At 52.8% G+C, this 70,685-nt stretch overlaps 1 protein-coding gene across 1 annotated transcript; it reads right to left on the bottom strand.

Annotated features, from left to right (window-relative positions):
• Positions 1-26,992: 26,992 nt before the first annotated feature.
• DPT (dermatopontin) lies at positions 26,993-57,491 on the bottom strand. Its single transcript, XM_059146036.1, has 4 exons — positions 57,141-57,491; positions 46,524-46,649; positions 29,418-29,525; positions 26,993-27,266 (listed from the first exon to the last, which is right to left on the bottom strand). Exons 1-4 carry the CDS (start codon positions 57,443-57,445, stop codon positions 27,200-27,202), a joined length of 606 nt encoding a protein of 201 aa, XP_059002019.1. The 5' UTR covers positions 57,446-57,491; the 3' UTR covers positions 26,993-27,199.
• Between the last annotated feature and the right edge of the window lie 13,194 nt (positions 57,492-70,685).

The following is a 70,685-nucleotide window of genomic DNA, read 5'->3' on the forward strand; positions in this document are numbered from 1 at the left end:
TGTGTCTGTTGGCCATTTGGATGCCTTTGCAGAAATGTCTGTTGATGTTCTCTGCCCATTTCCTGACTGGATTATTTGTCCTTTGGGAGTTGAGTTTGATAAGTTCTTTATAGATTTTGGATACTAGCCCTTTTTCTATTATGACATTTGCAAATATCTTCTCCCATTCTGTCAGTAGTCTTTTGGCTTTGTCAACCATTCCCTTTGCTGTGCAAAACCTTTTGATCTTGATGAAGTCCCAATAGTTCATTTTTGCCCCTGTTTCCCTTGCCTTTGGCAATATTTCTAGGAAGAAGTTGCTGTGGCTGAGGTGGAAGAGGTTGTTGCCTGTGTTCTTCCCAAGGATTTTGATGGATTCCTGTCTCACATTGAGGTCTTTCCTCCATTTTGAGTCTATTTTTTCTATGTGGAGTAAGAAAATGGTCCAGTTTCATTCTTCTGCATGTGGATGTCCAATTTTCCCAACATTTGTTGAATAGACTGTCTATCCTGCATTGGGCATTTTTTCTTGCTTTGTCAAAGATTAGTTGACCATAGAGTTGAGGGTCCATTTCTGGGCTCTCTGTTCTGTTCCATTGATCTATGTGTCTGTTTTTGTGCCAGTTCCATACTGTCTTGATGATGACAGCTTCGTAATAGAGCTTGAAGTCTGCAATTGTGATGCCACCAACTTTGGCTTTCGTTTTCAACATTCCTCTGGCTATTTGGGGCCTGTTCTGGTTCCATATAAATTTTAGGATTATTTGTTCCATTTCTTTGAAAAAAAGTGATGGTGTTTTGATAGAGATTGCATTCAATGTGTAGATTGCTTTAGGTAGCATCGACATTTTCACAATATTTGTTCTTCCAATCCATGAGCATGGAACGTTTTTCCATTTCTTTGTGTCTTCCTCAGTTTCTTTCATGAATACTTTATAGTTTTCTGAATACAGAATCTTTGCCTCTTGGTTAGGTTTATTCCTAGGTATCTTATGGTTTTGGGTGTAATTGTAAGTGGGATTGACTCCTTAATTTCTCTTTCTTCTGTCTTGCTGTAGGTGTATAGAAATGCAACTGATTTCTGTGCCTTGGTTTTATGTCCTGACACTTTACTGAATTCCTGTATGAGTTCCAACTGTTTTGGAGTGGAGTCTTCTGTGTTTTCTGCATAAAGTATGTCATCTGCAAAGAGTGAGAATTTTACTTCTTCTGTGCTGATTTGGATGACATTTATTTATTTTTGTTGTCTGATTGCTGAAGCTAAGACTTCTAGTACTATGTTGGATAGCAGTAGTGATAGTGGACATCCCTGCCGTCTTCCTGACCTTAAGGGGAAAAGCTCTCAGTTTTTTCCTATTCAATATCATTCTATTGAGAATGATATTCCCTGTGGGTTTTTCTAGATGACTTTGATGATATTGAGGTATGTATCCTCTATCCCTACACTATGAAGAGTTTTGATAAAGAAAGGATGCTGTATTTGTCAAATGATTTTTCAGCATCTGTTGAGGATATCATATGGTTCTGTTCTTTATTTTATTAATGTATCATATCACACTGAATGATTTGCAGATGTTGAACCAATTGTGGAACCCAGGAATAAATCGTACTTGGTAGTGGTAGATAATCCTTTTAATGTGCTGTTGGGTCCTATTGGCTAGTATTTTGGTGAGAATTTTTGCATTTGTGTTCATCAAGGATATTGGTCTGTACTTCTCCTTTTTGATGGGGTCTTTGGTAATGCTGGCCACATAAAATGAGTTTGGTAGATTTCCCCTGGGAAGCCATCTGGCCCTGGGCTCTTGTTTGTTTGGAGATTTTTGATGACTGCTTCAATCTCTTTACTGGTTATGGATCTGTTCAGGTTTTCTGTTTCCTCCTGGTTCAGTTGTGGTAGTTTATGTGTCTCTAGGAATGCATCCATTTCTTCCAGATTCTCAGATTTGCTGGAGTATAGCTGCTGATAATATGTTCTTATAAATGTTTGTATTTCTTTGGTGTTGGTTGTGATCTCTCTTCTTTCATTCATGATTTTGTTAATTTGGGTCCTTTCTCTTTTCTTTTTGGTAAGTATGGCCAGGTGTTTATCAATCTTATTAATTCTTTCAAAGAGCCAGCTCATAGTTTTGTTGATTTGTTCTACTGTTCTTTTGGCTTCTATTTCATTGATTTTTGCTCTGATCCTTATTATTCCTCTCTCCTGCTGGATTTGGGCTTTCTTTGCTGTTCTTTCTCTAGCTCCTTTAGGTGTAGGGTTAGATTGTGTACTTGAGACCTGTCTCGTTTCTTGAGAAAGGCTTGTTTGCTATATACTTTCCTTTCAGGACCTTTGCTGTGTGCCGAAGATTTTGAGCATTTTCATTTGTTTCCATGAAATTTTTCAATTCTCCTTTGGTTTCCTGGTTGACCCATTCATTCTTTAGTAGGATGTTCTTAGCCTCCATGTATTTGGGTTCTATCCAACTTTCCTCTTGTTATTGAGTTCTAGCTTCAGAGCATTATGGTCTGAAAATATGCAGGGAATGATCCCAATCTTTTGGTACTAGTTGAGACCTGATTTGTGACCCAGGATCTGATCTATTCTGGAGAATGTTCCATGTGCACTAGAGAAGAATGTGTATTCTGTTGCTTTGGGATGGAATGTTCTGAATATATCTGTGATGTTCATCTGGTCCAGTGTGTCATTTAAGGCCTTTATTTCCTTGTTGATCTTTTGCTTAGATGATCTGTCTGTTTCAGTGAGGGGGGGAGTTTAAGTCCCCTACTATTATTGTATTATCATCAATGTGTTTCTTTGATTTTGTTATTAATTGATTTATATAATTGGCTGCTCCTTTGTTGGTCGCAAAGATATTTAAAATTGTTAGATATTCTTGTTGAACAGACACTTTAAGTATGATATATTGCCCTTCCTCATCTCCCATTATAGTCTTTGGCTTAAAATCTAAAATATCTGATATAAGGATTGCCACCCCAGCTTTCTTTTGACATCCATTATCATGGTAAATTGTTTTCCACCCCTCACTTTAAATCTGGAGGTGTCTTTGGGTCTAAAATGAGTTTCTTGTAGATGGCATATTGATGGGTCTTGTTTTTTTTTTTTTTTTTTTTTTTTTATGGGTCTTGTTTTTTTAATCCATTTTCATACCCTGTGTCTTTTGATTGGAGCATTTAGCCCATTTACATTCAGGGTAACTATTAAAAGATATGAATGTATTGCCATTGTATTGCCTGCAAGGTGACTGTTACTGTATATTGTCTCTGTTCCTTTCTGGTCTGTTACTTTTAGGCTCTCTCTTTGCTTATAGGCCCCCTTTCAATATTTCCTGTAGGGTTGGTTTGGGGTTTGCAAATTCTTTCAATTTCTGTTTGTCATGGAAGCTTTTTATCTTTCCTTCTATTTTCAATGACAGCCTAACCTGGATATAGTATTTTTGGATGCATATATTTTTCATTTAATGATCTAAATATATCTGCCAGTCCTATCTGGCCTGCCTGGTCTCTGTGGGTAAATCTGCTGTCAATCTAGTATTTCTACCATTGTATGTTATAGAGCTCTTGTCAGTACATACATCTTGTCGCTTGCTGCTTTCTGGATTTTTCTCTTTGTCACTAAGACTTATAAGTTTTACTATTAGATGATGGGGTGTGGACCTATTTTTACTGATTTTGAGGGGATTTTCTGTGCCTCCTGCGTTTTGATGTTTGTTCCCTTTGCCACGTTAGGGAGATTCTCTATTATAATTTGCTCCAATATACCCTCTGCCCCTATCTTTCTTCTTCTTCTGGGATCCTAATTATTCTAATATTGTTTCATCTTACAGTATCACTTATCAAATATCCACCTTGTGTTCCAGTAGTTGTTTGTCTCTCCTTAGCTCAGCTTCTTTAGTCACCATCCTTTGGTCTTCTATATCACTAATTCTCTCTTCTGCCACATTTATCCTAGCAGTAAAGCCTCCATTTTTTATTGCACCTCATTAATAGCTTTTTTAATTTCAACTTGGTTAGATTTTAGTTCTTTTATTTCTCCATAAAGGGATTTTATTTTTCCAGAAAGGGATTCTCTAATATCTTCCATGCCTTTTTTGAGCCCAGCTAGCACCTTGATAATCACCATTCTGAACTCTAGTTCTGACATATTACCAGTGTCCATATTGATTAGGTCCCTAGCTGTTTGTCCTGCCTCTTGCTCCTTTTTATTTAGGTTTTTCCAACTTGTCATTTTATCCAGATAAGAATATATGAATGAGAGAGTAAAATACTAAAAGGGTGGCAAAGACCCCAGAAACATATATCCTAAACAAATCAGGACAGACCCAAAAGGGGAAGAAGAAAGGGGGGAAAATAAAAAAATAAAAAATATATATATTAGACTGGTGGCTAGAACAGAGCCACCCACTCGATTTTGGGTGTATTCTGGCCTCTTAGAAGAAACTACCTCCCAAAATATTAAAGAGAAACTTATATATATATACAAAAATAAGGGTAAACATGATGAAGGAATGGAGTATGATTGTAAACATGAAAATTAAAGAAGATTCTAAAAAATGAATTGATAAGAGATGTTGGTTGGGAAAAAAAAAGAGGAGAGGATGTGATCAGGGCAGAGCTAGATTTAAGCTATATTTTGATCCGTTAGAAGAAACCATATCCCAAAAATTTTTTTTATTTTTTTTTATTTTTATTTTTTTAAAGATTTTATTTATTTATTTGACAGAGAGAAATCACAAGTAGATGGAGAGGCAGGCAGGGAGAGAGAGAGGGAAGCAGGCCCCTGCTGAGCAGAGAGCCCGATGTGGGACTCGATCCCAGGACCCTGATATCATGACCTGAGCCGAAGGCAGCGGCTTAACCCACTGAGCCACCCAGGCGCCCCCCAAAAATTTTTTTTAAAGATTTTATTTCTTTATTTGACCGACAGAGATCACAAGTTTGCAGAGAGGCAGGCATAGAGAGAGGGGGAAGCAGGCTCCCCGCAGAGCAGAAAGCCCGATGCGGGGTTCGATCCCAGGACTCTAGGATCATGACCTGAGCTGAGGGCAGAGGCTATAACCCACTGAGCCACCCAGGTGCCCCCATATTCCAAAATTTTAAAGAAAAAAAATCCTGTATGTATACAAAAAATAAGGTTAAATATGATGAAGGGATAAAATAAGAGTATAACAGTGAAAATTTAAAAGGGCATTTTTGAAAAGGTATTGATAAGATAAAGGAGTTAAAACAAAAGTTAAAAGAGGAAAATTTAAGAAAAAATAGTAAGAAAAAATAAAATAAATTTAATTTAATTTTGCAATTCTATAGGATCATGGGGAAAAAGCCATGAATTCTATATGTTGCCTTCCCCTAGCTCTGGAGTTCTGCACTTCTTGATCAGTGAACTTGGTCTTGTCTGGATGTTCTTGCTGATCTTCTGTGGAAGGGGCCTGTTGCCATGATTCTCAGGTGTCTTTGCCCGAGTTAGAACCACATCGCCCTTGCCAGGGGCCAGACTAAGCGAACTGCTCCAGGTTGTGCTGGGAGCTTTTGTTCCCTGAGAGCTTTCCATACCACTCTGGAGGACGGGAATGAAGATGGCGGCTGCCCAGTCTCTGACTGGAGGAGCTGAGAGCTTGACCCCGGTCCTCAGTGCGCCCTCGGAGAAACGCCGTCAGTCCCTTCTGTCTCCCTGGTCTCCAGCCAGGCTCCAAGCTCCCCTGGCCTGTGACCAAGTATTTCTATCTCTGGCGCATGGCCCCATTTGGTGTCCAAACCCAGCAGATTCCTGCCACTCTGCTCTTCCGGTAGGTCTCCCTGGATCTGCCACTTGTTGGAGAGCAGTGACCTGACTGTGCCACGGATCACAGTTTAAGGTAGCACGGAGCTGAGAGCTCAGACCTTGGCTCTGTCTCTGTAGCCGGCTTCCCCACTCTAATACCTGCAAGCTCTGCTGCACTCAGGCACCCCCATCCTTCTGTGACCCTGTGGGACCTGACACCACACTGTTCCTGCGAGGGCTCCACCCCTGCTTAGCCTCTGGAACAGCATCCCTCAGTGGAGCAGACTTCTAAATGTTCTGATTTTGTGCTCCATTGCTCTGCTGCTTGCCAGGAGTTGGCCCCTCCTCCCGTGGTCTATCTTCCTGTGCTTTCGGATTCACTTCTCCGCATGTCCCACCTTTCAGAAAGTGGTCGATTTTCTTTCTAGAATTGCTGCTGTTCTTCTCTTTGATCTCCTGTTGGGTTTTTAGGTGTTTGGAATGGTTTGATAACTGTCTCGCTGAACTCCTGCGACCTGATGTCATCTCAATCTGCCAGTTCTCTGCCATCTTTGCTTCTTTCCCATCCCAGAATGTAACATTTTATTTTATTTTATTTTTTAATTTTATTTATTTACTTGACAAAGGTGGGGGCGGGAAGGAGAATCAAACTCCCTGCTGAGCAGAGAGCCTGAGCAGAGAGCCTGACATGGGGCTCAATCCCAAGACCCTGGGATCATGACCAGAGCTGAAGGCAGACGCTTAACGGTTAACCGACTGAGCCACCCAGGTGCCCCCCAGAATGTAACATTTTAATGTGGGCCCTAGTTCAGCAACTGAGGCACAGAACAGGGCTGACCCTCCATTGTGCCCTATCCTCCTCGCTTCTTTCAATTCACCAGCCGGGGAAGCAGTGCAAAGTGATGACAAGAGCAAATATGGGATAATTCAGTGGGGTCTCTTACTCTTTGATGAAGGAAATCATAAAGTTTGCATTTCCATAGGTGATTCTCTTTAAGTATGTTTTCTATCAAACTGTGGTCTAACATATTCAAGTTGTGAGTCAATATCTTCATGTTATCATATAAATGACCACTTAAGTCAGAGTGAACTAAATCCTCTGTGCTACTTCCTACCTCACGAGTGACATACCTGCTTAATATGCCAGCTTGGCTTGGCTGTGGTTTCAAGTTATTTAATTTAGCACAAATTTCGGTGGTATCGTGAAGGCATCTTGTAGTTGTGGTTAACATCCACAGTCCATTGATTTTAAAGACTATCTTTGATGATGTGTGGGCTTTATTGAATCAGTTGGGAGATCTTAGAGCAAAACTGAGATTTCCTTGAAATCTAGAAGAAATTCTGCCTGTTGACCACAGCAGAGTGTCAGGATATATATGTCTTATTGGTTGTTTCTCTTCTAGAACCTTACGATACTTTTTTTTTTTTTTTTTTTTTTTTTTTTTTTTTTTTTTTTTTTTTTTTTTTGTCCCAAGTGGTGAAGAGCTGCTGTCACTTGTAAATACTTACAAGTGTGGAAGCGGAATTAGGAATTCTTAATTCCTTCAGAATTAGGACTAGATAATGGAAGAGTCTGGGGAGACATGATAGAAATATCCCAGACTGCCTTGAAGAGACTGTTGGTAGAAAGACAAAAGTTGATTGTGTTTCTGGCGAGATCTCTGAAGGAAATGAGGTACATATCATTTAAAACTGGAGAAAAAAAAACTGTTGTTTTTATCAAGTGGCAGAGGACTTGGCTGGATTGCGTTCTACTGTTGGTTGGAAAGCAGAACATGTAAATTCTGAACTTGGATATTTTGTGAGATTTCCAAGCCAAGTATGAAAGTTGCAGCCTGTTTTCCCCTTGTTGCTTATAGTCAAATGAGAGAAGAATGAGAATTTGAGGGAAAAACGTTAAACAAAAAAGAACCAACATTTGATGATTTGAGAGGTTCTCAAACTATTCAGATTGCGAAGGATGCTGAATTAAGAAGTTCACTGTTGAGTAAAAGCATTCCGGAAAGAAGGCCAAGGGTATGGCTGGAAAACCTTTTGTTGAAGAGATCAGGTGTGTGGCTTTGATCCAATAAGCCATCAGAAGGATTCTGGGATAGGGATGGGGTCATTCAGGGGAAATCTTGTTTAATGAATGGATCCCTTTGACATACATGGGGGGGGGACCATAGGCTTTTGGGAATGCCAGCAGAAACACTTCCATGTGGTAACAGGAAGGACAGTAACTGAACAGAATTAAAGAAGAAAAAAGGTCAGCTTTCCAAAAGTCAATAAACATGAGCTGCAAGGCTGCAAACAGGCGCTCTTCTTCAAGGAGCAGGAGGGAGATGGAAGCCCAGGGGCTGAGAACACGGGAGCAGCTCCTGGGGGTGCAGAGGACAGTGGGGTTGCTGTGGGGGCAGGAGCTGATGGGAGTTGACTGTGTGACCAGAGGCAGGAACCTTAAGCCACGGAGGACAATTCGCAGGTTTTGAAACCTAAAGGAATTTTCCCCCTTGGGTTTTGAGCTCTACTGGGGCCAGTGGCCCCTCAGTTCCTTCCAATTTCTCCCTTTCGGAGTAAGAACATCTACCCTACACCTACACCACCATCGTGTCTTGGAAGTAGGTAGTCTGTCTTCTAGTTCACAAGTCCACAGAGACTGAATGGAACTGACCAAGATTTACATTTGCAGCGTCTGCCAAAACAGGCAGATTTGCTCAGTCTACTTTGTGTTCAGAGATCAAGAATCTTTTTTTGTTTGTTTGTTTTCTGTGGTTTCTTTAAAATATTCACAGAATTCAAGAGAATGATTGGAAATTTCGTTTTTCAAACCAAAGTTCTGGAGAGCAAGAAAGAACACCTTTTGTTGCCTCCGTTCGACTCAACACCCCCTCAACGGTGGAAAGCACCGTCATCGGTAAGATCTGACGGAGTCAAGTCTACACTCTAAGGGGCCAGCACATCTGTCATGGAAATTTCCTCTTTTTCAACAATAGGCACTTTGGTTGTAGCCCGAGTCAGAACATATGACTACTCGGTGTCACAGTGATGCTGAGAGAGACACAGGACAATGTCTACTCATTTGTGCGGTTGTTAGTCAGCAGAGCACTGGTGTCCTTTTAGGGACCTGGAGAAAACGGTCTCTTCGCGGAGAGATATGTGTGCCTGCGTCCTCGTGAGCACAGGCGATCTGGTCTCCGCGTCAGCCCTGCACAGGTGCACTGTGCCCCGCACGTCCGCACGGGTTACTCGGCACCCCCTCCCACTGTACCTGTCCTTCCGTCTGTCCTTAAGGTACAAGTCATTTAACCTTCTTCTCTAGCAATTTCCGTGTCCCGCTGCAGTCGGTATTGGAATCACTCTCGTTTTCATTACCTGAACTCTTAGAAAGCAGATCACGGTATCACAATGTGAAAAAATCAAGCGAGGTTTATTCTAATAATTGATCCTGGGGCAAAGTAAAAGGGGACTGTTAAGGCTCGCGATTACCGGGCGCCGGGACTGCTCACGAGTCGCTCGCAGTGATTCAGCAGTGACCCATCCAGCGTGCTGAACTGCAGGCGACCGCCCGGGCACCAGCAGTTGCTGTGGTCTGCGTGTCTGTGTCCCCCTCGAACACACACGTTGCCAGCCAGCGCCTGTGCTAACGCCATGAGGAGGCAGGGCCGTTGGGAGGTCCTTAGGATGTGAGGACGGGGCCCTTCCTTCCCAGTGGGCTTCCTGCCTTTACCAAAGAGCCCCAGGAGGGCTCCCTCTCCTCTTCGGCCACGTGAGGACAGAAGAAGGACACCGTCCTTGAACTGGGCAGTGGGCTCTCAGCAAACAGAATCGGCCAGTGCCTCGATCTGGGCTCCTAGCGTAGGACATGTGAGAAACCACTTCCTGTTGTTCATATGCTACTCAGCGTGTGGCATTCTGTGACAGCGGCCCAGGCTAAGGTGGCATCATGGGGCGATAAGCACCAGCAGCTGCCCCAGAAGCTGGGTGACCTGCGTGGCAGTCATTTGACATGAGAAATAGTTTCAGCCCGATGTTTGGGGCTGTTATATGGGTTTTGTACTTTCCCCCCACTTTTCCATATCCATGGCCGCTGGGCCTTTCTGCATCCCCCGGAGAGAGGAGAGAGGCTCGGTGCTGGAACAGGAATCTGGGCAAGCTGAGATGGTTGGCCGTCCTGTGCTACATGAGGTCCCTATGCGCCAAAAGGGCCACGCTCTTGTCCAGTAGAAAGCACAGCTGAGGCTCCTCTTCCAAATTTGCCACAACGGTGTCTGCTCACTTTCCCAGGGCATCCACTTCTCTCTCCACTCCGTGGCTCCCTCTCAGCACACTTTGGGCTGTTTATTTTGGGGGCGAAAGTCAAGGGTGCCCATGACCTGCACCATGGAAATGGAGAATTGAGGGGACGGCACAATCCGGACAAAGACGGTTATTATCATCGTAGGTAATTTGAAACCATGGAGACGTGGGCAGGGGCCACGGGTGATGTGATCACTGCTCCCTTCCGCACACGGGTATATGCAAAGGAAAGGGCCTGTGCTTCTGAGCCAGAGCGGCCTCCGAAATCCTCCCGCTGAGGCCGGCAAGGAACAGGAAGTGTCTGAAGCACCAGCTTTCTCCCTCAGAGGTGTCACTGAACCCAAGAAGTTCTGGCTGGGTCTCTAGGAATCATCTCTGCTCTCTCCCGCGCATCTTTTATGGAATTTATTATTTCTCTGGGACCTGCCTACAACAGGGGTCCTCACAACGAAACTCCAGAAATGAACCCCCCTACTTCCTCATGATGATTTCCAAATCGTCTCCTTCCACTCCTGGAGTCAGAACGGAGTGTCGTGGGGGACCCCCTGGTGGGCTGTTGTACTGGGAGACGTGGTTGGTTTATGCTACTGCTGTGTGCATTCTCTGTCATTTCTAATGTTTTCCCTCATTTTTTGCTTATTTTTTACTTGCGGTGATGACTCAGCCTTCACTGCTCTGCCCTCTCCCTTTCTGCAGGTGCACAGTCTGAGCAGACATTGGGAGCCCCAGAACCTTTTAATTCAGCTGAGTGAGGGGCTACATTTTGCCCCCTAGGTCCATTTTCCCACAGCTGCCTGCAACTGAGAGGCTTAGAGCTCAGAAGGAAACAAGCAAACCACAAACAAAGAGCCTGAATGGGGGACTTCTTGGGATTGTAGTAAATCCTATTTCAGGATTTTGAAAATTTAATGTCTCCTCTGGTCTGGTCTTGGGGAAAGTAGACATTGCCTTAAAGACCTACTGTCCAAATTTCCCCACTTTTCGATGTTACTCATTTTTAAGATGTTTCCTAGCAAAATCAGAAAGTTTCTACAAAACCCTCAACATTTCTCCAAAAACAACACTAAGCAACCAAAACAAAAACAGAAAAGCACATCTATTTCCTGAGTAATATTTCAGCCACACTGAGTTGCACCATGACCTACGAGCACATTTCTGGAACAGAACAGGACCTCCAGGGATGAGAAACAGAGTCTGGGTCAAACGGAAAGAGAAGATGTCGTCTCGTGAGCCTCCGAGCTGTGGCCGCCTTGTCCCCATCCTGTGGGCAGCTCAGCCTCGCAGCCCACACACATCCTTCAGGGACAGGGATTGCTGCAGTCGGGGGGCCCAGTGGTTCACCTTTGACATTGGAAGATTTGCAGTTTGTGATGAAAACAGAGGCAGAAATGTTCAGAGCTGCCAGCTGGAAATCAAGACGACGTTTAAAAACAATGTCACAATTGTTAAAACCATATTTTATCCAACTGTCTTTAATGCTGACGGAGCCTCCCAAGGAGTCCAACAGCTGTTTTCTTGGTGCTCCCTGGGGTCCCAACCCTGAGCGTTGCAAGACTGCTAGAGAAGCCGGTTAATTTGCTGCCAGGAATGTTCTTGGTGCCAGACAAGGAACCTTGTTCTTGCCTTTCTCAAAGTTTCTGACTTGCTTTACAGTGGTTTTCAAGCCAAGATCCTACAGTGGACGTTGCACGTCCCACCAGGGCACGTTTAGCTCTCAAGTGTTCTGTTGCTAAAAGAGAATGATGAAGATTACATTCCAGTTCGTAGAGAAAACAGAATTACAGAGTGGATCTCCAATGTTAGCCATTTCTGCCATAAAAATGTTGCAAGCCATCAGCATTTGAATGAACAAGTAGCTCACGAAAAGAAAAAAAGAAAAAGAACGTTTGATGTCTGCCTCTTAGAATCGTAGCTCCACCGCTTACGCGGGCAAGTGAGTCCACCGCTCTCGTGCGCTAATTTTATACCTGGAAACTGGAGACATATGGGGCGTTCTACCAAAGTAGAGGACTTTTGTAAAGATTCTATGTTTGCGAGTGTACTTACTTTGTACATTACAGATTCAAAAATGTTCATCATTTTTAAAGACTTGGATACTTGCCAGCATGAAATGTGGTCCAGGAGGATGTTCTCTCCTGAACTGCACGCACGGTGTTTCACTGTGGTTCCTCATCAAAGGCCCCTCCTCGACCAAGCTCGTCGGCCAAAACAGCTAGAGTTTTCTATCCTTGCCCTGCAGCAAGCCTCACTGACCACGTTTCCTTATACGTTCGCCAACATGTCCACCTCTGTCTAAGAAGAGAGCAACCCTTGTGCTAGGATCTGGAGTTTGGATCCCACCATTCGGGGTCCCTCCTGTTACTTTGTCGTTCTTCTCAGTAAAAATAAGACAACGGGTCCAAGACGGAGCTGGGCATGCTGAGCCCCATATTACAAGCTGAAACGTAACTCGATTACAGTTTCAGCTCTCCCAGACATGGAGTTGTAATCTGGTCCATCAGGAGTCACTCGATCGGAAGTGGTTAGGCAATCTGCCCGACGGATCCCTGCCATCCCCTGAAGGAGAGTAACTTAGTTATGACCAACCCAGTTTTTTCTTTCTTCCCACATCATTTCCCTGTTCCCACTCCCCTGTGTCTGTAAAAGTCTTTCCTTTTGTCCAGTTCCTTAGAGGTCCTTGGAGATCAGATATTGGTCGGTTCAAATCAATTTTTGCTCAAACTCATAAAAATTTTACTATGCCTCAGTTTCTTTGAACACCAATCAATTTAAGAATGGCTCAGTTAAGGGAGGAGCTTTCCCCGAGTTCGGTTTCTCCAGATGCCCACATCTTCACCCAGCCCGGGGGCGTTGCCCCACAGAGCCTTGCCTCGGCGCCACCCAGCCTTCACCCCTGTGATGTATGAATCATCTTAGGTCTCACCTAAATGGCTTTAAATCTAGGTCATCTTGATTTTTTCAGTATTTATTTCTTTTATATCCATATCTTCTCCATGACTAGATTATGAAGTCCTTAAGGTTAGGGTCATCATATACATTTCGTCTTCATTGTTACCCTGTAGCTCTTGTCAGAGTACGGGGCCCACACTTGGCGCTCCGTGAACACCTGCTTCACGACTCTTCCCTGCTTCAAAGCTGAGGGCCCGTGGGGAATCCTAAAGGGACTTACTCATGCAATCCCAAAGGACAGGTATGCATGCGGAATTAATGCTAATTGAATCAGCATATGGTATTTATGATATGTTTTACCGGGACTAAGTTGATCTTCACAACACCTCAGTAAGGAAGGGAGGAATTATGGTGGCTGTCTTCATTTCACAGAGAAGGAATGACTCATGGGAATTGAGTCACTCGCGCACAGTTGTGCAGACTGAATGTAGTAGGGGCAGAATGAGAACCAGGTGTCCTGCTCCCGATGCCACGCTCTCCCTGCCATGCTGCCCTGCGGCCTTCCCAGGTGGGTGGCAGATTTCCTACCAAACTTCCTCTGTAAGGCTGTCATCCGTTTCTTTTTTTTTTTTTTTTAAGATTTTATCTATTTATTCGACAGAGATCACAAGTAGGCAGAGAGGCAGGCAGAGGGGGGGCGGGGAAGCAGGCTCCCCGCTGAGCAGAGAGCCCGATTCGGGGCTTGATCCCAGGACCCCGAGACCATGACCCGAGCCAAAGGCAGAGGCTTAACCCACTGAGCCACCCAGGCGCCCCTCATCCGTTGTCTTTGAAGCAGGAACTCTCACAGTGAAGAAATTCCTTTCCTGCTTTTCTTATCTGCACTAACCATACCTGAGAGTTGTGGTCCTGGTTACGGGCAGATTGTTTGCATTTTAAGGGACAATGTCCTTCAGAGAGGATGTTTGTCCTGGAATCTAGTTGCACCAGGGGCCCAGGCTTGGAAGTCGCAGTAAGGTAGAAGCAGCTGGTGGATTCCACAGAGTCACTGAGGCCCAAGAGGCTAATGGCCCCGGTGGCACTCAGGAGCTTTCTCTTGTTGTGATACTTCAGAACTATTGTTGCTAATGTTGGCACTTTGAAGAAGCATGCCACAGTCCCTGACTTTCTAGGGATGTACCATGGGGACATAGATTTGCCATACAAGAGTTGGATGAAAGCTAAAAATTTGCCTCAAACAGTGAATGTTGTCTTCCAGTCAAGGAAAAAAAAAAAAAAAAAGAAAATTAGAAGTTCCCAAAGATTCTCTTTTTAGTGATTCAGATTCATAGTTTAAGATATACTTTGAGGGGCGCCTGGGTGGCTCAGTGGGTTAAGCTGCTGCCTTCGGCTCAGGTCATGATCACAGGGTCCTGGGATCGAGTCCCGCATTGGGCTCTCTGCTCAGCGGGGAGCCTGCTTCCTCCTCTCTCTCTCTGCCTGCCTCTCTGCCTACTTGTGATCTCTCTCTGTCAAATAAATAAATAAAATCTTTAAAAAAAAAAGATATACTTTGAAAAAAGAAATAACACATACCTCGAGTGTCATAGAAAAGTGGAGAATTCTGTGAACATTTAGTAAGTATGTAATGCTCACATCATAGCAATAATCCATCCAGCAATTTAATGTTAAAAATCAAAATAGGGTATTGTGGAAGAGTGTCGAGACAGGAATAGAGCCAGAAGGGACTAATATGAATATTTCCACATGGCCGAAATATATTTTAATGGACTCTCTAACACAGAAAATGCAGCTTAATGAAGGTACAGTGAGGTCTGTAAACAGGCATCCAGCATCTTACGTAACCCTGGAGGAACGCGGTAATATTTATTTTGGCCAAGACTGTGGCTTTGTTTTACTCTTAAGCGTTTTAACCATAGTGCTTAAGTCACTTGGTCAAATAAATCAGATGTGTTGCTCGTTTGTTCATTGCCCCGATGGGCTGCTTGGTGGAACAATTCAGCTGTAAGGCTGGGTTATGGCAGCATTGATGGTGTCTGTAAATCCCGTCTGGAGAGAATGGTGTACTTTTTGGAGGAGATACATTGTAGATTTCGTAGTCCAACATATGTAACAAAATCTACGCTAACAGGTTTCATCCATAAACTCTCATGCCGGAAGGAATATGGAAGTACTAATGATACTTTCTGGCAACATTGGACATTTGCCTCCTGCACCCTACTAGGAAGAGCTTGGACTTGGGGGTCAGAAGATGTGAATTCAAGTTTTAGTCTTGTCTCGTAGCTATGTTCTTGGGCAAGTCACAGTCTTGGGGGCCCACTTGCTCGTTTGCAAAATAGGGGCGGTAACATCCGCCACGCGGGTCTGTGAGGAGCTGTATGGTCATCTCCCATGGTTATGCTGTGACGCCGAGAAAATCGCCTGGAAATTAAAGCTGTCAGGCACTTATGTGGGTGATGGGAATTGTGGCTCAGGAGACACAGAATCAGGCAGAAGGCTGACCCGTGTTCCGAGGAAGACACAGAGGGGCAGAGTTACAAGGCCAGATGTCACGTGTCCAGTTCACACGTAGTCCTCTGTGAAACTGGGCTCACTGGGATTGCTTGGATTAATGATGCAAACGGGGGACTGAACCTTGTCGGATCTCCGCGGCTCCTTTCTGAGTGAAGAAGGCAAGAGATTCGCCTGTCAGGGTGAGGACGGGTAAGGCCGGCTTGAAGGCTTGCAGCTGGCGGTGACTTTGTTGTCCCCTGATGAGCGTCTGCATAAAATCCTCCCCTCTTACGGCCTTGCTACCCTGTTTTATTTTATTATTTACTTTATTTTATTTTTGGAGAGACACAGTGTGTAGAGTGGGAGGAAGGGAAAGGGGGAGAGGGCAGAGACAGAGAAACTTAGTAGGTTCCACAACTGCTGTGAGCCTGATGCAGGGCTCGATCCCTTGACCCTGGGGTCCTGACCTGAGCTGAAATCTACAGTCAGATGCGTAACCCACTGGGCCACCCAGGTGCCCGTGACCCTATTTTATTTTACTTTGTAAAGATTTTATATACTTATTTGGGAGATGGAGAGAGCAGGGTGGGGGGGGGGGTAGTGCAGAGGGAGAGGGAGCAGCAGGCTCCCTGCTGAATAAGGAGCCCTGCTGGATAAGTAGGCAGAGAGGCAGGCAGAGAGAGAGGAGGAAGCAGACTCCCTGCAGAGCAGAGAACCCGATTCGGGGCTCGATCCCAGGACCCTGGGATCATGACCTGAGCCGAAGGCAGAGGCTTTAACCCACTGAGCCACCCAGGCGCCCCCCCCCCCCCATGACCCTATTTTAAAAGGGACTTTCTAGCTCCGCTTGCTTGCTCTGTTTCGATGTGTCTTGTTGGTGCTCGTGGTAACACCCATGAACAGAGCACGTGTGACCGGGACTAAGGCGGTGCTCAGAGGTGGAGACGCAGTCGTCTCACTGGGCATTTGACGAGGTGACACGCGTGAAGCGGCTGCGGGCCCTTGGGTCCCAGGGGAGTCTGCTCTCTCCCAGCTCTCTGCCGCCCTCAGCTGTCCCCGCTCTGCCCGCAGCCCGGGCTCGGCTTCGGGTCCCCATGGCCAGCTCTCGGGCTCTGTGTCCACAGACCGTCTTGCCCTCGGCGTCTCTGTTCTACCCGGATGCGCCGGGAGCTGCCGAGTGTCCGGAGCCGACGCCGTCGGTTCCCGCTCAGGGCGACAACGCACTCACAGGGAGTCTCGACTCCACACTTGGTGGCCTGTGGGCAGTTGCTGGGGCTTGTCGCAGGCGAACAGTGACACAGCAGGCGCCGTCAGATGCCATTAGCAGCTGTCGTGCCCCGACCGCTGTGTGTCACTGGTGAGGAAAGGGAGTAGAAGACATTATGAAGATGATCTGCGTTATTTTCTACTTATTTTTTGTTATAATCAGTTTTCCATTTGCACCGAAGAGTGTTTATGGAACATGGTCCTCCATTGACGTTTGATGAGAATGTTAAGTTCCTCAACATCCTGACACACGCGGAGTTCTCGGCCGCGGAGCGCCGCACTTCGGCCCGGAGGTCACTTTCCTTCACGGCTGGTCCTGCCCGCCGAGCTGTCCTGAGCCCCGGTCCCCAGCCAGCCCCGCGCCAGCCGCCGCTGATCCGGTGAGAAACCCGCACAGCTCCTGTCCCAGAGGGATTCACTGTCCGGCGCTGGGATCCGCATTTAAATGGCCCCGTGAGGCACCGTTGCAGAGGCCACACACGGTGTCCCTGCGCAGCTTCTGGACACTGCCCAGGGCACCAAGGAAGGCAGGGAAATGTGGCGGGGACAGGCCGAGGACACTGGCACGCAGGGCACAGGTGCTGAGGGAAGGACCTTCCGTCCGCGCAGGGGGAACGCGGGGTGCGAGGCCAGAGGAAGGGCCACTGCCGGCTCCTGCCGGTGGCCATGGGAGCCTGGGCTCGGAAGGGGACGAGGAGGAGCCCAGGCCCAAAGCCGGGCGGTGGTCAGGGAGAGAGACGGCGGTGCCACTGCAGTCGCTGTGCGGGGCGGCAGGGCCGTCCTTCCGTCTTTGAACAGTCGGTGGGGAGCCACGGGTACTGATGCCAGTCGCCGGGTAAGAGGGACAGAGGGGACGTTTGGTCGCAGTGGCAGCAGGAGAATGCACGAGTGGGACGCGCCCTGCGAGGTGGCACCGCTCTGTGTTGGTGCAGCAGCAGCGGGGCCCCGGGGATGGCAGCGCAGCGTCGACGCAGGGAGGGGGTGCAGATGCGGGGCCACCTCAGCGTCACCGAGGCGTCTCGTAGGGCAAACGGGCCCATTCTGCATGGCTGGTGTGTAGGCCCCGGGGCGGCGTGTGGAGGGTGCCGCGACCCTGGGGAAACGGAAGTGCGGCTTCAGTGTGTTCAGGAATTAGGAAAGGATTTTCAGTTGTTACCGAATCCCAGTAGCTGACGGTGTGATTGAGGCTCAGGTGTGCGGTGCAGTGACTCCGCGCTTCGCGCCACACCCCGTGCTCCCGCCGACGCCTCCGCAGCCCCTGCAGTCCCGAGCCTGGCCCTCACCTCCCCTCTGGTGGCCGTCAGTCTGCTCTGTAGCAGAGTCTGTTTGTTGGTTTGCTTCTCTCGCTCTCTTCTCCCATTTGCTCATTTGTTTTGTTTCTTAAATGCCACAGATCAGTGAAATTATATGTATATTTTTTTTACTAACATATTTAGCTTCGCATAATGCACTCCAGCCCCATGTGTGTCCTTGCAGCAAGATCCCATTCTCTTCTGTGGCTCAGCAGTGTTCCATTACGCACACGCATGTGTGCATGTACGTGTGTGCGTGATAACAATGTTCTGTTACACACACATGTACACATGTACGTGTGTGCGTGATAACAATAGTTCTGTTACACACGCCTGTGCACATGTACGTGTGTGACTGATAACAATGTTCTGTTACACACACATGCGCACATATATGTGCGTGACTGATAACAACAGTTCTGTTACACACGCATGTGCACATGTACGTGTGTGATATCACATACGTGATGTGTTCTCGCTGTGTTACCGACGTTAGCTGTTCTGCAGCTGTGACGTGATATTTCACTGTAGTTGTGATTTCTCTGACTTGGCATTTCTCTGATGGTGAGTGACGTTGAGCATCTTTTTTAAGTCTGTGGGCCGTCTGGGTGTCTTCTTTGGGAAGATGTCTATTCATTCTTTGGCCCATTTTTTTAATTGGATTTTTTTTTGATTGTTGAGTTATAGAAATTCTTTATATATTTTGGATACTAACCCTTTATTGGATATATACTTGCAAATACCTCCTCCCATTCTGTAGGTCATCTTTTAGTTTGTTGACTGTTTCCTTCGTGCAGAAGCTTTTGGTTTTGATGAAGTCCTGATAGTTTATTTTTGCTTTTGTTTCCATTGCCTCAGAAGACAGATCTAAAAACAGGTTGTTATGGCCGAAGTTAGAGAAGTTATCGCCCGTGTTCTTTTGTAGGATTTTTATGGTTTCCTGTCTACATTTATATTTTTTATCCATTTATTTTATTTATTTTTGTGCACAGTGAAAGAAAGTGGTCCATTTTCCTTCTTTTGCACGTTGCTTTCCAGTTTTCCAACACCATTTGTTAAAGAGATTGTCTCTTTGCCATTGCATATTCTCTCCTGCTTGTCCAAGACCGATTGACCGTATTATTGTGGGTTACAGAAGGACTTTAAGGAGGGACTGCAGCATACTGCATTTGTGCTCAGAAAGACGCGCGGAGTTCCTGAAGAAAAGCGTACAGCTGAGGAGATGCAGAAGCAGTGATGAGGGTCTGAAAGAGCTCGAATTCAAGGATTGCTTACGAGGAAGGAAGGATCCTGACGAGTCCACAGCAGTCAGAGCACCTGTGAGCACACGTCCGGCCTGCGAGGGCTGCGGCAAAAACACCATCCCTGCGAAAGCAGGAGGTGAGGCGTGAGTCTGTGCAAAGGGGGAAGGCGGGTGATGAGATTAGGATGACCCTGAGCCACGGGGGGATAGAAGTTCTAGGAGCCTCCCCGGCAGGGATGTTTGTCGACTGAGGACAGCTGCGGAGGGGCATGACTGGGACAGTGAAGCGTGCGGGAGGGAACCGGTGAGTAACGACCTCAGACCTGGGCCGTGGGTCACCGACCACGGGAGTCATTTGTTCGCTGGACAAACACGCAGGAGCCGCCAGCCGCACACGAGCTACTCCAGTGCACGAGCTACTCGGGCAGGGCAGGGGAGCGCGGGGAGCGTTCGTCCTGGCCCGGTGGTCTCGGGTGACCCCGACCTTAAGGTGACCTGGTGCCCCTGCTGGTTGGGACAGCGGGAGGGGGCGGCCCAGGGGCGGCGGCAGGGCAGCGTCTATACTGGACGCAGCCAAGCGCGAGTCCGCTTTGAGGTGTGCGGTGTGGAGCCTCGAGAACATGATCCACGCGTCTCGGTCTGTCGTTGCGCACGGAGGTCAGCTGGGAGCGCCCAGACGGCGCGGGAGGGCCGGGGCCGACCCGCGGGGGACGCGGGGGACGCCCAGTTCGGCTCCGTCCTCCGCCGCGCGTGTCCGGCCGCTCGAGGGCTGCGGGGCTCGGCCCAGCGGCGGCTCCTCCGTCCTCGGGGCCCGCGGGGCGAGGCCGCGGCTCTGGTCGTTTCGGAAACGGGTCTCGTTCCGCTTCCGGCCGGCGGGTCCCCCGGGGTCGCCCGCACGAGCCACTCCCGGGGACTCCGGCGAACGCGGCTGATGTCGCCTCGGAGCGGGTGAGGTCGCGGGGTCGGGGCGCGGCGCAGCGCGGGAAACACGGCGAGGGCTGGGGTCGGACGGGGCGGACGGGGCGGACGGGGGCGGACGTGGGCGGACGGGGCGGCTCCGGGGCCGCGGGCAGCGCGGTCGGTGCTGCCCTCGCGGGCACGGGGTCGCCGACGCAGCGGGCGGAGGCTGCGGCCTGGGTCGCTCCGAGCTCGGGGCGCTGCGGGCCTCGGCGCCCCCGTCTGAGCTCTTCCCGCCGGGCCGCGTGGAGCCGCGGGCGCGGCCGCTTCTCCTGTTGTCGGCGCCGGCGGGGATGCGGCCCGGGGTCCGCGCCGCCCCTCCGCGCCCTCCGAGGGACCCTGGCCGCCCGAGCTTCGACAACAGACTTGGGTCCGAAACCCACTTCCCGGCCGGAGAGCTCGGGCCAGTTCCTCCGACTTCAGAAGCCCCCGAGGCCGCCTCTAGTGTCCGTAGACGCGCCCGCGTAGGCGCAGGAGAGCCTGCGGCGCCCGGACCGGGAGACGCGCCACCAAGAGCCTGGAGTCCAGACCCGCCTGGCCCCAACGCCTGGGGCGGCCGTGAGCCCCCACGGACCTCGCTGGGCTCTCGCTCCCTGTCGGGAAGATGGGAGACGGGGCAGCACAGTCCCCAAGACCCATGAGGCCCGGGGGACACCCTCACTGCGGGCCTGGCTCACTGCTGGCCTGAAGCCCGGCCTTCTCGCTCCTGCCCCGCAGCCTCCTGCTCCGTCCGTCCAGGAAGACCCTCCTGTCTCGGCAGCGGCGGGCTTCCTGCGTCTGTCTCTGTGCGCTGGAGCACAAGCGGCCTTATTTTACTTAGGAACCTTCCCACGTTTTGGTTCTTGTTGCCCCATCGGGAACACGAGTCTCCCAGAGTAAGGGCTGCACTGTGCGCTCTGGCTTCTTTTGGTCTAGGCGGCGAACAGCTGACGGGACAGGTGACAGCTCGTCCCAGCAACAGCCCCAGGTAAACAGAGCGCAGAGCCGCGAGCTTTTGACTTTAGAACAAGGAGCGACCGGTCCCACTTCGGGAAGAGCCATGTCCTCTGCACCAATAAGTACTGGTTCACCCACAGCCCTCTGCCCAGAAAGGCCGCTTTGCAGGCCGACCTGTGTGCACGAACAGCTGCTTCGCTCTGAATTCCCATGGGGCTGAGCGAGTCCTTCTCCAGATGAAGCTGTGCTGTTGTGGCCCCGCAAGATTGTCCGTTCCTTTGTCCTGGAGGCCGATGGGCAGAGCCAGTCCGCGCGGCACTGTATGGTCCCTGTAGGGGACAGGCAGATGTGACTCAGAGCAAGTTTGGCGTCTTTCCTGGGGTAGGGCCAACGAGCTCACCTCCGAGTCTGCCAACACAGGAGGCCCTGGAGACTCCAACCAGCGGAAATCCACTGGTCCCAGACCGGGAAGATGCCGACCACGGCGTGGGCTGTGATCGCCTGCCGGGCGGCCACGGAAACAGGAAACCCTCTGACTCTTGAGAAACCAGTTTTACTGCTCGGGTGAGATTCCACAAGTAAACTCTTAGTGGGAGTAACAGGCAGCAGCAGGGGTCCTGTGGTCCACATGCGTGCAGTCGCAGTCTGTGTCGGGGCTTGTCTCGGGTCATGTCTGCTTCTGTCTCTTCATTGACTACCCGATGTTTGGGAGGGACATTAAGCAGAAATCACGACTCCACCTGCCCGGGGCTGGTACACTATCATCGGGTTTAGGAACAGCATCTGAGTTCATACAGGGCCGCTCCTATGTAACTGACCTGAACCGATGCACCCCAGTCACCTCAGGGTTGCGAGCAAGGCCCTACGCCAAGCTCACCAAACGCGCATCCGGTGCCGACCGCTCACGTGCTGGTTTCCGTGTGGTTCAGGGGTCAGAACAACAGCAAAATTGGCATTCACGGGCCCTAGGATGGTGACATCCACTTTCTGAATGTGTCAGTGACAACGGGGACAGATTGGGATGTTTTCCAACTCACCATTAGTGAGGAGCACTTTAAAGGGTAAGATTAACGGTCACCTAATGCTGCTGGAAAAAGAAAGTGGGAGATGCATCAACCCCCATCGGGAGAGGTCTTGCTCATAAAAACTGACAGAAATGCAGATTAGTTTTAAAATCCATGTCTCGGATGTCCGCTCTATGTAAGACCCCTCACGAGGCATTAGGAACCTGCCAGAGAACAAGAGAGACGGGAGAGAGACGGGAGACGGATGGTATCGAGGGAGCAGGGAAAGGACCCTGGGCCGATGTCAGAAGGCGGAGGAAGTTTTCTGAGGAAGCCGCGTGTCTGCTTGGCCCTGAAGGACGCCAAGGACTTTGGTGAGTGGAGGACGTTTCAGTGACCGTCTTCCATTGGCCACCTGACAGACCAGACATCTGTTCCCTTGTCCCTGGGGGTGGTGAGCAGCCATGGAAAGAGCAGATACTTCTGCATATTAAAGTAGAAGCCACCAGGCGGCTGGTTAGATGAAAGGGTCTGGTTCCGTGATCTCTTCCGTGAAGCCACCGTATGCTCACCTTTTGGCCGGAACGAGGTCCTGGGGCTGAACTGTTGGGCCGTGGTGACTGTTTTTGTTTGATATGATTAAAATTACTTTTCTTTTTTGACTATGAACACAGTCAGTGGCAATTGTCTTTAAAGTTGAGAAAGGCAGAAGAGGAGTGGGAAACACAGAGATGCCACAGTGCAGACGACATAATAATCTGCATTTTTCGGTATTTCGGGTCTGTGATTTTCACTGACGCAGACGCACACTCGCACCGATAGCGGCTCCTGCGGCCGCGCCAGGGAGGAAGGAGGGTCGCACGGCGGGAGGTTTCCGGCGCTCACAAGGCACCGCAGGCTCTGACACTTGCGGTTGAAGCACGTGAGGAGTTCTGCCTGGTTTTCAGTTTTAAGGAGACCGGGGACAGATTGGACAAACCTCCCACTCTTTGGCAGAATCTCCACTCTGTGCCGAAGTCGTAAGTTCCCTGAAATCTGAGCTCTGTGTGACTGTATGATCAGTCATTAAAAATGGCTCTGGAAGTCGGCGTGTTTCTTATCCTTGCTTTGCAAAAAGGACTGAACTGATCAAAAGAAACCCAGCAGTTGAGGAGGCAAAGGCTCACACACCCACTTGGGCTGAGCGCTGTGTGACGGCTTCCCTCACTCCCTGGCGGCGGACCCCACGGCCGCCGGGTGCAGCCGTCACTGCTCAGCACGGGGTTTTAACGTGACGGAACTCGGCCCGGGTGGGTTCGCTGACGTTGACCTGAGGCTTCGTAGGGAGCGTGGATGCTGTTGGCTTTGTGTGACTTCGGTTGCGTTGGCCCGGCTGTTTGGGTGTGCGCCGCACCACGCAACCTTGCTGACGGGGGAGAAGGGTTGGGAGGGTGAGGCGAGCCGGGCAGGCCGGGGCCAGACGGAGACGAGCTGGAGAGAGGAAGCGCCGCGTAGCGAGGGTTCACGCGCGAGCAGGAAAAACCACGGAAGAAGGCACTGTCTGGGTTTACCGTTTTGGGTTTTGCGTTCACGAATGCTTCTGTAAGGACACAGTCTTCTGAAGGAACTGAAAGAGTGTTGAGTTTCGTGTCTGGGTCAAGACAGTTGATCAAAAAGACGGAACGTGGGGACGAAGCCCCAGCGTGGAGGGGGGCCCCGGGCCGTGGCACTGTGGATGGGGGCGGCGAGGAGGGAGCGCGGGGTGAACTCCCGCTCCGGGATGTGTAGGAGGCCCCAGCCGAAATGGAGTTCCAGACACACCACAAATGGCCATTCATTTGCCCAAACAGTGGAACCCGCGATGGCGCTCCGGGCGCTCCTGGTCCCTCCTTAGGTCGTCATGACGGCGTGTTGGCCGGACTCTGCTGGCGTCAGGGTTTCCTCGGGAAGCTTTGCCGAGCCCGTCCGTGTTTTTGTGTCTCTACCGCGTCGCTCCCATTGCCTGAAATGCCTCAGCGCCTTCTCGCCCCCGACCCTGTCCTCTGTCCCGATGTGCTGCCTGTCCCTGACTCCTCCACCCGGACCGGACGGCGGCGCGCTTGTCGGGCTCCCGCACCCTCTGGCCGCCCGGCGCGCCGGGAGGTCCTGGAACAGTGACTGGCGAGTGATAAACACTGACCACGTTGACGGGAAGAAGTCCACGAGAGCAAAAAGGACGCTCCGTCTCTCCGGAAAACTATTTGCACTGTTGACCGTACTAACATCCACTCACCGAGGAACGTTACCTCTGACCGTGCAGCGATAGCGCCGCTCCTCCTGCTGGATCTGCCGGGCGCTCACGCGCGAGCCCAGCAGGCTGCGGGCCCCGTGACTCTCCGCTGGCAAGAAAGTCGATCGGGAAAGGCGGGTGACCTGGGCCAAGGTCGTGAAGCTGGTAAGTCACGGAGCGGGAACTTGGGCCTGGACGGCCGGACAGAGCCCCACGTGCCCGTCCACTTACCTGCGCAGTCCCCTTCCCTCGGGGCCAGGCGGAGACCTCGCTTCCTCAGCGAACTTTCCTACATCGTCCGTCTTCCAGGACCGTAGTCCCCGGGAGGGGACATCTCGTGTCTCTTCTTCCCACTTTGTGTGGCCTCCGTCTTGGGAAGCTGTCGGGACAGGGGTTCCCGTCCGCACTGAGGAGAGGAGGAAACGGCGGCCTGGGGCGGCGTCTGATTGGACGAGGCCACCCCTGTCAGGGTCAGAGGTCAGACTCCACTTTTCAACTCTCATCTGGGGCTTCCAGTCTGGAAGAAAATGCCTTAGGCAAGGGTCCTTCCAAACAGTTTGGGGCCCACAGCAGAGTGTTCAGAATTCTAGAATTGCAAGAAACCACCAGGGTTACCTGAATAAATGTCCTCACTGATGGGGGTGGGGCATGTCCCGGGCTCCGGGGCAGCGAGAGCGCGGGGTTAGCCCCCGGCCGCCGCGTGGCTCTTTCCGGGCGACGTGCCATACAGAGCGTACGTCGCTCAGATTTGAGCCACGGCGAGGACGTCTTGACGGTCATTCCTTGGCCTCCGTGCAAAGGGTAGCTTTTTCGTAGTAAAAACCTATTCACGGTCCTTGGCGCAGGCACTTGCCGGATGGCTTGATCGGCTGTGTTATGGGCTTTGCTCTCCTGCGGGCCCCGGGACGGCCCCTCCCAGCCGCAGCCCTCCAGCCCGCACCGCCTCCCCCTGTGCCCCTCTCACCAGCCCTTTGCTCCCCTCAGGGCTGCCTCCCAGCGGTGCTCCACAGGCCCAGCTAAGGCCGTTTCCTGGCTGCCATCCTGCACCGGCACGTGAACGCTGGAATATTCATGGCTGCCTTTGTGAGCAGTAACACGGGAAAGGTTGCTGAGAATTAGAACTGCCAGGGAGGCGGCCGGCGCTGAAATGGAGCCGGTAGAGCAAAGCCCTAATGTGAGAAATGGCCTTACAGGGCCAAGAGGAGGAAAGACCTCGGAGCCCCGCCTTCCCCGTCACTGCCCCAGGATGTCGCCAGGGAGACGCCTGCACTGCCCAGAGTCCGCCATCTCTGCCACCTGCAGGACAAGGGAGGTGACCCGGGGTTTTGTCCAGCCCCTGCTCTCCTGGGTCCACTGGGTGGGGAGGGGAGGGCGGCCGGATTGGAAAACAGAAGGTGAACTGTGAGGATCAAGGGAACGGGCCCGTGTCAAAAAGCGCCGTGGACGCTACATCTAGAGCTAATAACGTACCCTGCGCTGGCCTGCGGGACATAATAACAATCTTTAAAAAATGCACGTGGCGTGCGGGTAGGAGGAGGCTGACGGCAAATCAGGTTCGGTTCCACGCCCCGAACTGCGGTTCTGCCTCTCGTCGGTCCTCCGTGGGCGCTCTCTGCTTCGGTCGTTGGACTTGCTGACCATCCTCTGTCCTCACCGCTGCACTGAGGCCCGGGGCTTGGCCCAGAGCACAATGCTAAGCCCCACTTTCCAGATGAATAATGGGAAGGGGGGGGCCGAGAGCACAAACTGACCCTCCACGTTGGCAGCATAGTGAAGGTTAACGTTTCTCTTCCTTTTATGATGAAGACGGCACAGAGGGCTGGGGACAGAGACCTCAGCGGAGGAGGAAGGGCAGTGTCACCGCCGCAAAAAACACCCTGAACTGTGCAGAGAAGGGGAGTGGAGTCTCGGGCGGCCTTTCCCAGCCAGAAAATGGGCACCGATGCAGGTGAGTTTGCCTGTGACTCTCAGGGCTCCAGGAACCATGACTCTCTCCAGGTGCCCGGGAGCACCTCCAGGTGCCCGGGACCCAGCCCTTTTCTGTTCCCAGAGACACCCAGCTGCCCTTTCCTTGCCCCCAAGTTCCTAACCCGAGTCCCAGTCTATCTCCTCCCATGTTCCCGTCTGACTTGAGCCGCATCTGCATAGGTTTCTGCATCTTTGGCATTCCTGGTGCCTAGAACCTTCCTTCAGTTAGGCAACTCTTCCCGCGCTAAGGCGTCCAGCTTTGCCCAGACCCTTGTCTCCCTGCATTCGACCTCCCGGTCTGCACCCTCCCGGAGCTCAGAACCCTGCACTGGGGACTTCTAGACGAGGCTGATGTGGTGGGGGGCAGTGGGCACGGGTCCCCTCAAGGCTTGGTGAGGACCCCCGGGTTCCATTCAAACACACGGGCCTGCAAAGAACGCCCACTGCCGCCTTCTCCAATTTCTGCCATTCACTCCACTACCCTGAACCTCCTACAGATACTGCTCGGCCCCAGGCCTGCCTGCAGCTCATTTGGCGGCAAAAGCAGTAGCGAGGCTCCGGCCGGGGCTCCCGGAACCCGGCCATTTTCTGGCTGTGAGACGCGCATGTCTACGCGACGTGCAAGGAAGCCATGGTCAGTCACACACCTCGGTCACTACAGAACATGTTGAAAGTGAGAACGCGCTTTGATTGTGGATTTTATTGTAAGCGTGATACTTGTTAGGAAGGCCCGGGAAGCTGGCGCGGTGGCCGCCAGCCAGGTTGGGGGAAGAACAGAGCAGAAGACGCACCAGGGTCCGGCAGTGGGGAAGGCGGGCGGGGCGGGCGGGGCGGGCGGACGCGGCTCTCCCGGCTCCCTGGTGTCCCCGCACTCGGCGAGCGGCGGACCTACACGCTGGCAAACTCGCAGTCGTAGTCCGTCATGCGGCACATTATGAACTTCCACTGGCGGTCCCTGTGGGGACAGAGAAAGCCAAGGCCAGTGAGAAAGGTCCCTGCTGCCCGTTAAGTGCTGAATGACCTTCGGAGGGTTTGGGAACTTAAGGGGCGCCTGATATCACTTGGTTCTCTAGGAAGCCTCTCGAAAACCATCAGGCACTCCTCGGTGAGGGGCGTAACCTCAACACCTTCCGGCCCAGGGCACCCGGTGACCGTCCCTTGGGGTCAGCTGCGCCGCTCTGTCCACGGGTACCTCGAGGACACACAGGTTAACAGCTTGAAATACAAGCATTTATTCAGCCTTGTCTCCTGTAAGAGACTGATCGCTGCCGAGCAAGTTTTAGATGTGGTCCTAAGAGGACCGAGGGACCCAGTCACACTCACTCTTTGGTGGCTCTCAAGCAGGGGCGCTTTGGCTCCCCAGGACAGTTTTCGTTGTCACAACTATGGGGGGAGGGGAGGTTGCTACTGCCAGCCAGCAACTGGGGCCAAGCCTGCCACTAAACATCTGGAATGACAGGGTCGTCTCTGCAGCAGAGAACTTCTCTGTCAGTAGCGCTCAGGTTGAGCGACGGGGTGCCAGGAGGAACCCACTGGATGCGCAAAACTCCCTCCCAGTAGGTCCTGCGCTGGTGCCATTTCTCCAAGCCGGTGGCCTTAGCATCTTTCAGCAGAGCTGAAGGGACATGTGCTGTGGATCGTTAAGCCACCGGCTGTTACTGACAGCAGTACAACCGCACAGGCCTGCTCATTTTCAACAAATACGTGACACGGCATCTCAGTTTTCCAAGGTTCTGGGTTACTCCCCATAACTGAAAAATTTCAAGCGAATGGGAATTGGATATTTTGACAGGCATATGCGTATGTATATAATAAAGAAAATACCACCCCAAATTATGACTGCATATAGTCATAATTTTATTTTACATATAGTCATAATTTTATTTTATACATTATATATAGAGAAAGAGAGTCATAATTTTGGATGGTATTTCCTTTATTATGTTCCTTCTCACCTTCTTAACCAGCCAATGCAGGACTAACTCTTACTGACTTGGAGACATCGTTAGGAATGCTGGATGCCCCCGGCACTGTCCCTAATCTGCCCTTGGGGGTGACACACCTGCTCACTGTCACCAGGCTCCCCCGGTTTCGAGTTCTTAAGTCTTTCCTTTTCTTAAATACATTCTGCGAGGGCTCGGTCACTTCGCTGTTCTCACGGCTGACAAGTTCCATTTTATGTCTGCTCTTCCCTGTTCAGTTTCTAGGGTTCTGCTTCTAGAAAACAGCTAAGTAAGCTACTTAGAAACGGATGTACAATAAAAGGGACTAATGTGTGAGAAATGAGGGGCCCCTTGGGGGTAAACATACAGGTCTTTGTGGAGCCTGCACCATGTCGGGTGCCTTTTCAGAGCTATTTAATGTTGTTTTTTCTATTGTTTTGGTTGTTTAAATTCTGGGCCATGCTAACTTTGGTTAGTGCAATGTCATTTCATTGACAAACATAAATATCCCTGAGAGGTGAGTCACGCTCACATTCATCAAAGTCCATTATTTAATGAGCGAAGGTAAGTTTTGCCGTTTGCAAAAGGTTTGTGGTGGCTTTTCAGGGATTCCCGTGCCGCGCTCACGGGCTCTTCTGACGGGAAGCCCCTGACTCTGCGGGCGCCGTCTACACTAGCTGGGAGAAGACGTCGAGTGGTCTTACTGTTTTCTGTTGGAGTGGCTGGGGTAGGACTGGGCGCTTACTAGGAACGGGATGGAGGAATTCTGCCCGCCTTCAGGTTATGTAAATCTTTTCCTTTCCAAGTATGGGGGTCCCTCCCCCCCCTTCCCGCAACCCCAGGTGGGGGTCGGCGGCCACGGGGTCCAGTTAGACAGTGGATCCTCCTTCGACCAGCTTTGCCCTCTCCTCCTGACACTGGGTCAGAAATGTGCTCTTTGAGATTGAGCGACGGGCAGAGCTTAGACCACTAGAGACCTCGCTGAGGCGTGCCCTCCTCCCCACGGCTGAGCTTCTCCGGGAAGTGGGTCTGGGAGAACAGCGCCCCGCCCAGGGCCTTCCAACCCCCAGGCGACTCTCCGCTTATTCTAGACCACGTAGAAATGAAGTAGGGAAAATTCCGGAGACCCCTGCCGACGCGGTCTTTGCCCTGGGAAGGCTCACCTTTCCACTGCCGAGAACGTGGTGGTTGCGCCTCGCATGTAATAGTCGTAATTGTAGGAAATCATGTCCATTTCCTCCCCGTAGTGGCCGGGGTATTCCGTGGTCAGCCTACGCGGGAAGAATGAAAAGGGTTAGAGGAAAAGGAGAAAACAATTATTACCAAGAAGAGACGGCACTGGCGCTTCACGGGAAGCCCAAGCCGGAGCTCGACGGTCTCCGCCAAACCGCTGGCTTCCTCCGGCTTCTCCTTTCTTCTCGTCGCTAAACTACACGCTGAAAACGACGGAGGTGAGTGCCCAGGCCTTGAGGAAATATTACTATCGATATTAGTCCACGCCGTTCAAGTCTGCTGGAATCAGGCTTCCGAACTGTGGGCTGTGATTGTTAGTGGATCATGAAATCAGTCTCATTGGTTACTACCAAATGAGCTTTGAAAAAGAAAAAGTAGAGACATATCAGGTAAGTTCTCATGTACGTGTGTAAAACCTTCGTTTCAAATGTACTGTGTATGTGCATTTATAATGCATGCTGTGGTCATTTATTATGTATTTTTTTACTTTGAGTCATGATTAAAGTGTATGAAAATATTAAAGTAATATTTAATCCCCACAGAATCTGCCTTTTCCTTGTTCACCATTGTTTTGTGGCAACAAAATAGTTCCTGAAATAGTTCCTGCTACGTAGTATTTGCTGAACGAATAAATACCCTTGGGAGAGTCCCTTAATCTTCGTTTCCTGGTCAGTAGAAGAACAGAAGAGCCTTACAGGTTGGTCAGTGGGACTAGTGCAGATGTGCGTGACGCGCACACGGCGGAAGTTGAATCCTACCAGCGGTTTGTGTCTTCTTCCCGCTTCTCCTGTCCCTTCTTTCCTCTCCCAGATTAAGCCAATCCCAGGCCTGTAAGTAGGTCTGCTGTGGTCTTTCTGGAATAAATCTAGAATCTCCTGATTCTCATAAGGGGATCTTTGGGACCAAAACAGTCCTTTCCCAGTGACACGGGTCTGCCACAGTCTTCACCTGTATCTCCAAGCCAGTTACCACGTGTCAGTTGCTCATTTCGGTTCACGAGGTCATTGCATGTCATTGCATGTTGTTGTCGCACATGTTGACGATAGAGAGATGCCCCACTCTACTCCATATTGCGAGGATTATCCTGAAATCCTAAAAAGACTGATTTATAACATGGGAGGTCACTTAGGATCTCAGCGTTTGGATGCAGCAAGCTCGACGGTCCGCTCACGGTAGCCTGGAGTTAGCCGGCGCCCTGGAAGCCCCTTCTCCAGGCCTATGGCTGCTCCTCCACATGACACAGCTGTGCTTGTTCTGGGACTTTTCTCAAGACGTAGTGATGCTTTGGAGGATGCCAAGCCCAGCCCAGAGTGGGTTCCATGTGTTTTCACTTACTGTGTTCATGAAGGGAAATAAGGCTCTGCTAATACCGAAATCCACTTTGTGCTTCTAAAGAGACCCAGAACAAGGACTTCCTCTTTCTAATAAAAGTGTGAAATGACTCATAAATGGACTGAATAGGGCCTCACTTGGATCCTGTTGACTCGTGATCCCTGAGGATTCTCACACGTGTGAGACTAAAGTTTATCCAAAAAAGAGGCATTGGTTGTAAACGTGAATCATGCAGATTAGGATTAAAAGAAATGGAGTGGGAGGTGTTTTCCTTACTTCAGAGAATACAAAATATTTTCCAGAACTTTGAAGCACTCCTGGGATTCAGTATGTAAAAGCTAGCTGCCATTTTTCTCTGTTCGAAGGCAGAAGTTTCATACGGCAGTCCTGCACTATGCTAGGTCCAACTGTCAAAATTATTTGGAAATAATCAGTCTAGATAATTATTCTTTAAGTGTTTGCTGATTTGATGTCCGATTACTTGGTGAGTTCAACAAACTTGGAATAAAGTGGAAGAGAGAGGCTTGCATGTAAAAAAATGAAGTTTTAAGCTTTAAAAGGGAACAATTTATTCAATAATTTACCTTTGGTAGTGATCAGATACAGCCCCCACCCCCCATTAACAGTTTGTCTGGAGGCCTCTCTGGGGGTCCTGCCATCCAGCAGATTTCTAGAGTGCCCTGGAGAAGGTCTGGTACGTGGTGATCGGTACGTTTCCATGTAGGTCCCAGCCCAGGTTTTGTTTTACTTGATTTGTGGTGGTGGTGGTGGTGGTGGTTTTGTTACAAAACTGTGAGGTAAGTTTATACCATCTTACAGAACCCTGGGTGAAGGGGGCCAGGGAAGGAATCTGGACATTGATGGAAATTATGCCTGCTTTATGAAACCCAAAAACAGAGAGGGAAATGGCCCAAATCGTTAGTAGAAAGCAAACCTCCCCAGGACCATCCACAGAGGGAACCACTGTTTCCATATGATCCAGGACCCTGAGTTTTAGGATCAGATAGATGCGTCTCCGTTCAGTTAGTTCTCGATGATATCAGGCACACGCCAAATGTCTTAGTAAATGAAAGCCCCAGTATTGGCTCCTCCGAGAAGAAACGGAATTTGAACTGTCAGAGCTAGACACTGAGATAGAGACAAAGGGCCTTGTCAGGAGGTTTAACGAGGCTACGAGGAAGCAGAAGATCAGGGTTTCCTAAGTGCTGGCATCAGGCTTCCTGAAGGGGGGGCTGGGGGGCAGAGCTGCGCGTGGTTCCAGCTTCCGTGTGAGTACCAGGTCACTCCAGGTAACGCTTTTGCAGAGCACACTTCCTGCTGAACACGGTCACACCTTCCTAGACCAACGACAACAATCGGACAAGCCCTCAGCTTGGTCAGATGAAGGGAAGGACCCTTTACTCAGCGCACTGGAACGGGTACATACGGAAGCTCTTCTGTGGGGTCCTCACGTACCCCTTTACGAAGAACTCGTGTGTGTGTGTGGTCCCCCCATCACTTCTAGATGAGTGACTACTGGGTACACCTTCTCACCCCATAACACTTTTTCTGTCACCTGCAGAAAGGTGAGACCTGACAAGCTCCGTGGGACGTGATAACACAGAACCACTCGTGCAGCTTCTCAGATGGGCTTGAATGAGACAGAAGGAAGTTAAATAAATCTTAGGAGCTGAAGATAACCCGGTCAAACAGAGGCGATTTATAAGAGAAGATGTTCTCATCTAAGGTTCTCTGAGCACTAAAGTTACCAACAGATCTGACTAGAATCAAGACAGGGCTGCTGAGCAGGCTGCCGGCAGAATCGCAGCGCCCCAGGGAGAGCGCCCGGCTCCTGTGCTGGGAGAGTAGGACAGAGGCGGCCTGGAGAGACGCTCTCACACCCATTTCTAAAGATTTTACTTATTTATTTGACAGAGATCACAAGTAGGCAGAGAGAGAGAGAGAGGAGGAGGAAGCAGGCTCCCCACTGAGCAGAGAGCCCGATGCGGGGCTCGATCCCAGGACCCTGAGACCATGACCTGAGCCGAAGGCAGAGGCTTTAACCCGCTGAGCCACCCAGGTGTCCCTCTCGCACCCATTTTGACAACGGGAGTGGAGATACAACTTAGTTGGCCAAAGAGGCAAGTTTACATGTTGTCAGAGGTTTGGTTGAGGACCGGTTTTAATAGTCGAAAGAAAGGGTTTTAAATCTGTTCCTCAGAAGACAGTGACTCAGTGTAAAAGTGTATCAAAGTCCACTGCTACTATTGATTACGGAGTGGTTAGACCTAAAGTCAAACTTCACAGCATGGGTCTGATCTGCGGGCAGAGTGAGCTGGATCACAGTGAGCGAGAATCACATTCTCAACCTTACCCCGCGCCGTGGGGCACCAGAGAGACACACCCCGCAGCCTCTGTGCTGTAGGAACTCCGAGAACACCCATCATTTCCACATGAACAAACCAGAAGGGGGGGGGGGAGGAAGCTTCAGCTTTTCTCTAAATGAGTATTAACCAAGGCTGTTTTCTGACCCATTCTTTGAGCAACGCACATTCAAACAACAATTTCAAGAAGCTTCTGGTCAGCCCAATCTCTAATTCTGTTTTGCTCGTATTTTCTCCATGTCCCAGACACCGCCTTATTTTAAGTATATTACACTAATGTCCTGTTCTTGTTGGCACCAAATAAGTAGCACTTGATTTAAAAAAAAAAAAAAAACAGAATGGGACTCTGCCCCGGACCAAAAAACAAAACACAACAACAAGAAAACCACCAAAATCCAAACCAAAACAAAACCCCCAATGAAAGCATCTTTTTTCACGACGATGACCAATCTGTTGGGCTCCTTAAGGGGTCAGAGGCCGCTGGCAGCACATAACCTTAGTGGTCTCGTTCACGGCGGCCTGGACCAGAGATTCAGCACTTGTAGAGTGGAGGTGTTGAGGCTGCCCCACAGTCTGCTTCCAGCTACAAGGAGTATGTCCCTCGCGGACAGGCAAGTCAGTGAGACGTTTGTAAGGAAACAGAATCTGTCCGCGACCTATCCTCTCGCGCACCGCTCTTCCGGGGACGCTCGCAGGAATTAGCCTGTTTCCGGTTGGACTAATCTGCTCATCCTGGCACCCCCAATAGCAATTGCATCAGAACCTATTTGAACTGTTTTTTCAAAAAGGAGAAAATTAAGACCCCAATGCAGTTATGCGTGAAGGAAAGCACCTGCAAAGGAGCAGCCACCTGGCTGGCCCCCAGGCTGCTGGGGAACTGGGCCCGCGGGGCTGAATGACCAGGTCCCCAAGCCCTCCTCTGTGGAGAGACCCTAGACCCTGGGTGGGGAGGAGAAAGGACCTCCCAAGCTCCTGTCTGTCTCCTTGCAGTACTTTGCCGATTTGTATTTCAAACGGCCCGAGTACGTGTCACCATACAGGGAAGCAGTCCTCGAGAGATCTCTGACTGAAATTCCAAGGAGGAGAACTTGTAAATATTTTCCAAATGGCTCTCTTGGAACCGAGTTTCTGGCTCTCTACCCGTGCCCGGGGCTGCTCAGCCAACATGTTCCCATTCCTACTGGCTTTCGTCAGCCACATTACATCATGGTCACCTCTGTCCTAAGCTCCTGGGGCAGCTCCACCTCCAGCATCTCTCCACCCCTTCTCCGTTTTCTTCCAGAGGCCTACGGCCTGCTCCTCTCCCGCGGGCCGCACTTTCCGCCCTGGACGGAGAGCTCGGTCTGTGCAGCGGGTCTGTGGGGGAGGCAGGCAGACACGGTTGGCAGAGTCGGGACAAGCTCCCCGGTCTGCGCGAGAAGCGAGGCGACGCGCGAGCACACGCGAGGGGCTCCGTCAGCACGAGGACCGCTACTGCGCGGCATCACTGACCGTCTTTACACGCGTTCGCGCGGCGGCCGGTGAGCGCGCTCGGAGGCGCGGCTGTCCCGGGGCCCGGTGGCGGCCGCAGGCCCGCTGAGCGCCGTGCGGTGTCCGCGTCTCTACCGCAGCCGCCTCCTCGCTCAGAGGGACCCGCGGAGAAGCCGGAGCCCCTCCGCTCCCCGGCCGCCGGGCCCAGGCCGAGCAGCCCCGGGCGGGGGTGGGCCCGGCAGAGACACGCCGGGGAGCCGTGAGGTCGCTCCTGTCCCTCTGCGCGGGGTGTGCAGACGCCGCCGCCTGTACGACAGACCGGAGCCGGGCACGGAGCGAGCCGGTGCGGGAGGCCGAGCTACCCTGCGGGAGGCCAGCGAGCCGGGCCTCGACCCCCGACCTGCAGCCGCGGCTCCGGGAGCAGAAAGTCCGCACGTCCCGGACGGCAGGACGCGGGGAGAGTCCGCGGCCGCGGGGAAGGGCCGGCTCCGGCGAGGCGGGAGCCCCGAGCGCGAAACCGGGACCCGCAGAGTCGGCGCCGCGGGGTGGGGGCCTCGCGGGGACCGTGGGGTCGCGGGTCGCTCGGGGTCGCCGGAGGACGGCGGGTCGGAGTCCGGCAGAGCTCCCGGGGCCGGGCGGAGACGGGCCGAGGAGGGGCTCTCAGCGCGGGGTTGCCGTAAGCCGCGGCCTGAGGCGCCGTCGGGCCACGGGTCGTCAGCGGGGACCCCACAGCGGCGGGGCCGGGGGACCCTCCGTCCTCTTGCAGGGGAGCGGCGAGGCCGCGCGGCAGGATCCGCGGGGTCCGGAGGCGCCGCACGGGCCGCGCCAGAGACAGAACCGCTCGGTCACCGGCCGGGGCGCTCGGAGCGCCGCCTAGACGGGGGGACTGGAGGGACCGACGGCGTCTCCCCCAGGACGCACTGCGGAGCGGCCCGAGCTCTCGCCTCCTCCGGCGGAGACGGGGGCCGCCATCTTCTTTCCCGTCGTCCACCGCGGTACGGAAAGCGCTCAGGGAACCAAAGCTCCGAGCGCGAACCCGAGCACGTGGCTCAGCCCGGCCCCTGGCAAGGGCGGGGCGGTTCCGCCTGCGGCAAAGACGCCTGAGAGTCGGCGCAAGAGGCCCCGCCCCCAGATCAGCGGGAACGTCCAGCCGAGACCAAGGTCACTGACGGAGACTGAGGAACTCCAGAGCAAGGCGATTGTAGCACATTGAATTCATGGCTTTTCTCCTGTGATTCTTTAGTCTTTCAAAGTTAAATTTTTAAAATATTTTTATTTTACTTTTTAAACTTTTCAACTCTTTCCTATTTTAACATTTTTAATTATTTTATCTTAATACCTTTTTAAGAAAATCTTTTAAAATTTTCATTATTATAGTCATATTCTATCCCTTCATCATATTTAATCTTATTTTCTTGTATACCTATAGATTTTTTCTTTAAAAATTTGGAATACAATTTCTTCTAATAGGTCAAAAGATAGCCTAAATCTAGCACATGGCTTTGTTCCAATCTGCAGCATGATCACATTCTCTCTCTCTCTCTCTTTTTTTTTTTTTTTTACCAACCAACTTTCTTATCAATTTATTTTTTAGAATCTTTTAAAATTTTCATCTTTACAGTCATAATCCATCCCTTCATATTGTTTACCCTTATTTTTGTATATACATAAATTTTTCTTTTTTAAAAATTTGGGAGGTAGTTTCTTCTAAAACCAAAATGAAACCCAAAGCAAGTATGTGGATGTGTTCTATTCGCCAGTCTAATACACACACACACACATATATATACATATATACACACACATAATTCCCCCCCCCCATCTCTCCCCTGGTTTCAGGTCTCTTCTGATTTGGTTAGTGTATAGATTTCTAGGGTCATTGCTACATTTCAGTATTTTGTTCTCTCATTCCTCTGTTCTTACCTGGATAAAATGTCAAGGCAGAAAAACTCACCACAAAAAAAAAAAAAAAAAAAAAAAGAACAAGAGGTAGTATCAATGCCTAACAACCTAATCAATACAAACATTAGTAATATGTCAGAGCTAGAGTTCAGAATGATGACAATAAGGCACTAGCTGGGCTCGAAAAAAGCGTGGAAGATATTAGAGAATCTATTTCTGGAGAAATAAAACCCCTTTCTGGAGAAATAAAAGAACTAAAATGTAACCAAGTTGAAAGCAAAATAGTTATTAGTGAGGTACAATCAAAGAAGGAGGTTCTTACTGTTAGGATAAATGAAGCAAAAGAGAGAATTAGTGATATCGAAGATCAAATGACAGAGAATAAAGAAGCTGAGCAAAAGAGAAACAACTACTAGATCGTGAGAGGAGAATTCGAGAGATAAGTGATACCCTAAGACAGAAAAATATTGGAATAATTGTGATTGCAGAAGAAAATGAAAGAGAGAGTGGGGCAGAAGGTATATTGGGGAAGATCATAGCAGAGAATTTCCCTAACTTGGCAAAGGGAACAAGCATCAAAATAGGAGGCACAGAGAACTCCCCTTAAAATCAATAAAAGTCGGTCACCACCCCGTCATCTAATAGTAAAACTTACAAGTCTCAGAGACAAAGAGAAAATCCTGAAAGCAGCCCGGGACAAGACGTTTGAAACATAGAAGGGTAGAAATATTATACTGGCAACAGACCAAGCCACAGAGACCTGGCAGGCCAGAAAGGACTGGCATGATATATTCAGAGCACTAAATGAGAAAAATATGCAGCCAAGAGTACTATACCCATCTAGGCTGTCACTGAAAATAGAAAGAGAGATAAAAAGTTTCCAGGACAAAAAAAAAAAAAAAGAATTTGCGAACACCAAACCAGCCTTACACGAAATATTGAAAGGGGTCCTCTAAGCAAAGAGAGAGCCTAAACATAACAGACCAGAAAGGAACAGAGACAACATACAGTAACAGTCACCTTACAGGCAATACAACGGCACTAAATTCAAATCTTTCAATAGTTACCCTGAATGTAAATGGGCTAAATGCCCCAATCAAAAGACACAGGGTATCAGAATGGATAAAAAAAAAAATAAAACCATCGATATGCTGTTTTCAAGAAACTCATCTTAGACCCAAAGACACCTCCAGATTTAAAGTGAGGGGGTGGAAAACAATGTATCATGCTAATGGACATCAAAAGAAAGGTGGGGTGGCAATCCTTATATCAGACAAATTCAGTGTTAAGCCAAAGACTATGAGAGATGAGGAAGGACACTATATTATACTCAAAGGGCCTGTCCAACAACAAGATCTAACAATTTTAAATATCTATACCCCTAACATGGGATCAGCCAACTATATAAACCAATTCATAACAAAATCAAAGAAACATATTGATAATAATACAATATTATTAGGGGACTTTAACATCCTCCTCACTGAAATGGACAGATCATCCAAGCAAAAGATCAACAAGGAAATAAAAGCCTTAAATGACACACTGGACCAGATGAACATCACAGATATATTCAGAACATTCCATCCCAAAGCAACAGAATACACATTCTTCTCTAGTGCACATGGAACATTCTCCATAATAGATCACATCCTGGGTCACAAATCAGGTCTCAACTGGTACCAAAAGATTGGGATCATTCCATGTATATTTTCAGATCACAATGCTTTGAAACTAGAACTCAATCACAAGAGGAAATTTGGAAAAAATTCAGATACATGGAGGCTAGAGAGCATCCTACTGAAGAATGAATGGGTCAACCAGGAAATTAAAGGAGAATTGAAAAAAATCATGGAAACAAATGAAAATGAAAACACAACTGCTCAAAATCTTTTGGATACAGCAAAGGCAGTCCTGAGAGGAAAATATATAGCAATACAAGCCTTTCTCAAGAAACAAGAGAGGTCTCAATACACAATCTAACCCTATACCTAAAGGAGCTGGAGAAAGAAAGGCAAAGAAAGCCTAAACCCAGCAGGAGAAGAGAAATAATAAGGACCAGAGCAAAAATCAATGAAATAGAAGCCAAAAGAACAGTAGAACAAATCAACAAAACTGCAAGCTGGTTCTTTGAAAGAATTAATAAGATTGATAAACTCCTGGCCACTCTTATCAAAAAGAAAAGAGAAAGGACCCAAATTAACAAAATCAAGAATGAAAGAGGAGAGATCACAACCAACACTAAAGAAATACAATTATAAGAACATATTATAAGCAACTATATGGCAGCAAATTTGATAATCTAGAAGAAATGGAGGTATTCCTAGAGACATATAAACTACCAAAACTGAGCCAGGAAGAACTAGAAAATCTGAATGTGCCCATAACTAGTAAGGAGATTGAAGCAGTCATTAAAAATCTCCCAACACAGATTGCATGGAGCACTGGGTGTGGTGAAAAAATAATGAATACTGTTTTTCTGAAAATAAATAAATTGAAAAAATTAAAAAAAGTCTTTCCCTGGGGAAATCTGTAGTTGTAAAAGCAGACTCTTAATATTAAAATGTGTTCCTATTTAAAAAAAAAAAATCTCCCAACAAACAAGAGCCGAGGGCCAGACTGCTTCCCAGGGGAATTCTATGAAACATTTAAAGAACATTTAATAAATATTCTCCTGAAACTATTCCAAAAAAATAGAGATGGAAGGAAAACTTCTAAACACATTCTATGAGGCCAGCATTACCTTGATCCCCAAACCAGACAAAGACCCCATCAAAAAGGAGAATTACAGACCAATATCCGTGATGAACACAGATGCGAAAATTCTCACCAAAATACTAGTTAAGAGAATCCAATAGCACATTAAAAGGATGATTCACCATGACCAAGTGGGATTTATTCCTGGGTTGCAAGGTTGGTTCAACATCTGCAAATCTATCAATGTGATACAATACATTAATTTTAAAAAAAGGACAAGAACCATATGATACTCTTAATAGATGCTAAAAAAGCATTTGACAAATACAGCATCCGTTCTTGATCAAAACTCTTTACAGTGTAGGCATGGAGAGTACATAACTCAATATCATCAAAGCCATCTATGAAAAGACCACAGTGAATATCATTCTCAATAGAAAAAAACTGAGAGCTTTTCCCATAAGGTCAGAAATATGGCAGGGATTTCCACTATTACCACTGCTATTCTACATAGTGCTAGAAGTCCTAGCCCCAGCAATCAGACAACAAAAAGAAATAAAAGGCATCTGAATTGGCTAAGAAGTGAAACTATCACTCTTTGAAGATGATAGGATATTTTATGTGAAAAACCCAAAACATTCCACTCCCAAACTGCTAGAACTCATACAGGAATTTAGTAAAGTGTCAGGATATAAAATCAATGCAGAGAAATCAGCTGCATTTCTATACACCAAGAGCAAGACAGAAGAAAGAGAAATTAAGGAGTCAATCCCATTTACAATTACACCCAAACCCACAAGACTCCTAGGAATAAACCCAATGAAAGAAGCAAAGAATCTGTACTCAGAAAACTATAAAGTACTCATGGAAGAAATTGAGGAATACACAATGAAATGGAAAAACATTCCATGCTCATGAATTGGAAGAGCAAATATTGTGAAAATGTTGATGCTACCTAAAGCAATCTACACGTTTAATGCAACCCCTATCAAAAATCCCATCCATATTTTTCAAAGAAATGGAACAAATAATCCTAAAATTTATATGGAACCAGAAAGACCTCGAATAGCCAGAGGGATGTTGAAAACGAAAACCAAAGTTGGTGGCATCACAATTCCAGACTTCAAGCTCTATTACAAAGCTGTCTCATTAAGACAGTATGGCACTGGCACAAAATGAGACACACAGATCAATGGAACAGAATAGAGAGCCCAGGAATAGACCCTCAACTTTATGATCAATTAATCTTTGACAAAGCAGGAACGAATGTCCAATGGAATAAAGACAGTCTCTTCAACAAATGGTGCTGGAACAATTGGACAGTCATATACAGACCATTTCCTTACATCACACATGAAAATAGTCTAAAAATGGATGAAGGACCTCAATGTGAGAAAGGAATCCATCAAAATCCTTGAGGAGAACACAGGCAGCAACCTCTTCGACCTCAGCTGCAGCAACATCTTCCTAGAAACATCACCAAAGGCAAGGGAAGCAAGGGCAAAAATGAACTATTGGGACTTCATCAAGATCAAAAGTTTTTGCACAGCAAAGGAAACAGTTAACAAAACCAAAAGACAACTGACAGAATGGGAGATGTTCACAAATGACTTATCAGATAAAGGGCTAGTATCCAAAATCTATAAAGAACTTATCAAACTCAACACCTATAGAACACATAATCCAATCAAGAAATGGGCAGAGGACATGAACAGACATTTCTGCAAAGAAGACATCCAGATGGCCAACAGACACATGAAAAAGTGCTCCATATCACTCGGCATCAGGGAAATACAAATCAAAACCACAATGAGGTATCACCTCACACCAGTCAGAATGGCTAAAATCAACAAGTCAGGAAATGACAGATGCTGGCGAGGATGCGGAGAAAGGGGAACCCTCCTACACTGTTGGAGGGAATGCAAGCTGGTGCAGCCACTCTGGAAAACAGCATGGAGGTTCCTGAAAAAGTTTAAAACAGAGCTACCCTATGACCCAGCAATCACACTACTGGGTATTTTCCCTGAAGATAAACATTTTAGTGGTCCGAAGGGGCACATGCACCCTAATGTTTATAGCAGCAACGTCCACAATAGCCATTTGCAACGACGTGGATGGAACTAGAGGGGATTATGCTGAGCGAAATAAGTCAATCAGAGAAAGACAATCATCATGTGATCTCCCTGCTATGAGGAATTGGAGAGAGAAGGCAGAGTGTTGCGGGAGGTAAGGAGGAAAGAAATGAAACAAGATGGAACCAGCGAGGAAGACAAACCATAAGAGCCTCTTAATCTCACAGAACAAACTGAGGGTTGCTGGGGCTTGGGGGGCAGGGATGGACCGCGGGGTGATGGACCCTGGGGACGGTGAGTGCTATGGTGAGTGCTGTGAAGTGTGTTGCCTGTCGATTCACAGATCCGCACCCCTGGGGCGAAGAATACATTATATGTTAATTGAAGAAAAAGAAAAAGTAATCCAGAGAATATATACAAGTAAAAAACAAAGTCTGAACCTTGAGATGAGGAGTTACAGATTAGCTTTGGTTGAGGCTTTGGGGTAGAGAGAGGAGACTGTTCTCGTTAGCTGATTCTGTCGTTGCTAACTAGAGCTACCCAGGAATTAAGAACCGTGTTCTCTGGTGTAAGACCTGGGCTTCAGGAAGGCAGGGACGATGGGCCCTGGAGAAAGTGACCCGTAAGGTCACAGGATGCCAAGTTTGGAAGAAAACTGAAATGTTATCTCTGTGGATTCGGAGAGTAATGATTTTTCTTCCTATCAAAACATAACTTGGAGTGAATCTGATGAAAGGCCACGGGTCTGGAGAAGAACCGTGCATGGAAAAGGAAATCGGGGCTCGATTCGCAACCATCGGTTCCCAGGACCAGGGCCTGCAGCCGGCCTCCCACACTGACGGGGACAGTCTGCGCAGGGCCGGCCACGGCCACAGCTGCTTGCGGACCGGGGACTCGGGACCAGCAGGCTCTGGGGGGGGGCCTTCTTCCGTGACACGGGTCTGTGGTTTGCAGGTGATGGCACCGAGCCCTGGAATCCTCATACACAAGTAAGCGTGTGTCTCCCGCATGTCTCCCGCCCGGTGCGGCCTGTTCGGCGACAGCACGTCTGAGTGTGTCCAAGATCCGGCCTCTGCCAGGGTCCCACCAAGACAGACCATCCAGGAGCAGCTTCACCGCCCGAAGTGAGGGCAGCACCTTGGTCCCCATCAAGCGAAAGCCTCATTCTCACCCGGGCGCCGCCTGGGCGATCTGTCCTCTCCCCCTGCGTGGTGGTGCTGTGTGTCCCCCGAGTGTTGCAGACGCGGGGGTGACAGATGCTCGCTCAGCAAGCTCACAGCACGGTCGGGCTCAGAGCCGCGGGTGGCTCACGGCGGGGGAGAGAACGTGTCCCCCTGCTGCGCCGCCGGGTCCCCGGGAGCTAATTCAGGCAGGTGAAGTGATGGGACGGAAGGCGTCGCGCAGGTGGCAGCTTCCGCAGGGGGAAGGCGCAGGGAGCACCGTGAGGGCCCGTTGGAGGGACCGAGTGGAGCGGCGCTGGCAGGAGACCCTTGTCACTGCCGAAGCGTCCCCTTCACGGGTGGGTCCACACTGCGACGGCTCCTGCAGGCCTGCGGCGTCGCTCTCGGGGAGCAGCGCGGTCAGGCTCGGGAAGGCCGAGACGCTGCAGAAAGACCTCCGTTTCGCCCGCATGTAGAGGGACATGCGACGTCATGACGGGCCGTTTGACGACGGCGCTGAAGCGTCCAGACAGCCGAGGGAGAGCGAGTCACACACTGCGCACCGGGGTGCAGCGGGCTTCTCCGCGGCTGCTCCCAGTCCCCTTCCAGAAAGCTCCGTTTCCTTGGACAACCGCGGTGGCCCTCGGCTCTAGTGCCCTGTGGCCAGAGCCAGAGGCCGCCCAGCCACGTCCTCCTCAGGAGGCCTGACTCCGAGTCGGCTGCGCGTCTTCCTGAGTCATTCTCTCCTCGCCCCCCCACTGGCTTCTGCTGACGTCAGTGACACACCTCGGTGGCCGAGCAGTGGGCGAGGGGGGGTCCCGGCAGACCAAGGCTTGGGGACGTTCTGCCACAGGGACCTGAGTGTCTTGGGTGACCGAGCAGACGTGGCTCATCTTTCACCTCCGGACTCGGTTCCCACACGCGTTTCCAGGCTCACGCAGCTCTTCGTGTCTTCGCCACGGGCGGGCGCACGCGGGGGACCTTGACGGTCATTTCTTACGGCCGTGCGAGGAGGGACGGCCGGCGGTGGCGGGGAGCAGGAGGGGGCTGGGACCTCTCCGCAGGGGACCACGGACCCGGTGACCACGGACGGCGGGGGCAGCCTCAGAGAGCGACCGGCATCTTGGGACGTAAAGACCTGCGTGTCTTTTGGGTCTCGGCTCTCCGCGACACAGGTGAAGGTCAGGCGGTGTTTGGGACAGGGATGCAGACCCCAGACGCCCCAGAATACGGGGCTCTGGGAAGATGAGGTGTTTCCCTTCCGTGCCCCCTTACCTCCACTCGCTCCCACCTCGGCTGTTGGACAATTTTTCCAACACGAATGAGACTGTTTCTTACCTGCCTTATCGCCAAAAGCCGTGGCCCTAAGTCCATTCCCCCCTGCTGCCCTGCTCGGCCGGAAGCCAGGTGGCCAGGGACTGGGTGACCACTAGAGGGGCCGATGCTCCTGTCCGTCTTGGAGAGAAGTTGTCCCCACAGGGATGTGCAGCTCCCCCAGCTCCCCCTTCCTCTGCCGGGGGAGCAAGGGGTGCGCCCCCCCCCCCCGGAGACTACCCCGTGGACCGTCTCTTGCTTCTCTGCTCAACCAGCTCCAGTCACTGCTCTGCGACCCACCCCAACGGCGATGACCTTGGGCAGAGTCAGCCTTTGAGAGGCCTGTCTTTTAGCGAGGAGGCTGGGTCTACCCTGGAGCTGGGAAGGTCGCAGGGGACGGGTCAGCTCTGTGTGGTCACAGCCAGTGCCAGGTCCGAATGTATATCATCTCGCTTTATCCTCATGGAATTAGGAAGAGGCCAAAGTTATCGCTCGTTCAACAAACGCTCCCGAGCGCCGACGAAGTGCTTGGCACAAGTTAAGGGCTGGACCAAATCCACACAAAGGTCTTTGCTTGCACAGAGCTTACACTCTAGGACAGGGGTGGGAGAGTGCGATTAAAAAAAAATACAAAAAACTTTTAGAGCAATTAAGTGAATCATATTTCCTGTTTGTGCCGGCCCTTCGGAATCCCGTCTGCAAATACTCATTCCGTAATTACCCAGCAGACACTACGTTCCGAGCATGACACACGGCACTGGGGATGCACAGTCGACGTGTGCCCAGATGCCCCCAGTCTACAGCCAGTCCGAGTCCAGCACCGACAGACATCCACAAGGGGCAGAGGCAGGGCCCCACGCCTGGTCCTCCCCCTGCCCTTATACGGCGCCCCACGCCCCCGCAGCAGCTCAGGGCTGATCTCCGCATCCCTGGTCTCCAGAACTTGCTCCTCTGGACCACCCGGGGTACGGGGTACGGAGGCCCAGATGTTTTCCTCCGGAGCCTAAGGGGACGTCTTGCTAATGGGGTGACGGACTATTAGTCTGTTGCTTACTCTCACCCTTCAGAGAATTCATTTTCATTTTAACTGGCTCTCCCTGCCTCTCCGCGAGGGAGGCAGGTTCCCCCTGGGAGTGGAGGGTGGGGGAGGGGCTTCCTGTTGGCAGATCGGGGACAGGAAGATCCAGGAATCCGGGAAATCCGTGCTTCTCGGGGCAGCTGGCAGGCTCCTACCCCTCCCCACTCAGTGGGGTCCAGGCACCTTACGGACCTTCTCCCCATCTTTGAAAGCAGTTCTGGGTGTCTGGACTGCCTCTTACAAAAGCACCTTTGGCGTCAAGGAAGTTTTAGGGCTCAAACAACCTCAAAGGTCTTTTGGTGGCCTTCAGGGGTTTTGAGGGCTCCTGGAGATTCTGTGTACGCTTTTGGTCTGAACACGGTGACGCGCTTTTTCTTTCCCTGGAGGCCAAGACCTACAGCTTTCATCGGATTCTCAAAAGTCTCAGAGACCCAGCAAAGGTGGCCGTCTTGGGACTTGAGGCCCAAAGAGAAGGGAGGTGACGTTCTAGCACAGTTACAGCCAGAGAGGAGGCGGGGAGGGGGAGGGGTCAATACCGAGACGGGAGCTCCAGCTCCTCGGTGCCCCTCCGTCGGAGTTTCTGCCACCCCACCCCAGCACGTGCGAGCTTCAGGGCTTTGCTTTGGGACCTGTCGAGGTCCTGACACCCTCGCCACGCCTGCTCCCGTGGGACGAAGACTGCTTCATGGCAAGGCCTGGCTCTGTCCTACAGCTACTGGTGTCGGGGGCTTCGAGCTCTGCGCTTACTGTTTCTCGTTACTTTGAACAGAAAACTCTTAGCTTCTGGAGTTGCCCACGCTGAGTGTCAGGGCGCCTGCTCGGGCAGCTTGCGGTCACGCTGTCTGGTGGCAGGAGAAAGTGTGGCCCACGAGGCTGTCCTCTCCAGCACCACACTGCAGAGAGCCCAGTCCCTGGAGGAGCCAGACTTCAAACATGGACACTTTGGGACCCCTCGGTCCAAGGCAGAAATGCCCGGCTCGTGTTCAGACTGAAGAACTTGGGACGAGCTGTGTTGTCGACCCCCGCTGAAGTTTCCCGCTAAAGAAATATGTTCACACCGCCCCCACCGTCAGTTTGAAGCCTGGGTCGGCCATGTCTGGCCTCAGCCCAGGGAGCACAAAAGGGGCAAAATTATACAGGCTGGAGTTACGAATGGGTCTAGAAAACACTAGCCTTCCTCTCGGGTCTGTAATTATAGACCACGTTTGCTGCTCTGACCTGTGACAAGGGAAGAATCAGCTCCTGGCCAGGTCCAGCAGCCACGGCTGCGAAGAGACGTTACTGTGGTAGAGGGAGAGAGCACTGCCCCGGGAGTCAGCACATCCCAGCGGCGGGGTGGCCCCCATGGAACGCCGCGTAGCTCTGGACGAGTGACCTCTTTGTTCTGTGGGTTTGTAGGGTTCTTTCCTGCCAAAAGAGGGCTGTCGAGGCACTGGCTGATGAGCCGGGAGGTCCCTCCCAGCGGAAATGTTCCAGCCTCTCGTGAATGCTGCGCTTTCGTTTCCTTCCACTGCTGCCCGCTGCCTTCCAAACTCCTTCCTGACGGCCCAGGCTTGTCTGCCGTCAGAAACAGGAACCACACCGCGCCCTCCCAAGCTCCCCTGCAGCCCCAGGAGTCTCCGGGCTTACGCTCGGCTGCCAGGCTTACCAGCAGGAGTAGGGACATCTCTTGCTGTAGCGACAGCAGTAAAACTGCCACTCCCGGTCCAGCACGGACTCGAAGTAGCGGCTCTGGAAGCCGGCCACCAGCCCGTTGTTGGAGCATGTCTGGTACCTGGAGAGAAGGAACAAGTGAGCAAACGGCCAGAACACCACGACCCCCGCTCCCGCCGTGCCCGCAGCTCCCGGGGCAGCCTCCGCTTTGATGACCTAGACTCCTGGCAATTCGTGCCTCTTTGGTGGGGGGCAGAGGGAGAGAGAATCTTAAGCAGGCTCCACACCCAGTGTGCAGCCTGACACGGGGTGCAGTCTCTGGACCCTGAGAGCATGGCTGGAGCCAAAATCAAGGGTCGGATGCTTACGTGACCAGGCCACGCAGGTGCACCAGTTGTCCACTGTAATGCAGATGATAAAGACTTTGCTGTACTTGTTGAAATAACATATGGTCACCATTACAACTCCGACGACTCAGAGTATTTCCACTGAAGGAAACGGGGGAGCCTGGCTCCTGAGACGTCGATGAACTTATACTTACAAGAGTGCATGCATGGACGGACAGAGAAGCATCTTTTACAAAATAACACAACGTTATTCCTGCCACTTGAAACAGAAATCCCTTTATTTTACTTGCATTTAAAATAAGAAGAAAACAAAGAGAAACAATGAATCGATGAACTTCAAACAACGTTTCTCTGGCTCAAGAACAGAGCCCCAGGAGTTTGCACGGGACACCCATTCACTCCAGCCCATGCACCCCCAAAGCCCAGGTGGGCACGGATGGCACGTCGTACGGGGCACCCGTGGGAAGCTGGACTATATGCCCGGGTTCTCGGCACTTAGCAGGGATCTTCTTTCCGCCCGCTAGACTGTATGTCGTCAGGGTGGGCTGGCTTGGAGTTATCCCCAGCGCCCACGGTGGGTCCCAGCACACGGCACACTTCTTCCAGGGTGACAGGCCAACGGACTGCCTCAAGTTCCCTGTAGGGACCTTTTCCCTGTCTTAGACGCTCTGTTCTGTTTCTTTGAGGAGGGGAAACCCTTCTCTCTGGTCCACAGACCCTCCTCTTTCTTTCTAGCTGGTCTGCTGAGGCCTCTGGGCATTGGCCCGGCCATCGCACGGCACCTTCCTCGGTCCGGCTGCGGCTGCTGCGACCATTTCTTCCCTCGACCCTCCTCCACGACTGCTTTCTCCCGGCTCCGGCCCAAATCCCACCAGTGTCTGAAGGCTGCCACTTCCTGCTGGACGGGGCGGAGGCTGTGTCCACCCGGCCTGGTGCGGGGTGGGATCTCTCACTAGTCCTTCCGAAACCAGCCCTCAGCTCCGTCAGGTTCTCGTGTTTCCCATCTCCCAGCCACTGGTCAAGCTCGCGCTCGGGACGGTGTCTGCGTGTGATGGCCTGACGGTTCCGGAACACAGCCCCATTTCCCAAGTACAGGTAAGTTCCCGGAAGATACAGCAGATAGTGTAAGAATAAGGAATCCAGAATTGCTGTCTCTCTCCTGCTCATCGGTGAGAGGGACTTTGCTGAGACACAGACTATAAAACCAGTGATGGTTTCTTTGCAATCGCTGGAAACAACCCTGTGGATTTGCCGGAACTGGTATTAAATATACTTCCTGTCTCTGAGCGGAAGGCATCTGACCTCTCATTCACTCGTCCGTGCACAGCCGCACTCAAACACACACGCATTCGTCCATCCGCTCCACACACTACCCGGCGGTCCTTCTGCACAGTCACCACGCGGCCGTGCTGAGGGCACTGAGGAGTGGCTTGGTGTTGGGCAGCCTCGCGTCTCAGCCGGACTTGCCTGTCCCTGGGATGTTAGAGGTTCCGGCAGACCCCAGACACAGCGCTGGGGGATCAGGAGTGCGGGTTCAAGCGTGCGGTGAGACCTGAGCCCTGACCCACTAACCTTCTTTGCTCTAACGTTGCTCACGGCTCATCCTGCCACTTTGGAAAACACCTGCCCCCCTTGGGACTGTGACTGGAACGGATGCTCGGGTCTGGGGCAGCGCGTGGTCCGACAGCCTGCCGCGTCCTCGGATGCTCGGCTGTGGGGCAGCGCGTGGTCCGACAGCCTGCCGCGTCCTTCTAGCAGGGCGAGTGCGAGCCGTTCAGGAGGGAGGTGTTGGACGGCTTCTGCCTCCTCCTCCTCACCGTCACAGCAATTCTGGTTTCCTCCAAACAGCCCTTCGAGACCGAGCCAGGCTGCGGTTTCCCTGTGGCTCTTGTCCCATTGTCGGGGTTTGTCCTGTGGGGACCGTGTTCCCGGGGGGGAGTTCCCTTAAGTAAACATCAGTGTAGCAAGATAAGCTGAGCTGTTTCACGGGGCACAAGCCCAGCTCCATGAATTCCCGCCGGCTGAGAGCCAGGCCGCTGGCCCCGCGACCCTGTGCGGGAGTGTGTGTGTCGCTCCCTCACACGCCACCTCCGATGGCGCTGCCTGTGAAGATCAGAAAACCGGGCGGGGCTCCCCTCCTGCCTCTGTCCCGCGGCCTCTCCTTCTGGGAGCGCACGCGAGCGCGGAGTTCGGTAGGGCTTGTGGCCCACGCAGGAAGTCACGCCTTCCAGAAGTGGACTTGTGCCGGGGCACCTTGTCACACTCGTGTGGGGATCAGTGAGTGGAACGGCTAAGAGTGTGGACGGTGCTGCTGGCCCGGGCTGCAGTCACCCCTGGCTGTTGTCTTGGGTGTAGGATTTATACTCCATGTTGGCCTCAGTTTTCTCTTTTGTAAAATGGTCATAATAAGAGCACACACTCGTTTAACGAGACGATGCACATGACTCCTGGCGCTCGAAGCGTCATTTGTTAGTGTGACCTGCTTTCATTTCGTCCACTCGACAGCCGCGACTGTGAAAGCTGGGCCAGAGCTGCCTGCTCAAACGTCTCCAGTCAGAGCAAAGCCGGCGGACTCCAGTGTGGCCCTGAGCTGCTGACCGCCCAGCACGAAGCTCCCGGAGGTGGGCCGGGGAGCTGCCGGCCCACATGCCCGTGGCAGCGCGCAGACGTGAGTGGATGGTGAAGACCCTAAGGGGAAAGTCCGCTCCGACCTCAGGTTGAACCCACCCTCGGTGCCCCGCACAGCAGCTCTAGCAGGAGTCTGACGGGAGAGCGGACGGACAGGGGCCTGGTCAGAAGTCTGCCGTCCCCAGAGGCACGGGTGACACTGGAGAGCCCCTGCTCCGATCCAGAAAGGGCCCTGCCGCTCCCCCCAGAAGTTTCCAGGACGCAGAGTGACTGAAGCTCGCCCCACATCACCGTCTCCCTCAGGAACGAAGCCTGCTCCACGCCTGTCCCCTCCGATCACTGTTCTGTAAAAGCTCCTTATTGGACCAGACTCGCTCGCGCACGTGGTCACAAGCGGCAGGACCGCAACCAGGGGGGCCCGCAGGAGCGAAGCGGGCGAGGGTGGCCGTGAGCGGGGGCTGCGGGGTGGCCGAGGGCCGGCATCGGTGAGGCGACTCAGACTCTGTTTTTAAGAAGGGGCGGGTGGCGAGAAGACTGGCTGAAGCCTCCGCCCTCGTCTCGGGCCGCTCGGCGCTCCTGCACCACCGGCCGGACCACCGCACAGGCGCCCGCAGAACCGCGTCCCGGGCGCCGACTCCCCAGCCGGGGTGCCCCGGCCGAGCGCAGACGCTCCCGCTCCCGCCCTTCGGACGCCGAAGGCTCGTTGGTTTCACAAACCCCTGCTCCACCGGACGGAGGAAACCTTCTAGAGGGCGGGTCACGGGCAGCGAGGAGCCCTCCCCGAGAGCACGCGGGGACCTGCCATGAGAGGGCGGCCTCCCGTCGAGGAAGCGGCCGACCAGGTCCCACCCGCGCCCTGTCCTTGCCCCGCCGTGGAGCCGCACCGGAGCCCCATCTCGGGGAAACCGAGAGCAGGACCCGGACGCGGCTTCTTCTGAGGCCGAATCTCTGCACGGGAGCTCTCGGGGCCCAGCGTTGTGTCAAGACCGTCCTCTGCTTCCGGCTCCTCCCCTGCCCGGGGTTTCTCTGTCTCCTGGAGTCCTCCTTGGGTCCGGGCTGTCCGTCAGGCCGAGTGACGGAGGCTGGGACCGGCGGGGGTGCCCATGTCTGGTCGGGCTGGTGAGCTCTTCTGTGGGGTGTTAGTCCCTCCTCACAGTCTCGGCTGGCTTGGGCCCAAACTTACAAAAAGCCCAAGCTCTTACAGCGAGCGACGGGTCTGTCCCAGGACAGGGTAAAGCAGCGCCCTCTGGGTCAAGCTTCCACAGTCACATCGAACGGCGGTTGCGCGGTCTCTTTCCTCCAGGCCCGCAGAGGTGCGCCGCGCTCCAGGCCCGTCCGCCGGTCTCCACCCGGCCGGCAGGGGTGGAGTAAGAGCCACTGGGGGACAGACGCCGTGTGACTCAGCCTCCTTACTCTCCCCAGTTTTCCTCCTGATCCAGCTTGGCGGGGGCTTAAGTTCCACCAAGAGATTCATTATTTTAGAATCAAGTTTTGATGCCTCTTAATTCTCTTTTCCCCAGAACAAGCCTTTGAGTGCAACTCAAAGAACACAGTCCACAGGGCTTCAGAATGTTCATTAAAGCTTCCAGCAAACCCTCATCGGAACTACTCTCTGCCTGGTTCTGTGCGTGGCCCGGTGCCCGCTCGCACCTGCCACGGCAATGCGGGTGTCGGAGGAAGACCGGCACCATAGCCAGAGGAGAGAAGCGAGACACCAGGTGCGGACCTGGGGACAGCAAGTGGCAAGGGGAAGCGGCAAGAGGCGGTCTGGGGTAAGGCGTGCCAGTGCCGTTTCTGGAGGTACCTTCCGCCACACAGCGGGGACGTGAGCGCTCGGCCTGAAGCGCGCGGCACCGCCCGCCTCTGAGGAAGACTCTCCTGTCTTCTCTGCGTCTGGTTTCAAGTCCACCTGCCTGTCTACCAGGTTTCCAGACGGTGACGCACAAGGACCTGCTGAGTAGCTTCTCTGGATGAAAGAAAAAAACACAGCAGGACAGAGGGATAAAAACGTGTTCTCCTCAAAATACAAACTCCTGCTCCGTTTTGGAAAAATGCGACCAGTAGAGACGATCCCAAAGGCATCCGAGAAGATCCAGATGATCTTGTGTGACATATTAATGTCCTGAGGTCCATTATGGCTTGAGAGCAAGCCCAGGTCAGGTGGGGATCTGAGGCTCGGGGACAGGAGCCCACGGACATCAATTATCACAACATTTGCTAACTCAGAGATCAAATGGTGCCTCAACATCTCTGAAAATGTGAGCGATATTCAAGACACTCATAATGCACGTTAACTCTTCACAGATCATAGCTAAATTACACATCCCTAAGCAAAACAGTAACACCAGGGGCCTTTGTAATGGACCAATTTACATCTCATCTCCAGCTCTTCAATGGACTGTGATATCTGAGTTGAGTTTCCACAGAGCGGTCGAGAGTAGAAACAAGTAACCTTTGTCAGGGACCTGCCACGCACGGTGTATGCTCCACGCCGTGACCCCCCGTTCATGACTTCAAGTCACCGAAACCGTCTCGTGGCACGGGCTTGCCTAGCCAGTTCCCGCCGCCACCGGTGTGCGACCTTAAGGAAACGTGGACTTGAGACATTATGTGATCTTCTCAGGGACACACTGCCGGTAACGCCTAGATGTTACATCACTTACTTCCGTCTTTGTGGAGGGAGAAACGGGCTCGGAAGATGACCCAGCCCGCCTCCGCGGCAGTACGGTGGCCTCTGGAGCACTGTCCTGCTGGGCTGCAAAAATCATCTTTCCATTACTTTAAGAGGAAGATCTCGTAACTCTGGGGAGCCTCTTATTTAAGGACAAGATTATGTCTGGCAGGCACGTCCGCAGAGGCAAACCCTCTCCTGGGATTAGTGGACATTTGCCATCCTTATGAGCACAGCCAAGAGCCATTTTTGCAAAACTCGAGTCCCCCAGACAGTTATTAGCTGATTCCTGGGACTCCGAAGAAGGGTGGCCGTGGTGGGGAGTTGGCAAGAACCCCGCAGCGGTCATCACCCTTCTCCACACTTGCCTTCTTGCCCTCAGAAGTCACTCTTCTGGGGCTGCGATATCTTCTTGAGCCTGGCTTTGTCCACAAACAGAAATGAAGCCAACCTTTCCCGTCGGCCAGCAGCACTGGGGCATCGAAATGTCTGGCTTGAGCCTCTCCCTCTGCTGCTCACCCGCTCCCAGCGGCCAGGCGTCCCGATGCTCGGAGCCACACCCCTCCTCTGCCAACGGGGGTATGCGGTGCTGCCTCCACGCAGCACCGTGACGATCAGTAAGACTAGACTGCGAGTGACTCAAGGCCACAGACCGTATGCCGTTCGTCACGCTCCGGGAGTCCGGCAAAGTCTGTGATAAACATCTTGTGTGAGTGAAAGACCAAAGGAGCGTATATTTATAAACCAGCCCGCACCACCGAGACCAGGCCGAGGCTGGTAGCCCCACACGGAGCACACCTGTTTCACGGGTTTCTCCGTCGCCGACTCCCTGGGCCTTCGCTCCTCCTCCGTGACGTGAGGACGCTGCTGCGCTGACTCTCAGGCCTCTCCTGGGCTCAGCTTCTTTGGTTCCGCTGCTGTTTGCCTTTAACTACCAGTGTGGGGCCTTGTTTGTAAAATCCTTTCAGACTGAAGTAATCTTAGATGTACAGAAGAGTTGTCCCCTGACCGTATCTCAGAACTCTGGTTCCTTGATCTGCGCCGAGGAGTTTCGATCGCTGCAAATGTAAGTGCCAGAATGCATCTGGGTTTCATGTTTCCCACGAATGTCTTCTTCCGTGTGTGTGTGTGTGTGTGTGCACCAAGATCCACACCAGAATGTGGCATTCGGCCCCTGTGGTTTTTGAGAGAAAGAGCTCATGACTGTACTTTTGAACGTTTACCGGGACAGTAAGGTTTGGGGATCATGGAGATCCAATAAAGAATTCATCGGAGGTGAGTGAGTCCGACGTCCTCTGTGCATGTTTCAGAGGACCTCAGGGAGTCTCAGGGCAACCAACACAACTAGCCAGAATGTGAGGCCAACAGCAAAGCCGGGCCCTATAAGCAACAGGACACTGAGAGCCGAAACTACAAACAAACGGTTTCCCCGCAGGTGCACCCGCAGGCTTCTCTGCTGGGCAAGGTGCGGACACTGGCTGGGTCGAACCGCTCTCAACACTGGCTAGTCCGATGCAGGGGTGCGGCCGCATTTACTGGTCCTACTGTGCGCCGCATGCCCCAGGCCCTGGGGAATATTCTGGGCCGTGTCAAACAAGACAGAGTCCCTACCTCCGTAAAGCTTGTTTGAAGGAGACGGACAGCCCACAAACACCGGTCAGGTGATGACGGGGCCTCCGCAGCAACTGCAAGCAGGTCGGGGAGTAGAAGGTGGCAAACATGGGTCTGGACAAGGTGGTCTGAGAGTCTCAGAGGAGGTGGCACTGTGAGCCCTGAGGGCTCAGAACCGTGGATCGGGGGGATCGCTCTGCACGTCCAGCGCCCTGGTCTCGCGGAGAGTCAGATGACGGGAACCGAGCTCCGGTCCTGCGCGCTCCGCTCCTGGGCTCCGGGGGCCAGCCGGCGCTCCAGAGTCCGGCACCCGAAGAGGTAGTTTTCTCCCGAGAAACTGTAGCAGGGGTATGAGTCGCTCAGCCACGCTCGACACCCTTTTCATTCAGTTATTTATTTTTAAAGATTTTATTTATTTACCTGAGAGAGAGTGAGCGGGGTAGAGCAACCTCTGAAGCAGGTTCCGGGCTGAGCGCAGAGCCTGGCCCGGGGCTCAATCCCACAATGGCGGGATCATGACCTGAGCTAAAGCCAAGAGTCCGACTCTTAAGAGACGGAGCCACCGGCCACCCTGTGCAGCACGTTTTAAATCTGTGCTTCCATTCGCAAGCATCTCTGCGGGTCCTGTGTCCTGTTGTCAGATCGGCCCCTGGGCTCCTCTCCCTCCTGAAGCAGACCCGCCAGGGGACCCCGGACGGGGCCGAGCCAGAGTCCCGGAGCCGCCGCAGCTCTGCCCCCAGAGCAGATCGCAAGCCCAGGGCGAGTGGGACGGCTCGTCGGCCGAGGAGCAAATCCTTTCCTTCCAGACTTTTCACTGAGACCAGAGCCAAAACTCAAACCAATAATCATCTCAAAAGCGCTTTTGTGGTAATTGGTATCAGACCTGGGGCAGCAGAGGTTTTCATGTTTGGGCATTTTTCACTCTGTGATTAGCCAAGTAGGAGGCAGCGGAGGGTAGAAAGGGGGGAGGAAAACCATTGAGTCGGCCCGGCCCGGCGTGGGGGCAGGCAGCCCGGCGTGGGTCGGCCCGGCCCGGCGTGGGGACGGGCAGCCTGATGTGGGGGCAGGGGAGACCGCCTCGTCTGTCAGCCTGTCCCTCGACTCCCGCCGGCCGAACAGAACCCCGTCCGTCCACTCCCTTCCGCTCTCACTTTTCTTCCAGCAGCCTGGGAGCTCCGCGCACCGGACGCAGCTGGCACGTTTCAGACGAAGCACCAGTTGCCTTCTCTCCCAGCAGGGAGACGCAGGGGTCAGAGCGCCAGAGAAATCCAAGTGCACTTTCGGGGCCAGACGAGCGTGGGCTACGGCGGTTGTGGATTCTTCTGAGGTCATGCAGCATGACATTGATTTTCCACATGAGGTTTGAGCCCAGAGAGTTGAACCCCTGGAGCAAGGTCACATGGTCTTGGAGCCTTGGACCCAAACGCAGGCCTTCTGACTCAGAGCCCAGAAATCATCTCTGAGCGCTGTTTTCCCACACGGCTCTAGAAAGGGGCATTAGAGGGGGCCCCGCGCAGACAGCAGCCCCCGCTGGGAGGACCAGGCCGAGCCGTGGGCCTGGCTGTGGGCGTCGCCGAGGCCGGGGGGACTCCTAACAGGAGTCTGGGTTATTAAATCCACTGAACAGAGACAGTCGGGCAGACAACGAAAGCCCAGGAAAGGGCCACACCTGCTGCCCCGTGTTTGACCGCGCCCTGCCCGCCCCCGAGCTGGCTGGGCCCCTCCTCCGTCACGGTCACTGCGCCCCGCCGGCCCCCGAGCTGGCTGGGCCCCTCCTCCATCACGGTCACCACGCCGCCTCCACTCCTGCAGCCTCAGCTTCCTCTGCGACCTCGCAGCTCCCGGCCCCCGGGGGACACCCTTCCCTGGGTCCAGCGCCGGCCCCTGGCCCACAGCAGGGGGGCAGCAGGCGGTCACGATTCTCGTCACCGCGGCCGAGCTCATGCACTTCGGGGTTAAGACGCTCTGGATTGAATCCCGGCTCGGCCACTTGCTGGCTGAGGGGACCCCGGGGTCTGCAGACGCAGTCTGGCTGCGCATAACGACTCAGGATTTGTTCTGAGCGCTGAGGGGATAACAGTGCTAGCCCAGGGTAAGCCCTCCCCGAACGGCGGCCGTTGGACGACTCAGAAGTCCCCTCTCTTGCCTGCCCCTCCACAGGCATGTCGGCGCCTGTCCCTCTCCGTGTCTCGTCATGGTGCAGTCTGCTGGCTGCGTGATCCCCCAGGTTCGACCACCCCCAACCCATTCTCCGCCACGTGCTTCTGGAACCCTCAGAGAGCCCTGCTTTGCAGCCTGGACCTGCCTCCCCCAGACCCCTCCCTCACCTCCGCCCCCGGGTCCCTGCCCTCGCCCCGAAGCTGCCTGCAGGCAGTAGTGCTGGGACAGGTCCTGACCAAGCTCTGGGGCCGGGACGGTCACACCCACAGCGAAGCCCCAGCCTGGACCACTTCACGCCACTGACTGTGGCAGAGTCCGTTCGGGTGAGGACAGCACTTCTCCCTGAAAGTCTTTAGGAAACTATTCTCTGGCAGTGAAACCCACTTTAAATTCACAGAGAGGAGGATCTCAGCTCTTACAACCCAGAGAGCGAGTTTTTCCTGGGGCAACAGAGACTTAATTTCCCTTCTCTTGGCCTCAGCTTCTTTGTCCACTCTTCCCCAGTCACTTGTTTCAAGTCCGTGCGTCTCAGACTGTCTGTGTCCCGTTGGTCACTGTCCCCACAGTCTCTCAGACCAATACCATCGTAAAACAGTAAATAAGTTACTGCCAAATTAAAACGCCATTTGGACATCACAACAATGTAAAATTGTTGTCTTTAAAGTGTCTTTGGAGCACCTGGGTGGCTCAGTGGGTTAAGGCTCTGCCTTCGGCTCAGGTCATGATCCCAGGGTCCTGGGATCGAGTCCCACATCGGGCTCTCTGCTCAGCGGGGAGCCTGCTTCCTCCTCTCTCTCTGCCTGCCTCTCTGCCTGCTTGTGATCTCTCTCTGTCAAATAAATAAAGTCTTTAAGATAAAGAAATTTGTAAAGTGTCCATTTCTGTACTTATCTTTTCGTAGGCTAGGAAACATTTCGCAGACCCATGGCCGTCCCCGACCAGACAGAGAGGAGGGCTTGATTCTGGAAGGAACAGAACCTCAGAGGAGCCCGTCTGCTGCGGGCACTCCCCGTCCTGGGTTTCTGTCTGTCCTGAAGGCTACTGGGCAGCAGGCCGGCCCCCCAGAGAACGAGCTCCCGGCCCCCGGCCCTAGAGGCTGGAGCAGGGACGGCTACCACGGCCGCGTCCCCCGCTGGGCCCCCCGCCCCCGCCGCGCCCCCCGCCGCGCCCCCCGCCGTACGCAGGCTGCCCTTACCACTCCATTCCGGCTCTGTTGATCTCTTCCCACCAGCACTCCGTGGGCTCCCCGAGGCTCTGCGGCGTGGGCATGCAGGCGTAGTTCCACTGTCGGTCCGAGCCCTCTTTCTTGTTGAAGATGCTCCTCACGGCCACCACCACCTGCCCATGGGGACACTGGTAGCTGAAGCCCTGCCGGTTCAGGTTCACCCAGCCGTCGTCGCTGTAGTCGTGGTACTGCTGGTACGGGTACCCGTAGTCTCCGTACTGGCCCCAGGCCGCGGGGACCAGGGGCAGAAGCACGCAGAGCACAGCGAGGTCCATGCTGCCGGGCGCTGGCAAGCACTGAACCCCTGGGCCGCCGGGCTGACCGTTTTATGCGGCGGCCGCCGACATGTGGCCGGCAGATGTGGGTGAACGGGCTCCAGCTGCTCTGTCATCGCTGAGGCAGGACTCTTCGGCGTGGAGATCCCGGCCGCAAGCCCATCCGGCTCGTTTTAAGGTGGAATTCTAGGAAAACGGAAGAACGTGCACATGAAAGAAACGCCCTGGAAAGAGACTGGCTCTGCAGACAGAGGATACTGGCAGAGGCTTCACCCCCACGGAGGGCTCCCCTCCCCCGGCAAGCCCCTCCTGTGTTCTCCCAACTCGCCTTCGGGACCCCCAGACACCGGAGGGATTCCAGAACAGCAGCATCGTGGCGTGAAGGGAAGGAATCATTACAATTTCTGCAGGGCGAGGGGCCTGGTTTCTCTTAGGCTCTCGGCCCGCTGTCTCTCGACCGCCAGCGTGTAGACGGCGTGCAGGCTTGCACGGCTGCTCTGGGAGCTGTCGTCACACACGGAGGTGCTGTGGGCCGCAGGAGGGGACGTTCAGGACGCTCTCTGCCCTTGAGGCGCCTCCTAAGCTGCTGGATTGGGACTGGCCACATTTACAAGCTGCGCTCTGCTCCCAAGTGTGTAGTGACTTTAATCCGAGTCCTCTGAATTCGTCCCTCAGAGTTTTTCTTTTCCTCCATGTTTGTGGTTTTCTTTGAAGTATAATGTACAGAAAATAAAATTCATCTTTAAAAAGAAAGATTTCCTTTGTTTATTTAACAGAAAAAGGGAGAGAGAGAGCGCACAAGCAGAGGGAGCGGCAGGCAGACTCCCCACTGGGCAGCCAGCCCGATGTGGGGCTCGAACCCAGGACCCTGGGATCAAGACCTGAGCCGAAGGCAGAGGCTTGACCGATGGAGCCACCCAGGTGCCCCTGAAACTCCTCTTTTAAAATATTTAGGATTCAGTCATTTAACCAGTACCATAACTGAGACATAGAACAGGTCCACCGCCCCCCAATCCCACTTATACCCCTTGATAGTCAAGTCTTCCCCAGCGCTCTGTTCCTGGGACTCCCTGATCTACTCTGCCACAGTTTGCTCTTTCCAGAACGCCCAGTAAATGCAGTCGTACCCAGTGGTCTTTTGTGTCTGACCCTTTCCCTGAGAACAGTGCTTTCAAGGGAGGCCTGCGGGCTCGGTCGGTTAGGCCTCTGCCTTCGGGTCAGGTCACAACCTCAGGGTCCTGGGATCGAGTCCTGCATCGGGCTCTCTGCCCAGCGGGGAGCCTGCCTCTCCCTCTGCCTGCGTGTCCCCTTGCTTGCGCCTGTGCCGGCTCGCTCTCTCTATCCCTCCTGGAAAACTGCCATTTTTCTTTACTGTAACCATTTTAATAGGGTAACAGGTTTCTAGTGGTATTTCAGTGAGGTTTTGATCTGCATTTCTCTAATGATTGAGGATTTTGAACATTTTTTCATGTGTTTATCAGCCACCGTATGTCTTCTCGGTGACTTAGCTGTTCAGATCTTTTGAGCCCCCTGGGTGTCTCCCGGTGCACAGTGTATCTCATTTTTCATCAGGGTTGTTCTTTTTTTTTTTTTTTTTTTAATTTTTTTTTTTTAAAGATTTTATTTATTTATTTGACAGACGGAGATCACAAGTAGGCAGAGAGGCAGGCAGAGAGAGAGAGAGGAGGAAGCAGGCTCCCTGCTGAGCAGAGAGCCCAATGCGGGACTCGATCCCAGGACCCTGAGATCATGACCTGAGCCGAAGGCAGCGGCTTAACCCACTGAGCCACCCAGGCACCCTCATCAGGGTTGTTCTTAAAGCAGTTTCTTTAAATGATTCCGTCGGCCCTCTGTGAAGCTTGTTAAGATGCAGATTCCTGGGCTCCACCCCAGAACGCAGTCGACACAGGGGACGCCCAACTACCACAGCTAAAACAGTTTACCAGGTGATTCTTGTTCAAATCAAGTCAAAGAACCACTTTCCTAAAGGAACATGGAGCTGGGGAAAAAGAAATCTCACTACAAATCCCAAATCCCACGTCCGACCCACAGCACATTCACCAGATGGCATTCAGGCGAGATTAATCACGATGACCTCGGAGGAGAAAGAACACCCTACACAGGAGGAGAGCAGGGGTGTGTGTGTGTGTGTGTGTTGGGCATGCAGCTCGCTCTGAGGTTATGGTTACCAAAGGGCTAGGAAGAGGCTCTGGGCTGAACAGGGAAGGGGGCCTCAGTTTTGTTTCCAGCATCATCTTTCCTCACCGCGTCATCAAGTAACTGCTCACCACTGGCCGCTGGGGTCCTCCAAGCTTAGGGTGACTCCTTTGATTTTCAATATGCTGGAGCAATCGTTCTCACGCTTGTCAAAACTCAGCACTCAAGAACTACCTGGGGAGCTTGTAAAATACACCAGGGTCTCAGCCTTGTCCCAGACCACTCGGACCAGAAGCTTTTGAGCAGGGCCCCAGCTCCTGTATGAGTCTCACACGCAGCCAGCTTTGAGAACCACTACCAGAGAGGATCGAGCGACTGACTGATCGGTTTTCCTCCATCCCTTTCCCCTGGAGGTTTTGAATTATAGCGTCCTGCTGCTCAGAGGTCTCTCCTGCATTCTGGATATGACGTCTGAGTAACCCTAACCCTTAAAGAACTCCCAGAGGCAGCGCAAGCCCACGAAGCACTTTTCGTGACGGTACATTCATTTCCCAGCCATTCCAGGGCCTGCCTGTTCCCTCTTCTGGGCAGACTCTCGTCTCGCCGCTCAGAGACACCCCGGCTGGACTCCCTCCGACGTGCGGGTAAACATCTTGATAGTTTAGGCCAGTCTGGTGTCGAATCCTGTTACGTGGAGCTGAAAGTGTCCCAACTTATGCGATGGCTCGGGGGATTCCAGAAACTGCCGAGGGCTTTGAGCGAGCTGCTGGAGGCCTCACAGAGAATGGTTTTCCCGAGTGGACATTAGGAACCTGTTAAACCCATGTGCACGTTAACTAGGGAATCTTATTATCTCTCTCACAACCTTATAACGTCTATCAGTGAGGCGTCGCTGGGTTCATTTCCACAGATGAGGGATCTGGGGCCGGGGGCTGATCTCTGGAGCGGGGAGGGTCCGACCTGCCAGTCGCTCGGACCCATCCTGGGCTTCCTTTCCTTATTCTGTCCGAACCGCAGTCACGGACTCAACGTCGGCACTTGGCGCTGCACAAAGGATTCAGGAGGTCCTGAGTGCTGCTGAAGCCCGTCTGAGTCCAAACCATTCGTCCTATTCTAGAGCCCACCCAGGAATGACTGGACTATCGCATTTCCTAGTAGTAATGAACCCGAGCCATTCTGGAGAAACTCAGCTGATGAGCTTTCCAGAGCCTGGATGGTGAGGGTGAGGATGAGTCACCATCTCCTCCTCCTCTTCTTCCTCTTCCTCCGGCTCCTTCGAACAGCTTTGCTGACATACGGCTCACATACCACACGATTCGTCAGTTAAGCCACGTGAGTCCATGGCTCCTGCTGTAACCACATTGTACCGTCATCACCACAGCCAGTTTTCGAGCACTCCTGTCGCCCAACGAGAACTGCTGTACTCATTAGCAGTGACTCCCCACTTCTCCCCACCCTGGGGAACCACTAATCTACATTCTGTCTCTACAGACTTGTCTAACCTGGACACTTCATGTGGACAGAATCCTGTGGTCTTCTGTGACTGTTCTTCCACGTAGTGTAACGGCTTTCAAGCTCCGTCCCTGTTGCAACATGTGTCAGGACTTCATTTCTTCTCGTTGCCGGACGACGTCCCACGGTGTAGGCATCCTGCAAGCTGTTCACCCACTCATAGCTTGGGGGACATTTGGGTTGTTTCCACCTTTTGGCTACTGCCAACAATGTTGTTATGAACATCCACGTGCAAGTCTTTGAGGGACCATAGGTTTTCATTTTCTTGGATATACACCCAGGAGTGGAATTGCTGGGGTGTAGAATAACTCCGTGTTTAACTTTCTGAGGAACTGCCAGTCTGCTCTGCAATACAGTTGAACCACCAGCAGTGTGCAAGGCGTTCCAATTTCTCTACGTCTTCACCAAGACTTTTAGTAGGTCTGGCTTCTCTGGAAAGCTGTGGAAAGCCACAGCCGCTCTGGTGACTTTTTGGGGTCTGGATCCACTCCAATCTGGTAGCTTTCTCAGAGATGTAATTCCTTCTTGAGAAAGGCTGAGTATAGTCTTTTGGCCTGATGTTCAGTGGGGAGCCCCCAGAATGATCCTGGAATCAACTTAGCCCTCTGAGTGAGTTATTTTTACACTTTCTGGATTGAAACAGATCTTGTTGCACGTTGGCAAGAAAAACAGTGTGTACTCGTGGTGTCACTCTCGAGCAGACCGAAGCCACTGCAGTATTCTGGTAAGACCCGTTGGCTCCATGGACAAGCCATGGGGAAGGCAGAAGGCATAGCTCACTGCGGTGCTTGGATGAAGGTGGTTGCCCCAGATGAGCGAGCAGATGCTTAGCCTGAAATATTGGCTGGAAATTACGGGAAGATTCCATTTTTGCACACTTTCTTTTTTCCCCTTTTAACTACTGCCTATCACCGGGATATAGCTGCAGCTCTCTGTACAAGGTCTTTGCACACATACTGTGAGGAGCTCCAGGCCACGTGTCTGCCCCAGAGAGAACACTTTCTTCCCCATCTGTGTTCTCTCCCCAGAAAGAACACGTTCCAGCTTCAGAGTTTAGCTGAGGAAGGTCTTAAATGGCCTCTGTATTCCCAGGCTTTTCTCTTGTCCCTCCAGCTCGCCACTGTTTGCATGACCCACTGTTTTCCTAAGATCTGGGGGGCCCCCACCATTCTGCCACTTGGAGGGGAGCCCTGTGAGCTCCCAGTGAGGTTAAAGATGCTTGTATTGGGGGCAGCGGGAGAAAGAGTGAGAACCAAGGTTAATGACAGGGGAGGGGGGCAGTCAGGAGTGGGTAGAGCACAGAGCACCTCCGGTGTGCCAGAACCTCTGCTGTGACTTTACGCGCGACCGGCCAGTTCGTTGTCCCACAGGTCAGGATCATCATTTCATGGCTGAAGAAAATGAAGCTGAGAGGGAATGGGAACTCACCCCAATTTTTACAGATGGCACAAGGCACAAAGGGGGACTTGACCATCAGTCTGTTTCCGATTCTATTATCCTAGGTCCCAACGGTCATGGCAGGACTTCAGAGCTGGGACACGTGATCCTGAAATGAGCGGAGGTGCTTGGCATCCACATATTTGGGTCAAAACTCTGATTCTACAAAGTAAACTAAAGGACTGAACCAGTTTTCTGACTTTGGCACTAGTGATGCTTTGGGCCAGATAACTCTCTGCTGTCCTGAACGCCGCAGGGTGCTGGGCAGCATCTCTGGTCTCGTCACTCACTACATGCCAGCAGCACCTCCCTTCCTCACGACGTGACGATCAAGAATGCCTGCAGACATTGCCAAACATTTTCTGGGGACAGAATCCTTTCTGGTTGAGAACCATGGAGTTAGACTAAACCTGTCTGATCATCTGTAAGACGGGGGATGGTCACAGGACCTGCCTCTCTCCCTGCCATGAGATTGCTGTGACCAGGTAATGCAAGACCGGATAATGGTCTTGCAAAGCCTTTGTGGATTGCAGAGCTTGACCCAAATGTAGGCTGTCATGATCCCTCAGAGAAACACTAGCCAGTGGAGCAGAGGGGCTCGTCATGCCAAGCAGTGGAATGAGGGCCCGACTCGGCCTGCAGCCCAGCACTCCTGAGCACGCGAGGGCCAGGGGGGACTCGTTTGGGAATGGTGAAGCTCGGAATGCCCGTTTTACCACCCAAGGGCTTCAGTACTCCACACGGGTGAGTGCGGATGGCAGAGGTCACCGAGAGAGTGAGTTTGCAGATGTCAGGAGGACAGGGCTGGGTGCTAGAGGCAGGGGGTGAGGGAGGAGAATTTGGGAGGTCTGGGAGCAACAGGCAGGAGGAGGAGGAGGCTTCATGGGGGAGAAGGGGGTCTGGGTTGATGTCACCCCAAGTCGAAGTTCTAGTTCCAAAGTGGCTTTACGAATGCTCAGACCTGGTACAAAGCATGCCACCCAGGAGGGAGAAGGCCCCTGGTTCATGTTTATTCTCTTCTACTTGCAGGCTCCAGCGAGAATCCGTTCACCTTTGCACTGATGGAGGGCTTCACCAGTCCTCTTACCGCCTTTGAAACGGAGGCTTGGGGAGGTTGGGTCCTGTCCGAGGTTACAGACATACCGAGTGACCTCGTGTGGATATAAGCCCGTGCTTCCGGGTTCCACCTGGGGGGATGCTCCCTGCCTCACGCTGACCACCCGGTGAGCCCTGCCAGGTTTCTCAGGGCTCTGTGGGACCGGTCAGAGGCCCATGACCTTGACTTGCATGGAAGCAAGGCGGCCCATTCTAGAGTGTTCTGGAAGATCCACGTACACACGTTTGCCACGCCCTGTCGTCTGACCACTCTGACGGCTGTGGCGCTGGGTTTGGGCAGCAGAAGCAGCCTCCCTGGACGGCCCTTCTCAGAGGAGACAGCATTCCCACCGTCTGTGCCGGGGGCTGCCCCAGCACGGTGCCTGCCGCTTCCTCCGATCGCCCGGCCACCCTCCCGCTGGGATCCCAGCCCTGGACGCACTGCGGCAACCTCACCCTTGGACTCCCGGTTGGTGTTGGTCAGTCCCTTCGCCTCTAGCTTTGGGTGCTGCCGTGGTCACCGAGGAAGCCCACCGCCTTCCCCAGGCCTGGAGCGCGCGTCCCCGCAAATCAGCGATTCCGGGTGAGTCCGCGGACTGCCGCGTCGCGGCGGGCGAGGGACGCGCTGAAGTTAGCCGCGCTGAAGCCGGGGCGCTGGCAACGGGCCGACGTCCGTGTTCGCGGCGAGCTCTCCGGGTGACCTCTATGCACCCCGGTGTCTGGAGCCGCAGCTGCGGTGCACCTGCGTGCCCTGCATGCGGCGGCGCCGGGCAAGTCTCGGCCACGAACCCAGCCACCGAGCGGGTCGGGCTGTGGCCTCTGTGCGCTCGGGCGCTGTGCGGGACTCTGCGCTGGGACCCCTGGTGTGGAGCCGCGACGCCCGCCCCCCACGCACACACTGACGGAGCAGAAGGGAGAACCGCGGCTCTGCCCGCTCCCAGCCCGGCCAGTCTGCGGCGGAGCCGACCCCGGCCGCTCGCCCTCCCGCTGCTCTGGGGCCGCCGGACCGAGCCGGCTGCATCCACCGTGGGCCGCGCCGGAGGGGAAGCAGCCGCAGGGCCGCAGCGTTCCTGCCGCGGCCGAAGCCCTGCGTGTGCGCGTGCGTGTGTACCTGTGTGTGTGCGCGTGCACATGTGTGTGTGCGCGTGCGGGTGTGCGTGTGCATGTGCGCGCATGTGTCCGTGCGTGCGCGCGCGCGTACATGTGTGGGTGTGCGTGTGCATGTGTGTGCGCATGTGTACGTGTGTACACGCGGGTGCGCTCGCACACACAGTCCCACACGCACGCCGCGTACTTCGGACCCGTGGTGGAGGCTGAGGCCGTAAATACGAGCAAAGTGCTGGCACGGAGTCGGGCGCTCCAAGGAGACGCCACTGCGCAGGGCGTGTCGCGCTCTAGGGGTCCCCTCTCGTCCGCGCGGTGCGGAGATGTCGCAGGCCGCACGGACCGGCCTTTCCACTCCCGCTCCCGGGGCTGGGCCAGGGCGGCACGGAGGACGCCGGAGGCTGCGAGGAGCCGCGCGTCACCAACTCCTCGGGCTCCGCGCTGCCGGCCCCGGGGGCAGCGGCCGCCTTCGTCTCCTTGACGCCTGGGCTTCCGCCGGCCGCTCCCGCGTCGAGGCTTCGGGTCACCTCGGCCCTCCCGCCGCCGCTTCAGGCCGGAACGGCCCGTCCGCCCCTTCCAGCCGCCGCTGGCCCCGGGGGGCTGCGTCTCGACCCCGCTCCGGCCGCGCCTCCGGCTTCCCGCCAGGGCGCGGCTGATGGAAGCGAGACCCGCTGGACCCGGCTGGACCCGGCGCGAGACCCCGAACCCGGGAACGGCCCCCGCACGGCGGAGAAGGACGTGCTCCGTCCGCGAGCGTCGCGCGGTCCCTGCCCCGGGCCAGGCGGCCTGGCGTCCCCCGCGGTCCTTCGCCCCCGACTCTGACGCGGCTCCGACCCAGGCCCAGCCTTGCGACCTGCTCCCTTGGCGCGGTCAGAGCTGGAGCTCGTCTTGACGACACGCTTTCCCTCCCCTGGGAGTGTCCGTCTGCGCGGAGCCGGGCTTCCCACCAGGCAGTCTGCGCCCCGGAGCCCGGAGCCCGTCCCGAGCACCGGACGGCGACATCCGCGGACCCGCGCGCACTCGGCGCGGCGCGTTGACGGCGCAGAAGGTTCACACTCGCTCGACTGTGCGTCGCCTTCGCGCTCAGGACGCCCCGCCACGGCGCTCCAGGGGGAGCTTGCCTGAGGCCGCCCCGGGGCAAGCCTGGGCGGACCCGGAGCTCGCCCTCCCGGAACGACCGCGCGCTCGGGGGTAACCGGACCGCACAGGGCACAGGACGTGCAGCTTCCGGGGCTGCCCCAGAGCGCGGGGGCCGGAGTCCGCAGGGAGCTTCCCGGCTCCCTGCCCGGGGGCTGCGCCCTCGTCCCGCTTCTGCTCAGCTTCCCCGGTCGGCCCGGCTCAAGTCGGCTTCCCGGAGGACCTCTGGAGCGCTTGGACTCCGGCGACCCATCTCGCTCCCACGACGCGGCGTGCAGCGCCCACCACCGTCCCATCTCCGTCTTCATGCGCGTCATTTGGGTGACGGCCGGCCTCTCCCGTGGGGCTGCCGCCGCTCCAGCAGGGTGATTCTGTGCCCGGTTTACCCCTGTGGGTTCTGCGGGCACACTGCCGGCTCCACACGTGTCCACCCGCTGTTTCTGGACAGAAATCGGGGGATTGGATCGCATGCTCCCGAGGGCCCTTTCAGCCTTTGACCCTATGAATACCATTAGGAGCAACGGTGACTTCTTTTTGTCTGATGTCTCCTGAGATATCAAATTCAGATCAAGGCACAGCTCAGACACTGTGGTTTTTCTGAATCTTGCCGTCTGAGGATATCCAGGCGGCTGCTGTCTGCCCACCGGGATGGCTGGCGGGCAGCCGCAGGGGCGGGGGGTGTGAGCCGACATCTTCTTGCAGGGATGGGGTGAATTAAGACATCAGGGAGTCATACTCGTCATCCCTCAGAAATGCTTCCGAGAGTGAATGAAGGAAACTGGAAACCACGTGGCCGCCCGCTGGTGACATGACAGAGAAAACGATCATCGATGAAAAGTACACTCTGCGAAAATTCCAGGAGACGGACTTGGGACAAAATGTAATTCATGGCATGAAGAGACAATGAAGTTGCACACTGTGCCATGAAGTGGCCGACAGCACAACTGAAGGGGAAGCCTCCGGTCGCACACCAGTGCAAAGGGCTTTGGGTCTTCTTCTCTGTTCGTATGTAATAACACTGGGAGTGACGTCCATCAAACCTCTTCTACCTGCCTTATCTGCCCATCATGTGTCTATCCCCTGACTATCAGTCTATGTGTGTGTGTGTGTATGTGTGTACAGAAGTGTCCGTAACCCACTTAGATGCCTTCAGCATCACGGGATCCATTTTTGTGGCCGTGTGGCTGTATCACGCAGCTCATTTCAAGTGGGAATGCCAAAGAATATGTGCATTGATTCAAAATTCTCAGCAGCTATCAAGTGGTTTATCCTGATAAGCTCAGAAAACCAAATTATCCGTACATTCTGAGGTATTTGGACTTTAAGCTTTTGACTCCATGCTTTCTAGACCCCCAAATGGACTTGGTCTCTCTTAGGCAAGGCGTGTTTACTCTGTTTATTTCACTGAAACCGATAGCAGTGGTGGTTTCCTGAGGCCTGGGGAAGTGGGTTAAATAGTGTCCCCCACACCTTTCTGTCCCCAAAACCTCAGAATGTGGCCTCAGTTGGAAGAAAGGTCTTTGCAGCTGTGGTCAGTTATAAGACTCTCAAGGTGAAAGGGTCTTGGATTTAGGGTGGGCCCGTTGACCAATGACTGGTGTCCCCACAAGAAGAGAGGACACAGACACAGAGAAGAGGGTGATGGAGACAGGGACAGAGACTGCAGTGAGGTATCTCAAGCCAAGAAACACCAAGGAGCACCAAGGATTGCCAGGAGCCAACTGAAGCTCTGCAGAAGCAAGAAAGGGTCCTTGCCCGGAGCCTCCAAGGGAGCTATGCATGATAGGGAGATACGGCTATGATGACGCCTCGATGCCAGAGTTCCAGCCTCTGGAAGGGTGAGATGACAAATTTCCATGGTGTTAAGCCCCAGGTTTGTGGTTGTTTACTGCAGCAGTCCCAGGAAAAATGTCTCTAAGTTCTAGGAGTTCTGCCACTATGGTGAGAACTGCCCCGCTTGCACCGCTGCATGAGAATCCATCGCCACCTGCCTTCTCAGTTTCCCTTAAGTGCCTCCTTCTTCCTCTCTGACAGCACCGCACCTGCTGCAAGTGGCCCTTCCACATCATCACTTGAATGCAACATCACAGTGTTGGTCTCCTGAGCAGCTGCTGAGCTGAGGGACTGTGTGGGGTAATGGGCCCTGGAGGCGAGAGGCACCTCCATCAAAGGGGAGCAAGTGGGACTGAAGGGGTCCTCCCTTCCACCGACTGCTCTGAGGTACACTTTCTCCTGGAAAATGTTCTGGAGAAGTCCAGGCTCCCAGGGAACATGCCTGCCCGTGCTTCATCTCCCCTCCCCTCCCCTCCCCTCCCCTCACCCCACCTCACTTTACTTCATCTTCTCTCATCTGCACTCAGGTTTGCATCCCCTGCGTAAAGCCTGAAGTAAAAGTTTTATTGCTTACCTCAGGCTCTGAGTTTTAGCCAACCCTGGGAAGACATGGTGGCATAACCAGAGAAAATTAATGAATGTCTCTGTGCTCTGGTTTCTTCCTTTGTAAAATGGGAAAATTAATAGTTCCCGCCTCGTACAATTAGCGTGAGAACCAAACAGGTGGGCAGATGTAAAGCCCTGGAAAGCGTTAGGCACGTAATAAGAGGTAAGGCAACGCTAACCGTTCCAGGCTGTCAGGAGATTCGGGTTTTGATGCCAAGCTAGTAAGAATTCTCCATTAAACTTCAATCCTTTAGGAACAATCTGATAATGATATAAATATCTTACTTCAAAGATGTCAGCGAAAACAGAGAACAAAGTCCAACCGGAGGAGAAGAGACAGAAAGCTAGCATGTGGGGAAGAGCTACTAGTGAGCAAATCCTGTTTTTGCTAAGTCACAGTTCATAAATTGTTTTAAAAAATCCCGGTTGTCATAAAGGAGGAAAAAACAGTCTCCTGTTCCTTTTCACAAAAGCAAAGGGTACTTGGCTTAACCCTGCGAACAAGGCTGTCAGCCACAACCACTACACGGACAGAACGAAGTCGCCACCCGCAGAGCTCGGCGCTGGACGCAGGACCAGGCTCTTCACGTTCACCATGTTTGATCCTCACAATAGCCCTCGGGATGGGACTGGACACACGGCAGAGATGAGGAAGCGGACTCACAGGAAGGAGCTAGGAGACCGTCCACGGTCCCACAGTCGGGTCGGAGAGCACACGGGATTTGAACTCCAGAACTCGGACTTCAAAGTTCAGGGTCTAGACACGAAACCAGACGCTGACTCAGGAGTGGGAAGCGCCCAAGGAGTGGGGTCTGAAACGTTCATTTCCCTGCAGACGTAACCTGCTTGCCCCAGCCACGCGGACACCTTGCCCGTGGGCCTGCGTAGTTCTGGAAGCAGGTCCTCGAACAGCAGACCTAACAGCGCTAACCCTGTCAATGCCACCCCCCCAGCAACGGAGTCCCACGACCTGCAGGGCTCCCTCCTTGTCTCGGTCTTGGTTTGCCTTCGGGATGTAGGAACCCCCTGTCCTGGCCTGATGATGGCGTAGCCTGTGTGTGTGTCGGGGAAAGGCCAGTAACTTTCCTGACAACAAGAGCCAGCATTTTCCCGTGGCTAATGGGAAGGGAACGAAGCAGGTAACATGGTGCATCCCTCCCCGCTCCTGGGATAAAGGACATCACATAAGCATTACTACTGCGGTTGGAAGGAAGAAGAGCTAATACAGGATTTTCAGGGCTGAGGGAGGCTCTCGTCAGGGTCACGGGCACAGCCTCTGCTGCTTTCCTTTTGTGGCCGCCGTCAGCATGGCTCGGTTTGTCTGCAAGTCAGCTCGCCAAGACGGCAGTCGGATGGATGACCGTGCCAAGGACAAGAACATCTCCCCGGGGCTGTGTCCTCAGCTTGTACTCACGTTCCTTCAAAGGTGGATATGACACGAGAAAGTACCTTGTGTTAGGAGGAAAGGGTTCATATCGCCAACATTCGACCTTTCTGTCTAGAATGGACTGTGGAGGGGAGCCTGGGTGGCTCAGGCAGTCGAGCAACGGCCTGGTTTTGGCTCAGGTCATGATCTCCGCCCCTGCCAGGATCCGTGCTGAGCACAGAGTCTGCTTAAGACTTTCTCTCCCCCTTCCTTTGCCTCGCTCGCGTGTGTGCGTTCTCTCTCGAACAAACAAGCCAATAACAGAATGTACTATGGCACAGACAAGTACCTCAAATAACTGGAGGACTTCAGGGTCACGGATTTCTAGAGTGACTTTGTTGAATCGTTTATGAATGACCATTCGTGAGCTGAGTTGGGGCTGTGTGAATGCTACACCTGGATCTGGAAAAGGTATTCCCTCTGACAATACGCCGTCCTGCCGTCCAGCGATGTACTACACTTGCGCATTCACTAAAGCAAAAGCATTTGTTAAAGCCTGTCGGGGGCCTTGGATGCTTCACCCAACTGCCCTGAGCCTCCGTTTCCTCACATGGTACACAAGGGGATGGCCTTGGATGAGAGGCCCTTTCCAATCTGGAAAATATTAAAATAAAATCTCAAAAAAAATAAATATTTTGTTCAGTGTTGACAAAGATTCTGTCTCTAAAACTTTGAAGTGACCATTAAATTATTGATTATGGAAAATAATCAGTGACTGAAAAACAGGAGATGTCATCTGGTAGTCTCCCTGCTCCTTCCGCAGAGCTGTATGACGAATGACTACCACTTCTCTAAAACCACGTGACCCTTCTTATGTGCTGGCCTTTGTGCAGTGCCCCGGTGGCCCAGGAAGGCCTCTCCATCTCCCCTTCCCACTTCGGCCCAGGGGAAGCTTTCTGGAGAAGCCCTCCCGGACCCCGCATCCGGACAGCG

Source organism: Mustela lutreola, chromosome 14 (genome assembly GCF_030435805.1).
Source record: "Mustela lutreola isolate mMusLut2 chromosome 14, mMusLut2.pri, whole genome shotgun sequence".
NCBI classification, from domain to species: domain Eukaryota; kingdom Metazoa; phylum Chordata; class Mammalia; order Carnivora; family Mustelidae; genus Mustela; species Mustela lutreola.

Excerpts from the sequence above, each read along its gene's own strand:
- DPT (XM_059146036.1), bottom strand. The coding sequence starts at position 57,445 with ATGGACCTCGCTGTGCTCTGCGTGCTTCTGCCCCTGGTCCCCGCGGCC. Across the intron at positions 46,650-57,140 it reads AACAGAGCCGGAATGGAGTG|GTACCAGACATGCTCCAACA; the intron begins GTAAGGGCAGCC and ends CCTTCTCTCCAG. Across the intron at positions 29,526-46,523 it reads AGATGTCCCTACTCCTGCTG|GCTGACCACGGAATACCCCG; the intron begins GTAAGCCTGGCA and ends CTTCCCGCGTAG.